At 37.1% G+C, this 72,089-nt stretch overlaps 2 protein-coding genes and 2 pseudogenes across 2 annotated transcripts; all 4 read right to left on the bottom strand.

Moving 5' to 3' along the window:
- Positions 1–4,942: 4,942 nt before the first annotated feature.
- LOC127678674 (putative vomeronasal receptor-like protein 4) lies at positions 4,943–7,915 on the bottom strand. Its single transcript, XM_052173809.1, has 2 exons — positions 7,074–7,915; positions 4,943–4,997 (listed from the first exon to the last, which is right to left on the bottom strand). Exons 1-2 carry the CDS (start codon positions 7,913–7,915, stop codon positions 4,943–4,945), a joined length of 897 nt encoding a protein of 298 aa, XP_052029769.1.
- A 30,173-nt stretch (positions 7,916–38,088) lies between these two features.
- LOC127678673 (vomeronasal type-1 receptor 90-like) lies at positions 38,089–38,982 on the bottom strand. Its single transcript, XM_052173808.1, has one exon. The coding sequence runs from the start codon at positions 38,980–38,982 to the stop codon at positions 38,089–38,091; it is 894 nt and encodes a 297-aa protein (XP_052029768.1).
- Positions 38,983–48,712: 9,730 nt separating this feature from the next.
- On the bottom strand, positions 48,713–48,833 carry LOC127679586 (uncharacterized; annotated as a pseudogene).
- Positions 48,834–59,987: 11,154 nt separating this feature from the next.
- Positions 59,988–60,929, bottom strand: LOC127678668 (putative vomeronasal receptor-like protein 4; annotated as a pseudogene).
- Positions 60,930–72,089: the final 11,160 nt, after the last annotated feature.

The raw sequence follows: 72,089 nt of genomic DNA, 5'->3' as shown, positions 1-72,089 counted from the left end.
CTCAGAAATTGGCAGAATTCTCATATAGGTTCTCTGACCTGTGGAGTGAGGGCTATTATGGTTGGAATCTGCCAAAGAAAATAGTGAATCAAAAACAATATCGTATTCCTGGAGGAATTGCAGAAATTACTGCCACAATCAAGGACTTGAAAGATGCAGGGGTGGTGGTTCCCACCACATCTCCCTTTAAATCTCCCATCTGGACAGTGCAGAAGACAGATGGATCATGGAGGATGACAGTTAACTATCGAAAATTAAATCAGGTAGTAACTCCAATTGCAGCTGCTGTACCAGATGTAGCTTCATTACTTGAGCAAATTAACACATCTCCTGGAACCTGGTATTCAGCTATTGACCTGGCAAATGCCTTCTTCTCAGTACCTGTGCATAAGGACCACCAGAAGCAATTTGCTTTCAGTTGGCAAGGCCAGCAGTATACCTTTACAGTTTTGCCTCAAGGATATATTAACTCTCCTGCCCCGTGTCATAACTTAGTTAGAAGGGACCTTGATTGTTTGTCTCTTCCACAAAATAGCACATTGGTGCACTATATTCATGATATTATGCTGATTGGTCCAAGTGAGCAGGAAGTAGCAACCACTTTGGATTCATTGGTAACACATATGCGTATCAGTGGATGGGAAATAAATCCGTCCAAGATTCAAGGTCCATCTACTTCAGTGAAATTCTTAGGAGTACAGTGGTGTGGGGCATGCAGAGATATTCCTTCTAAGGTGAAAGATAAGTTATCGCACCTGGCCTCTCCCACCACCAAAAAAGAAGCACAAGGTTTAGTGGATCTATTTGCCAAGTGACTCAGAAAGCTGCTAGCGTTGTATGGGGCCCGGAACAGGAGAAGGCTCTTCAACAGGTCCAGGCTGCTGTGCAGGCTGCACTACCACTTGGACCATATGATCCAGCAGACCCAATGGTACTTGAGGTGTCAGTGGCAGATAGAGATGCTGTTTGGAGTCTCTGGCAGGCCCCTGTAGGTGAATCACAGAAGAGACCTTTGGGATTTTGGAGCAAAGCTCTACCGTCATCTGCAAACAACTACTCTCCCTTTGAAAAACAGCTCTTGGCTTGCTATTGGGCCTTAGTGGAAACTGAACGTTTGACAATAGGATACCAAGTTACTATGCGACCTGAACTGCCCATCATGAGCTGGGTGTTATCAGACCTTCCAAGTCATAAAATAGGGCATGCACAACAGCAGTCTATTATCAAATGGAAGTGGTATATACGTGATCGGACCAGAGCAGGTCCTCAAGGCACAAGCAAGTTACATGAAGAAGTTGCTCAGATGCCTATGATTTCTACTCCTGTTACAATGCCATCTGCTGCCAAGCATGCACCTATAGCTTCATGGGGTGTTCCCTATGACCTGTTGACTGAAGAAGAGAAGACTAGGACCTGGTTTACTGATGGCTCTGCACGTTATGCAGGCACCACCCAGAAGTGGACAGCTGCAGCATTACAACCCCTTTCTGGGACAAGCCTGAAAGATACAGGTGAAGGAAAATCTTCACAGTGGGCAGAACTTCGGGCAGTAAACATGGTATTACAGTTTGTTTGGGAGAAGAAAGGGCCAGATGTATGATTGTTCACTGACTCATGGGCTGTAGCCAATGGATTGGCTGGATGGTCAGGGACATGGAAAAATCACGGTTGGAAAATTGGTGAGAAAGACATCTGGGGAAGAAGTATGTGGATAGATCTCTCCAAATGGGCAAAGGATGTGAAGATATTTGTGCCTCATGTAAATGCTCACCAAAAGGTGACTTCAGCTGAGGAGGAGTTCAATAATCAAGTGGATAAGATGACCCATTCTGTGGACAGTCAGCCTCTTTCCCCAGCCATCCCAGTTATTGCCCAGTGGGCACATGAACAAAGTAGCCATGGTGGCCAAGACGGAGGTTATGCTTGGGCTCAGCAACATGGACTTCCACTCACCAAGGCTGACCTGGCTACAGCTGCTGCAGAATGCCAAATCTGCCAACAGCAGAAACCAACACTGAGCCCCAGATATGGCACCATTCCTCAAGGTGACCAGCCAGCAACCTGGTGGCAGGTAGACTATATTGGACCACTTCCCCCGTGGAAAGGACAGCATTTTATTCTTACTGGAGTAGATACCTATTCTGGTTATGGATTTGCCTTTCCTGCCTCTGCCGAAACCACCATCCGTGGTGGACTCACAGAATGTCTTATCTATCGACATAGTATTCCACACAATATTGCTTCTGAGGAACTCATTTCACAGAGAGAAGTGTGACAGTGGGCCCACAATTTTTTTATTCCATTCTTTCTTTTCTTTTCTTTTTTTTTAATTTATTGATATATTTATTTACATTTTAAATGATTTCCCCTTTTTTGGACCCCCAGTCCCCGAAAGTCCAATTATGGAATTCACTGGTCTTACCATGTTCCCCATCATCCTGAAGCAGCTGGTCTGATAGAAAGATGGAATGGCCTTTTGAAGACACAGTTACGGCACCAATTAGGTGGCAACAGCATGGAGGGCTGGGGCAGAGTTAGTCAGAAGGCAGTATATGCTTTGAGTCAGCGTTCAATATATGGTATAGTTTCTCCCATAGTCAGGATCCATGGGTCCAGGAATCAAGGGGTGGAAAAGGGAATAGTTCCACTCACTATCACTCTTAGTGAACCTCTAGGAGAATTTTTGCTTCCTGTCCTCACAACGTTAGGTTCTGCTGGCCTAGAAGTTTTGGTTCCAGAGGGGGCAGAGCTCCTACCAGGAGTCCCAACAAACATTCCATTGAACTGGAAGCTCAGACTTCCCCCTGGCCATTTTGGGCTTCTAATGGCTTTTAAACCAACAGGCTAAGAAAGGAATAACAGTGTTAGGAGGGGTGATAGATCCAGATTACCATGGGGAAATTGGATTGCCTCTCCATAAAGAAGGTAAGTATGGAGGATTATGACTGGAGTGCAGGAGATTCCCTAGGGCGTCTCTTAGTACTACCATGTCCTGTGATTAAAGTCAATGGGAAACTACAACAGCCTAAACCAAGCAGGATGACAAAGGACACAGACCCATTAGGAATGAAGGTATGGCTCAATCCCCCCAAAAAAGAGCCAAGACCTGCTGACGTGCTTGCCGAAGGTGAAGGAAATACAGAATGGGTAGTAGAAGAAGGTAGTTATAAATACCAGCTAAGGCCACGTAACCTGTTGCAGAAACGAGGATTATAAGTAATATGAATGCTTCTATCTTATTTTGTTAAAGATACATTTGTCTTTTTTCCAATCCCTTTAACATCAATTGGTATTGAAACACTAAAAGAATGTTCCCAAGGGACATTTCCCCATTGTAAATTTACAAATGCGTTTGCGATTGTACGAGGAATAGTTATATCATTTTAGGTGTATTCACAATCTTGTTATTGTTTCATGTGGACATGAGATATTATTTGTGTCAAGTTGACAAGGGGTGGATTGTAGTGGCTATTCCTGGTTGTCAACTTGACTATATCTGGAATGAACTACAGTCTAGAATTGGAAGGCTCACCTATGATCCTAATTTGGAGGCTCAGTGATATAAGTTTCTGACCTGGATCTTGGTATGGAGATCTTGAAGCATAGTGGCTAAGACAAGGAGACCTCTGAGTTCAAGATCATTTGGGATTAAAGGCATGGATGCACACACCTTTAATCTGGGCCTCTGCTGGAGACCCACACGCCAATAACCTGGGCCACACCCTTTGTTGGAGACCTACAGCCTTTAATCTGGGCTACACCCTCTGCTGGAGATATATAAGGACATTGGAAGAAGGAAGATTCTTTCTCACTCTTACTTGCCTGCTTGCCTTGTGGGACAGAGAAACTGCTAGATCCTTGGACTTCTATCCACAGCTGCTGCTGACCATTGCTGGGGAGTTGGACTATAGACTGTAAGTTATCAACAAATTCCCTAACTATATACAGACTACCCATATGTTCTGTTACTCTAGAGAACCCAAACTAATATACATATGAAGAATGTCACTGTGCTACATGAAAAATTGAAGATTAAGAAGGATGTGTAATTTAGAAAAGGCATGACACTTGCACATATAAATAAAAATTAGTGACTCATTTTTAAAGAATGTTGTAGTAAATCTCTAATTCAATTAAGCCCACAAAAAGAAAACAACTCAATTAATATTAATACAAGTTTCATGCCTAGACTGGGCAGATCTACCAGTATTCTACTATCTTCCCCATCTATGATAACTTGAGGTTTCTCCAGGCACTTGCTTCTGCTCCACTTTCCTTCCACCTCCTCCCACTCCATCATTCTCTCTTCTCTCCCAAACTTACAGCTCACTTTCCCTTTTCCTGCCCAAACACTGGCTCTATCCTTTATTTTAAAAATTAAGGTGGGAGAAGGTTCACAAGAAGTCACCTGAGTAGTGACTTATTCCTTGTTCAAAGCCCCTCCCAGGATCAAAATACAAGCAACCTCATGGGTATACACAACAAAGGAAGAGAAATAATCAAATTTGGAGGGGGACACTCTCAGCCAGCCATTGAACTGAGCACAGGGTCTCCAATGGGGGAGCTAGAGAAAGGACCCAAGGAGCTGAAGGGGTTTGTAGCACCATAGGAGGAACAACAGTAGGAGCCAGCCAGTACTGCCAGAGCTCCCAGGACAAAAACATCAACCAGATAGTACACACTGTGTTAGCCATGGCTCCAGAATCATAGGCAACAGAGAATGGCCTTGTTGGATATCAAAGCGAGGAGAGGCCCTTGGTCCTAGAAAGGCTCAGTGCCACAGTATAGGGGAATACCAGGACAGAGAAGCAGGAGGGGTTGATTGAGGAATAGGGTGAGGGGAGATGGCTTATGGAACTTTGAGAGGGGCACAGGAAAGGGGTAATCATTTGAAATGTAAATAAAGAATGTATCTAATAAAAAACACAGGAAAAAGGGAAATCTAGTGGCATTTGGAGTGCAAGATTTTCAGTACACTAATCGTTCTCTTATCAGAAAGAGCAATTATCAAATTCATCTGGAACAACAAAAAACCCAGGATAGCTAAAACTATTCTCAGCAACAAAAGAAAATCTGGGGGAATCAGTATCCCTGACCTCAAGCAATACTACAGAGCAATAGTGTTAAAAACTGCATGGTATTGGTACAGTGACAGGCAGGAGGATCAATGGAACAGGATTGAAGATCCAGAAATGAACCCACACACCTATGGCCACTTGATCCTCGACAAAGAGGCTGAAAACATCCAATGGAAAAAAGATAGCCTTTTCAACAAATGGTGCTGGTTCAACTGGAGGTCAGCATGCAGAAGAATGCGAATTGATCCATCCTTGTCTCCTTGTACTAAGCTCAAATCCAAATGGATCAAGGACCTCCACATAAAGCCAGACACTCTGAAGCTAATAGAAAAGAAACTGGGGAAGACCCTTGAGGACATCGGTACAGGGAGAAAGTTTCTGAACAGAACACCAATAGCGTATGCTCTAAGAGCAAGAATTGACAAATGGGACCTCATAAAATTACAAAGTTTCTGTAAGGCAAAGGACACCATCAAGAGGACAAATCGGCAACCAACAAATTGGGAAAAGATCTTCACCAATCCTACATCAGATAGAGGGCTAATATCCAATATATATAAAGAACTCAAGAAGTTAGACTCCAGAAAACCAAACAACCCTATTAAAAAATGGGGTACAGAGTTAAACAAAGAATTCTCACCTGAAGAACTTCGGATGGCGGAGAAGCATCTTAAAAAATGCTCAACTTCATTAGTCATTAGGGAAATGCAAATCAAAACAACCCTAAGATTTCATCTTACACCAGTCAGAATGGCCAAGATTAAAAATTCAGGAGACAGCAGGTGTTGGAGAGGGTGTGGAGAAAGAGGAACACTCCTCCACTGCTGGTGGGGTTGCAAATTGGTACAACCACTCTGGAAATCAGTCTGGCGGTTCCTCTGAAAACTGGGCTCCTCACTTCCAGAAGATCCTGCTATACCACTCCTGGGCATATACCCAGAAGACTCCCCACCATGTAATAAGGATACATGTTCTACTATGTTCATAGCAGCCCTATTTATTTATTTATTTTTTCTTTTTTTTTTATTCGATATAATTTATTTACATTTCAAATGATTTCCCCTTTTCTAGCCCCCCCCCACTCCCCGAAAGTCCCGTAAGCCCCCTTCTCTTCCCCTGTCCTCCCTCCCACCCCTTCCCAGTTCCCCGTTCTGGTTTTGCCAAATACTGTTTCACTGAGTCTTTCCAGAACCAGGGACCACTCCTGCTTTCTTCTTGTATCTCATTTGATGTGTGGATTATGTTTTGGGTATTCCAGTTTTCTAGGTTAATAACCACTTATTAGTGAGTGCATACCATGATTCACCTTTTGAGTCTGGGTTACCTCACTTAGTATGATGTTCTCTAGCTCCATCCATTTGCCTAAGAATTTCATGAATTCATTGTTTCTAATGGCTGAATAGTACTCCATTGTGTAGATATACCACATTTTTTGTATCCACTCTTCTGTTGAGGGATACCTGGGTTCTTTCCAGCAGCCCTATTTATAATTGCCAGATGCTGGAAAGAACCCAGGTATCCCTCAACAGAAGAGTGGATGCAAAAAATGTGGTATATCTACACAATGGAGTACTATTCAGCCATTAGAAACAATGAATTCATGAAATTCTTAGGCAAATGGATGGAGCTAGAGAATATCATACTAAGTGAGGTAACCCAGACTCAAAAGGTGAATCATGGTATGCACTCACTAATAAGTGGATATTAACCTAGAAAACTGGAATACCCAAAACATAATCCACACATCAAATGAGGTACAAGAAGAAAGGAGGAGTGGCCCCTGGTTCTGGAAAGACTCAGTGAAACAGTATTCAGCAAAACCAGAACGGGGAAGTGGGAAGGGGTGGATGGGAAGACAGGGGAAGAGAAGGGGGCTTACGGGACTTTCGGGGAGTGGGGGGGGCTAGAAAAGGGGAAATCATTTGAAATGTAAATAAATTATATCAAATAAAAAAAAAGAAAAAATCTTAGATAGCTAAAAAAAAAAAAAAAGAAGTGATTTGTACTAAAGGAGTAGTTGTAGGATAGGCATACATCACTAATTTCTGAACAGTCAGGGCGACTGGGTCATACATCCATAACAAGATTGAGGTGAATGAGATGATGAAGTCCACCCAGTACATGACCACAAAGAAAACTACCATCAGCAAGATGGTCTGGGTGGCCTTTTTCTCAGGGGATGCTCTCAGGTGCCTGATGCCATGAAGATGCTTGCATTGCCTCTGATGTCTGCACAAGTTAATCACCATATATGTACTTGTGATTAGCATGACTCCTACAAGAAACACATCTCTGGAGACTGACACTGTTAAAATCAATCCCCTGATGATGTAGTTAATGGGGAAGAGTGAGCAGGATTTAGTGACCTTCATCTGATGGGTCTCACTCACATTGTTAAAACCAGCAACATAGAAGAACCACATACTACTGAATGACAAATTGAAAGTCCAAAGATAGAAAAAAGCATAGGTGATGTGTTTTTTTACTGTATGCTTAAATTTTGCTAACAATGATGTACTAGGGCTGATAGTGACAGCCTGGACCACACTCAGGAGGCAGGTGGTGCAGATAGAGAGGCCTCTCATCACCCTGCTTATATAAAAAGTTGCCTTACATTTGAAGTCATTCTCAACATTCAGAATCTCAAATAAGTCAGAAAGCCAAATATCCTCTGCAGTGAGGATCATCATTATGTGAATGAAGGTCAGTTGACAGATCAGGTCCATGGGCTTAGGTTTGTCACCTAGTATTATGCAAGTATAGAAAAAAAGGAGAAATATATTGGCTAGGACTCCAAGCCCAGCTTGGAAATAAAAGACATTCTTTAATGAGGACATAAGTGGAGAGTATATTCATCTTAAGAGCATAGTAAAAGTGTATTTTATGTATCTGTGGAAAAAACAGTATATATGCAAAAATTGGGATTCATTGGACAGTTTGTTAACATCATCTTCCTGTTTTGTCCATTAATTCTTCATTAATTTGTCTCTGCAAGTTATAATATTTCAGACTGACTGTATATCATAGTCTACTTTTCTACATAAAATCCATGTATCTCCTAGATACTGAAAAATTATAAGTAATAAATACTTAAACAGTCACATCTGTACAGAAGAACATTTTTTGCATCTTTGTAGAATGCCTTAGAAATTCAATCTCATTGATTTAAATTGTCTCGTTGAATAGTTTACTCCTAAAACAGTAGTGATGAGTACAGAATAATAATCATTTCTGTGTAACTGAACAAAATGCATGTTGGTCTAGCAAAAAACAAACAAACACAAGAGCAATTCAAAATACCAGGCAATTTGGCCTCATTTTCCATAATTTCACCATCTCTTTTGCTTCTATCCATATTTTGACTCATAATTCTGATGTAATCACAGTACTAAGTCATGATTATCTCACAATTTTAATTACCATAATGTCTATTTCAATTAATTGTTTTTTAATGTTTTTTCTTTATGAAATTTTATACTCTTAGGATTTAGAATTGAAGATATAGACACAAAGGTATACTTTCTACATACTATTAATAATTTAACTATTAGAGTTAAAAATGGTCCTAGATGAATTCTAGTTCACTTCCTATCACATTAAAACCCTTTGTGAACTCCAATAAAAGACTAAAGAACTACAATTTTCCCTTCCTTTTGTGGGGAAGAAAAAAAAATTCAATAACAACATGATTCCTTAAGGCTTTTCCTAGACATCCATGTTATTATACTTATCTTCTCTTTATTTGTCTCCCCTACCTTTTCCTAAGAAAACACCCATTTTTCCATTTTCCTCTTTGAAAAATTGTGTACTAATCTTCCTCCTCACCTTCTTCCCCACTTCTTCTGTAGGTACCTGCCTCTTCTCTACTAAGTAGCACTGTCTTTCCCATTTCCTTGATCAGATACTTGTATCCTGCTATTCTGCTGTCTATTGCTCCCACAGTCACCCCTATCCTAGAATGGGTCTGATTTTGCTTTCCTGGTTTCCATAGTTTCTAAAGGTTACATAATCACTTGATGATGTGGAGCTAGGAGCCTCCAAGGAGAGATAATACGTGATATTATGGCAAACACTATTTTCCATACATTATGACAAATATGTAATGCTGAAGATGACTACATTGATATTCTGTTTGAGAATTCCTGTTTAAGATCCCATGCAGTAAAAAACAAGTTCCCAAGTGTTAACATATATCTCCAGGACCCAGCAATTTTTACAATTTCACTCAACAGTCTTACTTTTGGTGCTTATGTAAGTTACTTGATCTGTTTACCAGGATCATTTTACTTTTGAAGCAATTTAATTCAGTACTTTACAAACAGCTTTGTGATAAAGAAATAGAAAATGACTTTGCTGACCCAGAATCTAGTAATAAAAAGAGCCTAATTATATTTTTAATTCACTTTTAAATTCTACATATAGAGACACATACATGCATGCATGTATAGAATAATGCAAAAGTTAGTGGGAGAGACCTTCTTATAATGTGCCCATGAAGATGACATAATAAATCACACATTTTATATTCATATGATTTTTGGTTAAAATGCTTAATCTAGTAAAGGAATGGATTTATCTCAATTGCCAGAGCAAATCATGCAATTCTCTTATCGACATGCATTTATAGTAAATGCACACTGATATTCTCTGTGCAGAAAAGCCTTGGAATTAAGGCTGCAGAGATGGAATAGTGATTAAGAGCACTTTTAACTCTTGCAAAGTAGGGCTAAATTCCCAGCAATGACCTGATGACTCATGACCAACTGTGACTCTAGTCTAGGGCAATCCATTGCCTGTGACATGGAATGTTGGTGATACACATCACATAAATGCAAGCAAGCAAAAGAGTCATATATGTAAAATAAAATAAATGAATCTTAAATAATGTATAAAACTTCAAATAATGCTTAACTTAAGCCCTGCTCTCCAAATTGAAAGAGAAGTGGTCCTATATGAATTTTAAAATTGCAATTGCACAAAAACATATTTTGTATTACTTTTACATATAAAATATATTAATACAGCACATTTAATATGAGTAATATATAAAGAAGATGATATAGGTTAAAAGAAAGTAAACTGAAGTGTTTTTTTTTTCTTTTTGCAAAGATAGACTTTAAAGACTGTCTTCAAAACCATTGCTTTGCAAATGTTTGTCACATACAGAAAATGACACATTAAGCGATAGAGTGGCAGGATTCTCTGGAGTTCACTGAGGCTGAGATTGGATCAGAAAAGACCAGAACTACCCTGACTACAGAGTGTTTAACATATGCATCCACAGAGAATTTTTACTTTTTTTTTATTTGAAAAACAATTGCAGTTCTGGGCCTTTCACATTAGTTTAAATTGTTATATTTAGTTGTAAGTACTAATACCCAAAGTGTGTCCATAAAAAAATCATAAGAGTGGAGAAGCCATTACTATTAAGTCAACCCAGATACAAAAACAAAGCAATGTTCAGACAGCTGTCTCAAGAGATGTTCAATACAAGACCAAGAGCTGCTTTGTACTTACTTCTACATTTTAAAAGTAAAAAATATTTTACCTCCTCATTCTCACTGTATTTGATTGTGGAAGAGTTTTCATTTATGAATTTATGGTGATCTTTGCCTTCTGTTTTGTTGAGATTTAGTAATCTAAGGGACACACAAACATAATAAATGACAAATATCAATTTTATTTTAAGCTTTAGCACAGTTAGTGGGCAATGACCTAAAAGTAGTTTCAGTGCTCAGAGCATAGATAACATGAGTTTGTGACTTTCAGCTGACAAGATACATGGTGTTGGCTGATGTACTGTCTACTGTCAGCAACACGAATAATTCTTCGGGAATCTCAGGAGATGAATACCTTAGCCACCCAAGCTAGTCCATGGAGTCTTATTGGAATAGATAATGACAGCAGAAATAAACACTGATCACTTATTAAGGTATTAATTCATAGCTACTACATGATACATTTAAATAACAAAAATGGGTGAGTTGTTCTTTGGAAATAGAGTTTAGTGCAAGCATAGCAGTAAGCTCACAGATACTGACTAGAATATTACAACCTCACACTTATGAGCCAGTTCTCCTAAGATGAAGCAGCAACAGCAGAAGAGGTGTCACTGCAGAGACTTTGTGGAAGTAGTCATACTCAGATATTCACTACAAGTTGCATGGCAAATTTTGGGAAGGATATGAAAATGTTCACTGTAAATTTATGTGTGTATGTGTTTGTGTGTTTGTGTGTGTGTATATGTGTGTGTGTATGCATGTTTGTGTATTTGTGTGAAATTATTGGACTACTGTGACTAAGAATTAAACAATGACATAGTGTGGGCGATGACAGATAGCATGAACACCATTACATCAATTACTGAAAACTGGAATTAAATAAAATATGTGCATGAAGAAACATAAGTAAAATGAACATTAATGAAAATGGAGAATGTGTCTTCTGTTTCTGAATTACTTGATCACATCTATGGGTCATACCTAGTGTACCACTTAATGTGAATTACCAAAAAGAAACTAAAAAATCTGTATTGATTGCAAACATAAACTCAAGAATTATCATTTGATTATTTTAGTATTGATACTAGGTGGCTGGTCACATAATGACATTCACTGTCAGTATTTTGTTCCATTTTTTTTAAATTCAATTTGATAATTCTATATTACCTGTTCTACAGTTCAATATTCTCTCTCTCTCTCTCTCTCTCTCTCTCTCTCTCTCTCTCTCTCTCTCTCTCTCTCTCTCTCTCTGTGTGTGTGTGTGTGTGTTGAGAAAAAATAAGGAGATAGCAACATGTACAATTGTGCCATAGAAATTGTGTTTTGTAATTATTGGAAGACACATTGGGTGATTTGGCTTTAAATAATTTTATACTGTTTGAAAATTGCAAATAATTTTGTCACTGTTAATGAGGTATTTGCTGAAAATATATGAGTAACAATGTTAAAAGGTTTCATGTAGAACACTTAATATATTAAAACTGAATTCATTTTCATTGAAAAACTCAATTTTCTACTGAAACACAGTTCACCTGTTTAAATAATAAATTTAAATTGATTTAATAAATTAGTGATGTGAGATTTTCAGATTCTTTTGAAATAAAAATAAAGATTTACTTTATTAAAAATCTTTCGCAATAGAATAAATAAATCTCTCATTTTTTTAAAAAAAAAACTTACTATATTATGTTAACAATGTCTTATAAATTCCTAGGCCTTCAGTTGAAACTTTGCTAAGAATTTCCAATTGTATACAAAGATAACAAACTAGAAATTTACTGAAAAGACACTAAATCAGTTAAAATTTCTTGAATATTCCTAGCTTAAGTTTCATTGTATTAAATGCATACAGTCAGTTAACTGGAGAAAGAAATTAAAATGAGAAAATACAAAGTACAATTTAAATGTCGCTTAATACTGTAAATGTACTCCTGCGCATCAATAAATGTGTGTTCTTTCTTTCCACCCTAAAAGTATTTTGGTGTTGTGTCATAGGAATTGAAAACTAACATAATTCACAATTAGAATTTAAAGAGTACACACTCAGGAGAAACCTCTGTCAGATGAGCTCTCTAAATTATTGCATCTGGAGTGACATTTTACAAGCACATTCATTGAAAGATGGTGGGTTTCATGACATGTTCACTCAATATATAATATTTATTGATGAACTTAACCCTTTAGCCTTTCCCCCCCCCCTCTCTCTCTCTCTCCCTCCCTCCCTCCCTCCCTCTCTTTGTTCCTCTCTCCATCCCCATATTCTCTCTATATCTTTTTCCTTTGGTCTGTCTCCTTCCTTTCTCTCTTTTTGCATCAGGGATATAATAATTAACTATAAGAATGGAAATGGGAATGGGTGTGAAATGAACAAAATCTGGTCTTGGCTTAAACATTTACTGTCTGTACTCTGAATAACTGGTTATTCAAGAATCAGGTTGGGGTAGCCATTCAAATATCCAAAAAAAAAAAAAAAATAGATTTTCAACTAAATGTTACCAAAGGAAATGGGGGAAAAACACTTCATACTCATCAAAGAAAATTATCTGTCAAGACGAAGTTCCAATTCTAAACATCTATGTCCAAATGCAAGGGCACCTATATTTGCAAAAAAAAAAAATTTACTAAAGCTCAAAACACACACTGAAACTTACAAAGTAATAGTGGGAGACATCAACACTCTACACTCACCAATAGACAGGTCAATGAAATAGAAACTAAATAGAAACACAGTGAAACTAACAGATTATGAACCAAGCGAGTTTAAAAGACATCTACAGCTTCCAGGTTTTGTCTACAGCTGGAGACCATACTCTGCCACAGGGCTCTATACCCAGGTGTCACAGGGCGATAGCTAGCCTCCAAGGACTGCAGACAGGTAGGACCATCTCTTCTGCTCAGAGGAACCAGCCCAGAACCCTCAGGACACAGAACCCAGGGATGGCCAGGGATTGTAGACTTCCGGTTTCTGTCTGCACCCACAGCTGATCCTGGGCCACAGATTTACATACACAAATATCTCCAGGAGAGAGATAGTCTCCCAGGAGTGCCTGCATACCTGTGAGCACAGGAAAGACCACCACTTCTCTTCAAATTCCTGGCCCAGGAGGCCATCAGGATGCAGAAACCAGGGAACTGCTGGGGACAAGATCATTCTGATTTCTGTCTGCACCCCAGAGCTGACCCTGTACCACATGTCTCCATACCTAAATTCCTCCACAAGAGGAGTGGTCTTCCAGGAGTAGACATACAGGTTTTCAGGAGGGACAAGTCATGGTCAGAGACAGCAAGACCAGCTCACAGCAGAGAAAACTACATGGTGAAAGGCAAGCACAAGAACATCAGCAACAGAAACCAAGGCTACTTGGCATCATCAGAATCCAGTTTTCCCACCACAGCAAGCCCTGGTTACCCCAAGACACCTGAAAAGCAAAACACTGATTCAAAATCACATCTCATGATGATGATAGAGGACTTTTAGTAGGACATAAATAACTCCATTAAAGAAAAACAAGAGAACATAGGTAAAGAGGTAGAAGGCCTTAAAGGGTAAACACAAAAATCCCATAAAGAATTACAGGAAAGCTCAACCAAGCATGTGAAGGAACTGAACAAATCCATACAGGATCTAAAAATAGAAATTGAAAGAATAAAGAAATCACAAAGAAAGACAACAGTGGAGCTAGAAAATCTGGGGAAAAAATCAGGACTTATAGATGCAAGCATAAACAACAGAATACAAGAGATAGAAGAGAGAAGCTCAGGTTCAGAAGATACCATAGAAAACATTGACCCTATAGTCAAAGGAAATGCAAAATGCAAAAAGCTCCTAACCCAAAACATCCAGGAAATCTGGGACACAATGGGAAGACCAAACCTAAGGAGAACAGGTATAGAAGAAAGTGAAGATTTCCAGCTTAAAGGCTCAGGAAATATCTTCAATAAAATTATAGAAGAAGAATTCCCTAACCTAATGAAAGAGAAGCCCATGAACATACAAGAAACCCAAAGAACTCCAAATAGATTGGACTGGGATAGAAATTCCTCTTGTCACATAATAATCAAAATACCAAATCTACTAAAAAGAAAGAATAACAAAAGCAGTAAGGGAAAAAGGTCAAGTAACATATAAAGGCACACCAATCTAATTTCACCAGATTTCTAATCAGAGACTATGAAATCTAGAAGATCCTGGGCAGATCTCATACAGAGTCTAAGAGAACACAAATGCCATCCCGAACTACTATACCCAGCAAAACTCTCAATTACCATAGATGGAAAAACCAAATTATTCCATGATAAAGTTATTCCATGATAAAAATTCCATGATAAAACATGATAAAATTTACACAATATCTTTCCACAAATCCAACCCTACAAAGGATAATAGATGAAAAACTCCACCAAAAGGTGAGAAACTATACGCTACCTACAGCAAGAAAGTAATCTTTCAACAACCCCCAAAAAGAAAACACAAGAATATAAAAATAACATCAAAAGTCACAGAAAGCAACAATCACTATTCCTAATATCACTTAACATCAATTAATATTTCTTAACATCAATGGACTCAATTCCCCAACAAAAAGACATAAACAAACTAGATACATAAACAGGACCCAGCATTTTGCTGCATATAGAAATACACCTCAGTGTCAAAGGCAAACACCACCTCAAAGTAAATGGCTGGAAAACAATTTTCCAAGCAAATGGTACCAGGAAACAAGCTGGAGTAGCCATTCTAATATCGAATAAAAATTGACTTTTAACCAAAATCATCAGAAAAGATAAGGAAGAACACTTCATACTCATCAAAGGAAAAATCTACCAAGAACACTCAATTCTGAATATCTATGCTCCAAATGCAAGGGAACCCACATTCATAAAAGAAACTTTGCTAAAGCTCAAAGTACACATTGCATCTCACACAATAATTGTGGTCGACTTCAACACCCCACTCTCAACAACGGACAGATCAGGGAAACATAAAGTAAACAGAGACACAGTAAAACTTACAGAAGTTATGGACCCGATGGATTTAACAGATATATGTATAGAACATTTCATCCTAAATCAAAAGAATAAACCTTCTTCTCAGCACCTTATGGCACCTTCTCCAAAACTGACCATATAATTGGTCACAAAACAGACCTCAATAGATACAAGATGATTGAAATAATCTTGTATGCCTCCTTTCAGATCACTATGAATTAAGGCTGTTCTTCAATAGCAACAAAAACAACAGAAAGCCCACATACACATGGCAGCTGAATAGGGTTAGGGTTAAAGAAATCCTGTCTTGAAAAACCAAAAGAAAAAGAAAAAGAAAAAGAAAAAGAAAAGGAAAAAGAAAAAGAAAAAGAAAGAAAAAGGAAAAGGAAAAGAAAAAGGAAAAGAAAAAGAAAAAGAAAAAGAAAAAGGAAAAGAAAAAGAAAAAGAAAAGAAGTGTGATATATGCTTGGACCAAAGAATGGCACTATCAGAAGGTTGGCCCTGGTGGAGTAGACATGGCACTGTGGGCATGGGTTTTACTACCCTTATCCTAGCTGTCTGGAAGTCAGTATCCTGCTAGAAGCCTTCAGATGAAGATGTAGAGCTCTCAGCATCTCCTTTACCGTGTTTGCCTGGATGCTATCATGTTCCCACCTTGGTGATAATGGACTGAATCTCTGAGCCTGTAAGCCAGCCTCAAATAAATGTTGTCCTTATAAGAAAAAAAAAAAGCTTTATTCAATGATAATTTGGTCAAGGAATAAATAAAGAAATGAAAGACATTTTAGAATTTAATGAAAATGAAGGTACAACATACCCAAACTTATAGAACACAGTGAAGGCAGTGCTAAGAGGAAAACTCATAGCACTGAATGCCTCTAAAAAGAAATGGGAGAGAGCATATAGTAGTAGTTTAACAGCACACCTGAAATCTCTAGAACAAAAAGAAGCAAATACACCCAAGAGGAGTAGAGGGGCAGGAAATATTCAAACTCAGGGTTGAAATCAACCAAGTAGAAACAAAAATAACTACACAAAGAATCAACAAAACTAGGAGCTGGTTCTTTGAGAAAAACAATAAGATAGATAACCCATTAGCCAGACTAACCAGAGAGCACAGAGTCAGTATTCAAATTAACATAATTAGAAATGAAAAGGGAGATATAACAACAGAAACTGAGGAAATTAAAAAATCATCAAATCCTACTACAAAAGCCTATACTCAAGACAATTGGAAAATCTGAATGAAATGAATCATTTTCTAGACAGATACCAATTACCAAAATTAAATCAGGATCAGATAAAGCATATAAACAGTCTCATAAACCCTAAAGAAATAGAAGTAATCATTAATATTCTCCCATCCAAAAAAAGCCTAGGACCAGATGGTTTTAGTGCAGAATTCTATTAGACCTTCAAGAAAGACCTAATACCAATACTCTTCAAAACATTCCACAAAATGGAAACAGAGAGTACACTACCCAACTCATTCTAAGAAGCTATAATTATGCTACATACATACATGCTAATTGTATAATAAAACTACACAAAGATCCAACATTGGAAAAGCACTTCAGACCAATTTCCCTTATAAACACTGATACATGATTACTTAGTAAAATTTTTGCCAACTGAATCCAAGAACACATCAAAACAGTCTTTCACCCCAATCAAGTAGGCTTCATCCCAGGAATGCAGGGATGTTTCAATAAATGGAAATCCATCAATGTAATCTACAATACAAACAAACTCAAAGAAAAAAAATACACAAAGTCATTTCACTAGATGTTGAAAAAGCATTTGACAAAATTCAGCATTGCTTAATGTTAAAAGTCTTGGAAAGATCAGGAAATCAAGGTCCATACCTAAATATAGCAAAAGCAATATATAGCAAACCAGGATCCAACATCAAACTAAATGGAGAGAAACTTGAATCATTCCCACTAAAATCAGGGACTACACAAGGCTGACCTCTCTCTCCCTCTATATTCACTGTAGTGCTTGAATTTCCAGCTAGGGCAATTAGGAAACAAAAGTAGGTCAAAGGTATACAAATTGGAAAGAAGTCAAAATATTCCTACTTGCAGATGATATAATAGTATAATTAAGTGACCCCCAAAACCTGTACCAGAGAACTCCTAAAGCTGATAAACAACTTCAGCAAAGGGATGAACAAATTAGTAGCCTTCCTATACTCAAAGGATAAAGAGTATGAGAATAAAATTTGGGAAATGACACTCTTCACAATAATCACAAACAATGTAAAGTATCTTGGTGTGACTCTAACCAAACAAGTGAAAGATCTGTATGACAAGAACTTTAAGTTCCTGAAGAAGGAAATTAAAGAAGACTTCCAAAGATGGAAAGATCTCCCATGCTCATGGATTGGCAGGATTAATATAGTAAAAATGGCCATCTTGCCAAAAGCAGTATACAGATTTAATGCAATACCCATCAAAATTCCAACTCAATTCTTCATAGAGTTAGAAAGAGCAACTCTAAAATTCATCTGAAAGAACATAAAGCCCAGGATAGTGAAAACTATTTTTAAGAATAAAAGAAATTTTGGAGGTATTAGCACCAAGGACTTCAAGCTGTACTACAGAGCAATAGTGATAAAAACTGCATGGTATTGGTCCAATGACAGGCAAGTAAATCAATGGAATAGAATTGAAGACTCAGAAATGAACCGCCATACCTGTGATCACTTGATCTTTGACAAAGGAGCTAATATCATCCAGTGTTAAAAAGATTGCCTTTTCAACAAATGGTGCTTGTTCAACTGGCAGTTAGCATGGAGAAGAATGCAAATAGATCCGTTCTTACTTCCTTGTACAAAGCTCATGTACAAGTGGCTGAAGGGCCTCCACATAAAATCACATATACTGAAACTAATAGAAAAAAAGTGGGGAAGAGCCTCTAGCACATGGACACAGGGGAAAATTTCCCGAACAAAACAAGAGCTTATGCCCTAACATGGGACCTCATAAAATTACAAAGTTTCTGTAAGGCAAAGGACACCATCAAGAGGACAAATCGGCAACCAACAAATTGGGAAAAGATCTTCACCAATCCTACATCAGATAGAGGGCTAATATCCAATATATATAAAGAACTCAAGAAGTTAGACTCCAGAAAACCAAACAACCCTATTAAAAATGGGGTACAGAGTTAAACAAAGAATTCTCACCTGAAGAACTTCGGATGGCGGAGAAGCATCTTAAAAAATGCTCAACTTCATTAGTCATTAGGGAAATGCAAATCAAAACAACCCTAAGATTTCATCTTACACCAGTCAGAATGGCTAAGATTAAAAATTTAGGAGACAGCAGGTGTTGGAGAGGGTGTGGAGAAAGAGGAACACTCCTCCACTGCTGGTGGGGTTGCAAATTGGTACAACCACTCTGGAAATCAGTCTGGCGGTTCCTCCGAAAAATGGGCACCTCACTTCCAGAAGATCCTGCTATACCACTCCTGGGCATATACCCAGAAGACTCCCCACCATGTAATAAGGATACATGTTCTACTATGTTTATAGCAGCCCTATTTATAATTGCCAGATGCTGGAAAGAACCCAGGTATCCCTCAACAGAAGAGTGGATGCAAAAAATGTGGTATATCTACACAATGGAGTACTATTCAGCCATTAGAAACAATGAATTCATGAAATTCTTAGGCAAATGGATGGAGCTAGAGAATATCATACTCAGTGGGGTAACCCAGACTCAAAAGGTGAATCATGGTATGCACTCACTAATAAGCGGATATTAACCTAGAAAACTGGAATACCCAAAACATAATCCATACATCAAATGAGGTACAAGAAGAAAGGAGGAGTGGCCCCTGGTTCTGGAAAGACTCAGTGAAACAGTATTCAGCAAAACCAGAACGGGGAAGTGGGAAGGGGTGGATGGGAGGACAGGGGAAGAGAAGGGGGCTTACGGGACTTTCGGGGAGTGGGGGGGGGCTAGAAAAGGGGAAATCATTTGAAATGTAAATAAATTATATCGAATAAAAAAAATTAAAAAAAAATAACATACCAGGTTAAAAAAAAAAAAAAAGAACTGACAAATGGGATCTCATAAAATTACAAAGCTTCTGTAAGACAAAGGACACTATCAATAGGATAACAAAACAACAAACATAGCAACCAACAAATTGGGAAAAGATATTTACCACCCCTATATCCAATAGAGGGCTAATTTCCCGTCTATCTCAAGAAGTTAGACTCTAGAGCACCAAATAATGCTATTAATAATGGGATACAGATCTAAACAAAGAATTCTCAACTGAGCAATATGAAATGGCTGAGAAGCACCTAAAAAATGTTCAACATTCGTAGTCATCAGGCAAATGCACATCAATACAACCCTGAGATTTTACCTCACACCAATCAGAATGGCTAAGATCATAATCTCAGGTGACAGCAGGCGCTGTTGAGGATGTAGAGAAAGAAGAACACTCTTCCACTTCTGGTGGGATTATAAGCTGATATAACCATTCTGGAAGTCAGTTTGATGGTTCCTCAGAAAATTGGACATAGTACTACCAGAGGACCCAATTATACCAATTCTGGGCATAAATCCGGAAGATTCTCCAACAAGGACACATTTGTCCAACAAGGACACATTCTCCACTATGTTCATAGCAGCCTTATTTATTTATTTATTTATTTATTTATTTATTTATTTATATATATATTTTACTTTGAAAAATTTTTTTCTTTATTGATATATTTTTATTTACATTTCAAATGATTTCCCCTTTTCTTGGTCCGCACTCCCTGCAAGTCCCATAAGCCCTCTTCCCTCCCCCTGTTCCTCCATCTACCCCTTCCCACTTCCCTGTTCTGGTATTCCCCTATACTGTTGCATTGAGTCTTTCCAGAACCAGGGGCCACTCCTCCATTCTTTTTGGACATCATTTAATATGTGGATTATGCCTTGGGTATTCAAAGTTTCTAGGCTGATATCCACTTATCAGTGAGTGCATACCATGATTGATCTTTTGAGACTGTGTTACTTCACTTAGTATGATGTTCTCCAGCTCCATCCATTTGTCTAAGAATTTCATGAATTCATTGTTTCTAATGTCTGAATAGTACTCCATTGTATAAATATACATTGTGTAAATATATTTTTTATCCATTCCTACATTGAAGGATATCTGGGTTCTTTCCAGCTTCTGGCTACTACAAATAGGGCTGCTATGAGCATAGTGGAGCGTGTGTCCTTATTGCATGCTGAAGAATCCTCTGGGTATATGCCCAGGAGTGGTATAGCAGGGTCCTCAGGAAGTGTCATGCCCAGTTTTCTGAAAAACCACGAGACTGGTTTCCAAAGTGGTTGCAGCATCTTGCAATCCCACCAGCAGTGGAGGAGTGTTCCTCTTTCTCCACATCCTCGCCAACACCTGCTGTCTCCTGAATTTTTGACCTTAGCCATTCTGACTGGTGTGAGGTGAAATCTCAGGGTTGTTTTGATTTGCATTTCCCTAATGATTAATGATGTTGAACATTTCTTAAGGTGTTTCTCAGCCCTCCGAAGTTCTTCATGTGAAAATTCTTTGTTTAGCTCCATACCCCACTTTTTAATGGGGTTATTTGGTTCTCTGGGTTCTACCTTATTGAGTTCTTTGTATATATTAGATATTAGCCCTATGTAGGATTTAGGGTTGGTGAATATCCTTTCCCAATCTGTTGGTTGATGTTTTGTCCTTTTGACAGCGTCCTTTGTCTTACAGAAACTTTGTAGTTTTATGAGGTCCCATTTGTCAATTCTTGATCTTAGAGCGTAAACTATTGGTGTTCTATTCAGGAACTTTTCCCCTGTGCCCATGTCCTCAAGGGTCTTCCCCAGTTTCTTTTCTATTAGTTTCAATGTGTCAGGTCAGGTTTTATGTGGAGGTCCTTTATCTATTTGGAGTTGAGCTTGGTACAAGGAGATAAGAATGGGTCGATGCACATTCTTCTGCATGCTGACCTCCAATTGAACCAGCACTATTTGTTGAAAAGACTATCTTTTTTTCCACTGGATGCTTTCAGCTCTTTTGTCAAAGATCAAGTGACCATAGGTGTGTTGGTCCATTTCTGGGTCTTCAATCCTATTCCATTGATCTGCTTGCCTGACATTGTACCAATACCATGCAGTTTTTATCACTATTGTCTGTAGTAAAGTTTGAGGTCTGGGATACTGAATCCCCCTGAAGTTCTTTTACTGTTGAGAATAGTTTTAGCTATCCTGGGGTTTTTTTTGTTATTCCAGATGAATTTGAGAATTGCTCTTTCTAGCTCTATGAAGAACTGGGTTGGGATTTTTATGGGGATAGCATTGAATCTGTAGATTGCCTTTGGCAAGATGGCCATTTTAACTATATTAATCCTGCCAATCCACGAGCATGGCAGATTTTTACATTTTCTGAGATCTTCTTAGATTTTCTTCTTCAGAGGTCTGAAGTTTTGGTCATATAGGCCTTTCACTTGTTTGGTTAGAGTCACCCCAAGATACTTTATGCTGTTTGTGGCTAAAAGTGGTCTTTAATAACAATAAAAAACAACAGAAAGCCCACATACACATGGAAACTGAACAATACTCTACTCAATGATACTCAATTTCTTTTTTTAGTCAAGAAAGAAATAAAGAAAGAAATCAAAGCAGCCTTATTTATAATAGGCTAGAAAGCTAGAAAGAACCCAGATGTCCTTCAACAGAGGAATAAATACAGAAAATGTGGTACATTTACACAATGAAATAATACTCAGTTATTAAAAACAATAACTTCATGAAATTCTGAGGCAAATGGATGGAACTAGAAAATATCATCCTGAGTGAAGTAACTCAATCACAAAGAACACACATGATATGCACTCACTGATAAGTGGTTATTAACCCAGAAGATTGGAATACCCAAGATATAATTCACAGGCCAAACAAAGCTCAAGAAGAAGGAAGACCAAAGTATGGATACTTTGTTCCTTCTTAGAAGGGGGAACAAAATACCCATGGGAGGAACTACAGATACAAAATGTGGAGCAGAGACTGCCAATGGTAAAACCTTTCTTGATTTTCCCCCCTCCCCAAAGACCCCCAACCTCTCCTCCCACCCCTAGCCACATATATGCCCCTCCACCCTACACACTCCCACCTTACCCCCCTTGGATTCCCTTTATTGGGGCCTCTATTGAGCCTTTACCTGACTAAGGACCACTCCTCCCACTGATGCCCAACAAGGCTTTCCTCTGCCACATTTTTGGCTGGAACCATGTGTACCCTGTGGTTGATGGTTCAGTCCCTGGGGGTATTCGGGTGTCTGGGTTGCTGAAGTGATTGTTCTTCCTATGGGGCTATAAACTCCTTCAGCTCCTTAAGAGCACCCTTCAGCTCTCCCATTGGGGACCCCACACCCAGTCCAATAGTTGGTTGCTAGTTTCTGCCTCTGTATTTGTAAGGCTCTGGCAGGGCCTCCAGAAACAAACATGGCATGCTCCTTTTGGTATATGCTTCTTGTCATAGTGTCAGGGTTTGGTGACTGTTTATAGGGTGAGTTGCCAGGTAGGGCAGACTCTGGGTAGCCTTTACTTCAGTCTCTGCTCCACTCATTGTCTCCCTTATTGCTCCTGTGAGTATTATGTTCTCCTTCTTAGAGGAACCAAAGCGCCCTCACTTAAGTCCTCCTTCTTCTTGAGCTTCCTGTACTGGGTGAATTGTAACTTGTTTATTTTGAGCTTTTAGGCTAAAATCCACTTATTAGTGAGTGCATACCATGTGCTTTTATTTCGTGATTGGATTACCTCTCTCAGGATGACACTTTCTTGTTCCATCCATTTGCCTAAGAATTTGATGAATTCATTGTTTTTAATAGCTGAATAGTACTCCATTGTGTATATATACCACAGTTTCTGTGTCCATTCCTCTGCTGAGGGACATCTGGGTTCTTTCCAGCTTCTGGCTATTATTAATAAGGCAGCTATGAACATTGTGGAGCATGTGTTCTATTACATGTAGGAGCACCTTCTGGGTATATGCCCAGGAGTATTATAGCTGGGTCAGCAGGTAGTACTATATCTAATTTTCTCAGGAATTGCCAAACTGATTTCCAGAGTGGTGTTATCAGCTTGCAATCCCACCAACAATGGAGAAATGTTCCTTTTTTTCCCCACATCCTCTCCAGCATCTGCTGTCCCCTGAATTTTTCATCCTAGCCATTCTGACTGGTGTAAGGTGGAATCTCAGTGTTGTTTTGATTTGCATTTCCCTGATAACTAAGGATGTTGAATATTCCTTTAGGTGCTTTAGAGCCATTCCAGTTTCCTTAGTTGAGAATTCCCTCTTTAGTTCTGTACCCCATTTTTAATAGGGTTATTTGATTCTCTGGAGACTAACTTCTTGAGTTATTTGTATACATTGGATATTAGGCCTCTATTTGATGAAGGATTAGTAAAGATCTTTTCCAAATTTGTTGATTGCCATTTTGTCCTATTTGATCATGTACTTTGCCTTATAAAAGCTTTGCAATTTTATGAAGTCCCATTTGTCAATTCTTGTTCTTAGAGCATAAGCCATTGGTGTTCTGTTCAGGTACTTTTTTTCTACGCTCATGTGTTCAAGATTTGTTCCCACTTTCTCCTCTACAAGCTTCAGCGTGTCTGGTTTCATGTGTAGATCCTTGATCTATTTTAACTTGAGCTTTGGACAAGGAGATAAGACTAGATTTGCATTTTTCTGCATGCAGACCTCCAGTTGATCCAGCACCATTTGTTAAAAACATTGTCTTTTTTCCACTGAATGTTTTTAGCTCCTTTGTCAAATATCAAGTGACCATACGTGTCATGTTTTTTTTTTCTGGGTCTTCACTTCTATTTCATTTATCTTCCTGCCTATCTGCATACCAATACCAAACAGGTTTTATCACTATTGCTCTGCAGTAGAGCTTGAGGTCAGGGATGGTGATTCCCCCCAGAAGATCTTTTGTTGGAGAGAATAGATTTTGCTATCCTGGATTTTTTGTTATTCCAGATGAATTCAAGAATTGCTCTTTCTATATCTATGAAGAAATGATTTGGGATTTTGATGGGGATTGCATTGAATCTGTAGATTGCTTTCGGCAAGATGGCCATTTTTACTATATTGATTCTGCCAATCCATGAACATGGGAGATCTTTCCATCTTCTGAGACTTTCTTCAATTTCTTTCTTCAGAGGCTTAAAGTTCTTGTCATGTAGATCTTTTACTTGCTTCATTAGGGTCATACCTAGGTATAAAATATTATCTGGGACTATTGTGAAGGGTGTCATTTCCACAATTTCTTTCTCATCTTGTTTATCCTTTGAGTAGAGGAAGGTTACTGATTTGCTTGCGTTAATTTTATATCAGCCACTTTGCTGAAGTTGTTTATCAGCTTTAGGAGTTCTCTGGTGGAATTCTTGGGGTCACTTAAGTATACTACCATATCATTTGCAAATAGTGATAGTTTGACTTCTTCCTTTCCAATTCGTATACCTTTGACATCTTTTTGCTGCCTGATTACTCTGGCTAGGACTTCAAGTACTATATTGAATAGATAGGGAGAGTGGGAAGCCTTGTCTGGTCCCCGATTTTAGTGGGATTGCCTCAAGTTTCTCTCCATTTAGTTTGATGTTGGCTACAGGTTTGCAGTATATTGTTTTCACTGTTTCAATATGGACTTGGATTCCCGATCTCTCCAAGACTTTTATCATGAAGGGATGCTGGATTTTGTCAAGAGCTTTTTCAGCATCTAATGAAATTACTATGTGTTTTTTTCCTTTAGTTTTTTTTTTTTGTTTTTTTTGTTTTTTTTTTTTTTTTATGTAGTGGATTACGTTGACAGACTTCTGTATATTGAACCATCCCTGCATCCCTGGCATGAAGCCTACCTGATGGTGCTGAATTATAGTTTTGATGCATTCTTGGATTCAGTTGTGCAGGATTTTGTTCAGTATTTCTGCATCAATGTTCATGAGGGAGATTGGTCTGAAGTTCTCCTTCCTTGTTTGGTCTTTGTTTAGTTTAGGTCATAGAATGAGCTGGGTAGTGTTTCTTGAGTTTCTTTTTCATGGAAAAGTTGAAGAGTATAGGTGTTAAATCTTCTTTGAAGATCTGGTAGAATTCCCTGCTAAACCCATCTGGTCCTGGGCTTTTGTTTTTTAAATTTTATTTATTTATTTATTTTGATGGGAGACTATTAATGACTGCTTCCATTTCCTCAGGGCTTATGGGACTATTTAGATGGCATCTATCTAGAAAGTTGTCCATTTCATCTAGCTTTTCAAATTTTGTTGAGTATAAACTCTTGTAGTAGGATCTGATGATTTTTTGAACTTCCCCAGTTTCTTTTGTTATGTTTCCCTTTTCATTTCTGATTTTATTAATTTGGATACTGTCTCTGTGTCGTCTGGTTAGTCTGGTTTATCTATCTTGTTGGTTTTTTTTTCAAAGAACCAGCTCCTTGTTTTGTTGATTCTTTGTATATATTTCTTTTTGCTTCTGTTTGGTTGATTTCAGCTCTAAGTTTGACTATTTCCTGCTATCTACTCTTCTTGGGTATATTAGCTTCTTTTTGTTCTAGAGCTTTTAAGTGTACTGTCAAGCTGTTAGTGTAAGCTCTATCCATTCACTTTTTGGAAGCACTCAGAGCTATGAGATTTCCTCTTAGCACTGCTTTTATTGTGTCCCATAAATTTTGGTATGATGTGTCTTCATTTTCATTAAATTCTAAAAAGTCTTTAATTTCTTTCTTTATTTCTTCCTTAACCAAGCTATCGTTGAGAACAGCATTGTTCAAAGTCCACATGTATGTATGTTTTCCATTGTTTTTGTTTGAGCTTAAGACCAGCCTTTGGCCCTGGTGATCTGATAAGATACATGGAATACTTTCAATATTTCTGTATCTGCTGAGGCCTGTTTTGTGACCAATTATATGGTCAATTTTGGAGAAGGTACCATGAGGTGCTGAGAAGAAGGTATATTCTTTTGCTTTAGTATGTAATGTTCTATAAATATCGGTTAGATCCATTTGGTTCATAGCTTCAGTTAGATTCACTGTGTGTATGTTTCCATGATTTGTCCATTATTGAGAGTGGGGTGTTGAAGTTGCCTACTTTTATTGTGTGTGGTGCAATATGTACTTTGAGCTTTAGTAAAGCTTTTTTTTTTTTTTTTTTTTTTTTTTTTTTTTTTTTAATGTAGGTACCCTTATGTTGGGAGGCTGCTAGCTCTCAGATGATAAGCTGCTAACAGAATTCAAATGCCCTGTTGACACTGGTTCTCAAATGCCCCACTTCTACCTGTTCAAATGCCTTGCTGCTGCCAATTCTGGAATGCCCGGCTCCTGTCAGTTCTCTAGAGAGAATCAGGAAGCATGGCCCTCTCCATGCCAGATGTGATGCAGGTCTACCACATCCGAAGGAAAGGGGCTGTGATGTGTGTGTGGGGGTGGGGGATGGGGAGAGGGACGGGTAGAAAGGGTGGAAGGGGAGTGGTGATCTGCAGGTTGCTGGGTAGTGAGTCCCAGAGCAGAGCAGCTCAGGGACTCTAGGTGTGGGTGGTGATTCTTACCTAATACCCTGCTCCTGCTTCTCTAGAGAGTAACAGGAAGTGGGGTCCTCTCTGTGTCAGATGTGGTGCAGGTCTGAATGCATCTCTTTTATTTGCTTATGATATAATATAACTCAAAAGTAAAATTCTAAGCAGGGACTTCTCTAATCATTTATTACAGATTCATGATCCATTCTAACATCTAATTACAGCTCTTACTATAATGAAGAGAAATAGAAACACCTATCTGGGTCTTTGAAAGACATCTGTGTAGAATGAAACCTGAAGAAGTAGTTACATAGAAGAAATGTTACTATCTCATCTCCCTCTATACAAATATTTATATCATCTGGAGAATACGGTTTTGACTTTAAGGTTGCTAGAAATGGAAACCATCAAATGGAAACATGAACTTCCCTAATTCCAGGAGAATGGTGGAATAGAAACAGCTAAGCTCTGGGTTTCTCATATGTGAGCTATTCTCTTCAGGCATTAGCTCTCTCTCTCTCTCTCTCTCTCTCTCTCTCTCTCTCTGTGTGTGTGTGTGTGTGTGTGTATTAATTGTCTCCTTGTGAACAAACAAAAGTAGCAGTAATAATACCTCATTTAATAGAAGTAGGAAAACATTTTACATTCCCCAAGGTATCTGTCCTGCTTCCAAAACATTTATGGTGTCCTCTGTACATACTTGACAGAGGCTTCATGGACTCACCTAAAATGTAACATCTCTTTTACTAAAATTATGAAAATGTTACCTCTACAAACATACTTGGGGAAAGCCATTTTTCTTACAGAGCAAAAGGACAGGAGGTAATATAACTCAAATATCAGCAGAAATCAAGCTGTTGGACTAGAAATGTTGTTTGCTTGGTAGAATGTGTAGAAGTATTGTGTAGGTAGAACATCATGAAATAAATCAAACCTTGAAATTATAGGCACAAGCTAAAGAGAAAAACTCCAAGTCAATGGCAAGCAGAACACCTTCAGCAAGGTCATAGAAGAATATTGTTTCAAAACCACACCCATACAGATATAAGAACACAACACAAAAATGACAAGAGCAGAAACAAAAATTTCTATGCATCTTATAGTTAAAACACTAGCAATACAAAACAGCTTTTCAGTTCTATAAAGTCCAAGTTCTCACTTTTGGCCCTAACTTTTGGGGAAATGGAGTCCAATTCAGAAAGTCTGATTGCCTACTACCTGAATTCTTCTATCACTTTCAAAGTTTCATGTTTCATGTTTAGGACTTTAATCCTTTTATATTTCGTTTTGGTGCAAGGTGATAGTTATGGATTCATTATTTTGTGTGTGATCATCAAGTTTTGAAGATGCTTTCTTTTTTCCAGCATGTTTTTGGTATCACGTTCAACTATCAAATGATTGAATACCTCTATTCATGGATAGCTTTTTGACTTTGTCCCATTGGTCTACATGTCTGTGGTTTTTATGCCAGTACCACATTGTTGTTATTACTATGGCTCAGAAATGGTAACAGATCAGCACTGTTCTTGCTCAGGGTTGATTTAGCTATGTCAGGTCTTTTGTTTGTCTTTTTAGGATAGTTTTATCTATTTTTGTAAAAAATGAGATTAGCATTGTGACTAGGATTGCATTGAATCCATAAAAAACTCTTAGAACCATGTTTATTTTCACAAGATCAATTCTACTGATTCACAAACATGGAATGCTGTTGTGGTTTTAATATGCTTGGCCCAGGAGGTGGTCTTATTAGGGGGTATTGCCTTGAAAGAGGTGTGGCCTTGTTGGAGGAAAGATGTCACTGTGGGGATGGGCTTTGAGACTCTCTTTCTAGCTGCCTGGAAGACAGTATTCTCTTGATTTCCTTTAGAACTTTTTTCTTCTTCACTAACACCATGTCTGCCTGGAAGCTGCCATTCTTCTTGTCATGATGATAATAGATTGAACCTCTGAACCTGTAAGCCAGTCTTAAATGTTGTACATCATAAGATTTATAGTGTTTCTTCACAGCAATGGAAACCCTAAGACAGATGCCTTTCCATATTTTAATGTTTTTCTGTGTCTTATTCTTCATAACTTTAAACTTTTAATGATAGAGGTTACTCACTTCCTCAGTTAGGTTTATTCCTACTTTTGTTTTGGAGGCTATTGTGTATGGACATGTTTCTAATGATCTTTCCTGTTGTTGGTGTAAACAAGAGCTACTGATTTGTGAAAATTGATTATGTATATTGACAAATGAATAAATTTGTGTATTATTTCTAGGAAGTTTTGAGAATTGGATTAGTTTTAATATATAGTATTACATCATCTGCAAATAAGAATAGTTAGGCTACTTTTCTTATTTACATCCCTTTAATTCTCTTTTGCTTCTTATTGCTCCAGCTAATTCTTCAAGCATAATATTGAAAAAGAGTGAGTACATTGGCCATTCTTCTCTTATTCCTGATTTCAGTTAAGATTTTCTTAATCTTTTTTTTTTTCCATTTAGAATCATGTTGTCTGGGTTTCTTGTATATAGCCATCTCAGTTATTTTTCTCTTGGGGTGAAGAGACACCATGGTAAAGGCAACTCTTACAAAGGAAAGCATTTAACTGAGGCATTGCTTATCAATTTAGAGGGTTAATCCATGCTCATCACAGCAGGAAGCAAATAGAAATAGTACTGGAGCAGCCTCTAAGAGCTTTATATCCTTATCCACAGGAAGCAGGCAGAAAGAGAGAGGAGGAGGAATGGAGTGGAGGACATAGGATGTGAGAGAAGAGCAGAGGACACTACTTGACATAAGATCTTCCAGCCTCCAATCCCACCCCCAGTGATACATTTCCTCCGACAAGGCCACACCTCCTAATCTTTCCCAAATAGTTCTATTCAGTGAGGGCCAAACATTTAAGGGCTTCTACATATTGACTCATGTTCTCCCATAATTCCCTATGGAATTTTTCTGTTACCTCTTTAAGGGGTTCTACCTCTTGACCCATGTTCTCCTGTATTTCTTTAAGGGTTTTCTGTGTTTCCTCTTTAAGGGCTTCAACTGTTGACCCATGTTCTCCTGTATTTCCTTAAGGGAGTTATTTATATCTTTCTGCATCTGATGAGATAATCATCTGTTTTTTTTTTTTTTGTCTTTAAGTCTTTTTCTGTGTTTTAATACATCTAGTGAGTTGTAGTTGTTGAACCATAATCCCTCCATTACAGGTATAAAGCCAAGTTGGCCATGTGATATCATTTTCAAGTATATCTGCATCTTGTTTGTAAGTATTTTATTGAGCAAATTTCAGTCTTTGTTTATCAAGGCAGGATTTCAATCTTTATGAATTTGTAAAGATTTATTTTGCATTTCCACATAATGTCTATATGAGAAAACCATGTGCTGCTGAGTACAATGAATATTTTTGGAGTTTGCATAGACTATTTTGGAAGTATCTGTTAAGTCCTTTTGATGTTTGATATCAGTTAATTCCAATGTTTTTGTGCATTTTATTGTCCAGATGACCTATTGAAGAAAGTTGGGTATTGAAATCACCTCTGATTAGATTGATGTTAATCTGTGTCCTTTAATCCAGTAGTAGGTCTTTTTCCCATGAAAATGGGTGCCACTGTGTTTGATGAGTAAATTATTAGAATAGTAGTATATTCTTGGTTAACTGCTCTCTTAATAAAAATTAAATATCTGCCTCTATCTCTTCTGATTAGTTTTCATATGAAATATGTTCTTTCAGATATTAGGATAGTGACATCTGCTTGCTCCCTGGTCCCACTTGATTAGAGTACTTTTGTTCATCCTTTTAGTCTAAGGTGGTGCCTGTCTTTAAGGACAAGATATGGTACGTTTTATAAAATATAGATTAATGGATTTTGTTTCTTGATCCATGTACTTGGCCTGTGACTTTTGAATGGAAAATTGAGGCCCTGCTGTTTAAAGTTAGTATTTACATGTGTGTGTTAATTGTGGTGCATTATGTCTTTTGATGGTGTTGTTTATATTATTAGTACTCCTTTGTGTTTTAATAATTGTGGTTTTGTATTTCTTTCCACAACCATTTGGCTATGCTCATTCTACAGACTGAAGAATCACTTCCTATATTTTGTTCAGGTTTGATTTGTTGATTACAATTATTTTAGGTTCTTTATATTATGGTAAGTTTTTCTTTCCTCTTCAAAGATATGGCAGATAATTTTTCTGGTTATATTACTCTACTCTGGTCTTCATAGTCTTTTACATCTTGGAATGCATTATTCCAGGTTCTTCTGGCTTTGTATATTACCATTGTGAAATCAGCTGATATTCTATGGGTTTTCCTTTATATGTTACTTGCAGTTTTCTCTTGAAGCTTTCAATATATTTTCTTAAACATGTACAATTAATATTTGGATTATGTGGGAAATTGCTGGATAGAAAATTAACACAGAAAAATGTGGAGCTTCCTTATATACAAATGAATAATGGACTGAGAAAGATATCAGGGAAACAAGGACGTTCAAAATTATAAAATATCATGGGCTAACTTTAATTAAACAAAGACTCATGATAAGACTCATGATAAACAATTTAAGACATTGAAGAAAGAAATTGAAAAAGTTATCAGAAGGTGGAAAGACATCTCATGCTCATAATTCAGTAGGATTACTATAGTAAAAATGGCTGTCTTACTAAAAGCAATCTACAGATTCAATGTAATCCCTCTCAAAATTCCAACAGTTTCCACAGAATTGATAATTTTCAACTCCTATTGAAAAGAAACAACAAACAAACAAACAAACAAACAAAAATCCTCAACATAGCTAAAGCACTCCTAAAAAAAAATCCTGCTAGATATATGACTATCTCTCATCTAACATTGTACCACAGAGCTATAATAATAAAAACAGCATGGCATTTCACAAAAACAAACCTATTGATCAGTGGAATTGAATTGAAGACCCAGACATAAATCTATATACCTGTATGTTAGAGGCACAGTGGGTTTGGACTTATAGACAAGCAATTGAGGTACCAGAAATGTTAAACACATAGATATGCTCTTCAAAGTGAAAGGTGATAACCTGTTTTCTTGCTAGAAAGCTTGGAGTAGACATGGTTAATAGCCTGGTGACTGCTGTGATATATATCTGACAGAGACCACATCAGATCCTCCCCAAGACTTCTGTCTTGAGCTTGTTTGTTTCGGTCAGTTTGGAGACCCTATCTTTATGGATGCTCTCACTTGTAATTTACAAAGGGTTTTCATGTAGTCCTGTCCTTAGATTTGTTGTGCACATGGGATTGAGTTAATTATTACCAGGAAAATTTTCACTAAATTGTGTTGTGCTTAAATATACCTAAACTAAACTACGTGGGTCAGACATTCAAAGTTTGAATCAACTTGGACTACTGAGTTTTTCTGAATGAAATTACCTACCTTTTTGCCTCACCTGGGGATGAAACAAAACAAACAAACAAACAAACAAACAAACAAATCATCTGCAGTGAGGTAACTCAGACCCAGAAAGGCAATTTGTCTTTATGTGGATTTTAGTTGTTAAGTGATTGATTAAAAAAAAAAATCCCTACAATTGCCACAAATTTAAGTAAAGTGTAAGGGATGGGGGCAGGGTAGGGATGGATCTCCTAAGGAAGAGGAAAAAGTTCTGGATACACAGAGGTAGGTAGAATGGGTGGATTAAAGAGGGAGGGGGGTAAGAAATGGTCAAGGTGAATTTGGTCCTGCAGATCCAGTCTGGAGGCTTCTGGCAATAGCCTCCCGGTTGGTCTCTGCCTTTGGATCGGGAACTGCCATCTCCAAGTAGTGCAGGAAGCCAGCTATACACCCAGCAGCCAGTGAGGAGGAGACAGCAACACAGCCTGCATCCAGAGCTGATCGGGCCCACGGTGGTACATACCCAAATACAACTATAAAAGAGAGGGTCTCGGCTGCCATCTTTGCTTCTGTGACTGTGCAACAGATTGGTAGGCAGGTTTCACCAGAGTAGAGTATCACTTTGAACACACTGAACCAGGACTCCACCTCCAACCAGGAACTCTACAGCACCACAGCAATTTGTGCCAGGAGAAAGCAGTTCACCCAAGGTTATTGAGATAGGCCTACAGGCACACACACAGGAGGGGCAAGGTCTATCCAGTGACAGCAGGCCCAACTAACACCAGAGATAACCAGATGGCAAAAGGCAAATGTGGGAACGTTGCTAGCAGAAATCAAGGCAATATGGCACCATCCAAACCCAATTCTCCCACAACAGCAAGTTCTGGATACCCCAACACACCGGGAAAGCAAGATTTGGATTTAAAATCACAGGTCATGATGCTGATGGAGGACTTCATGGAGGGCTTCAAGAAGGACATAAATAACTCCCTTAAAGAAATACAAGATAACACAAGTAAACAGCGAGAAGCCCTTGAAGAACTAAGGGAAAGCACAACAAAACAGGTGAAGGAATTAAACAAAGCCATCCAGGATCTAAAGAAGTAGGTAGAAATAATAATGAAATCACAAAGGGAGACAACTCACAACATAGAAAATTTAGTAAAGAAGTCAGGAGTCATGGATCCAAGTATCAACAACAGAATACAGGGGATGGAAAAGAGAATCTCAGATGCAGAAGATAGCATAGAAACATTGATACAATAGTCAAAGAAAATGAAAAATGCAAAAATCTCCTGGCACAAAATATCCAGGAAATGCAGGACAAAATGAGAAGACCAAACCTAAGGATTATAGGCATAGAAGAGAGTGAAGATCTCCAATTGAAAGGGCCAGTAAATGTCTTCAACAAAATTATAGAAGAGAACTTCCCTAACCTAAAGAAAGAGATGCCCATGAACATACAAGAAGCCTGAAGAACTCCAAATAGATTTGACCAGAAAAGAAATTCATCCCTCATATAATAATTAAAACAACAAATGAACTAAACAAAGAAAGAATATTAAAAGCAGTAAGGGAAAAAGATCAAGTAACATATAAAGGTATAGCTATCAGAATTACACCAGATTGCTCGCCAGAGACTATGAAAGCCAGAAGAGCCTGGGCAGACGTCAAACATACCCTATGGGAAAACAAATGCCAACCCAAATTGCTATTTCCAGCAAATCTCTCAATTACCATAAATGGAGAAACCAAGGTTTTTCATGACAAAAAAAATTTACACAGGATCTTACCACAAATCCAGCCCTTCAAAGGATAAGAATGGAAAACACTAACAAAGGGAGGGAAGCTACACACAAGAAAAAGCAAGAAAGTAAACTCCTTTCAACAAACCCAAAAGAAGATATACAGACAAACATAAAAATTATATAAAAAAAACAGCAGGAAGCAATAATCACTATTCCTTGATATCTCTTAACATCAATGGAATCAATTCCCCAATAAAAAGACATAGACTAACAGACTGGATTCGTAAACAAGACCCAATATTTTGCTGCATACAGGAAACACATCTCAGTGTCAAAGACAAACACTACCTAAGAGTAAAAGGCTGGAAAACAGTCCTCCAAGCAAATGTCCCAGATAACAAGATGGAGTAGCCATTCTAATATCAGATAAAATAGACTTTCAACCAAAAGTCATCAAAAAAGATATAGAAAGCCACTTTATACTCATCAAAGGAAAAATCTACCAGGAGGAAATCTCAGTTTTGAACATCTATGCCCCAAGTACAAGGGCACCCACATTTGTAAAGGAAACCTTACTAAAGCTTAAAGCATACATCACACCCACACAATAATTGTGGGGAACTTAAACACCCCACTCTCTTCAATGGACAGATCAGGGAAACACAAGCTAAATGTAGCCACAGTGAAACTAACAGAAGTTTTAGACCAAATGGACTTAATAGATATCTATAGAACATTTCATCCTAATCAAAAGGATATACCTTCTTCTCAGCACCTCATGGTACCTTCTCCAAAATTGACCACAAAACAGACCTCAACAGATATAAGATGATCGAATTAATTCCATGCCTCCTATCAGATCACTATGGAATAAGGGTCGTCTTCAATAGCAACAAAAATAACAAAAAGCCCACATACACATGGAAGCTGAACAATTCTCTACTCAATGATAAGAAATAAGGAAAGAAATAAGGTCAAGGAAGAAATAAGGAAAGAAATCAAAGACTATTTAGAATTTAATGAAAATGAAGGCACAACATACCCAAATTTATGGGACACAATGAAAGCAGTGTTAAGAGGAAAAGTCATAGCTCTGAGTGCCTACAAAAAGAAGTTGGAGAGAGCACACACTAGCAGTTTAACAGAACACCTGAAAGCTTTAGAACAAAAAGAAGCTAATACACGCAAGAGGAGTAGAAGGCAGGAAATCATGAAACTCAGGGCTGAAATCAACCAAGTTGAAAGTTATTGAAAGAATCAACAAAAGTAGGAGCTGGTTCTTTGAGAAAATCAACAAGGTAGGTAAAGCTTTAGCCAGACTAACCAGAGGGCACAGAGACAGTACCCAAATTAACAAAATCAGAAATGAAAAGGGTGATATAACAGCAGAAACTGAGGATATCCAAAAAATTATCATATCCTACTACAAAAGCTTATGCTCAACAAAACTGGAAAATCTGGAGGAAATGGACAATGTCCTAGACAGATACCAATTACCAAAATTTATTTAGGATCAAATAGACCATCTAAACAGATGTATAATCCCTAAAGAAATAGAAGTGGTGATTGCCAAGAACACATCAAAACAATCATTCTCCATGACCAAGTAAACTTCATCCCAGGGATGCAGGGATGGTTCAATATATGGAAATCGAAACAAACTCAAAGAAAAAAAAACCACATGGTCATTTCATTAGATGCTGAAAAAGCATTTGACAAAATTCAGCATCCTTTCATGTTAAAGGTCTTAGAAAGAACAGGAATTCAAGGACCATACCTAAACATAATAAAAGCAATATACAGCAAACCAGTAGCCAACATCAAACTAAATGGAGAGAAACTTGATTCAATCCCACTAAAATCTGGGATTAGACAAGGCTGCCCTCTCTCTCCATATTTATTCAATATAGAACTTGAAGTTCTAGCTAGAGCAATTAGACAACAAAAGCAGGTCAAAGGCATACAAATTAGAAAGGAAGAAGTCAAACTGTCATATCATATTTGCAGATGATATGATAATATTCTTAAGTGACCCCAAAAAACTCCACCAGAGAACTCCTACAGCTGATAAACAACTTCAGCAAGGTAGCTGGTTATAAAATTAACTCAAGCAAATCAGTAGCCTTCCTATACTCAAAGGATAAGCAGACTGAGAAAGAAATTTGGGAAACGACACCCTTCACAATAGCCACAGACAATATAAAGTATCTTGATTTGACTGCAACCAAACAGGTGAAAGATCTGTATGACAGGAACTTTAAGTCTTTGAAGAAAGAAATCTAAGAAGACCCCAGAAGATGGAAAAATCTTCCTTGCTCTTGGATTGGCAGGATTAACATAGTTAAAATGTACATCTTGCCAAAAGCAATCTACAGATTCAATGCAATCCCCATCAAAATCCCAACTCAGTTCTTCATAGAGTTATAAGGAGCAATTCTCAAATTTATCTGGAATAACAAAAAACCCAGGATAGAGAAAACTATTCTCAACAGTAAAAGAACTTCTGGGGGAATCAGTATCTCAGACCTCAAGCAATACCACAGAGCAATAGTGTTAAAAACTGCATGGTATTGTTACAGTGACAGGCAAGTGGACCAAGGGAATAGGATTGAAGAACCAGAAATGAACCCACACACTTATGGTCACTTGATCTTCAACAAAGGAGCTGAAAATATCCAGTGGAAAAAAGATAGCCTTTTCAACAAATGGTGCTGGTTCAGTTGGAGGTCAGCATGCTGGAGAATGTGAATTGACCCATTCTTATCTCCTGTACTAAGCTCAACTCCAAGTGAATCAAGGACCTCCACATAAAACCAGACACATTGAAACTAATAGAAAAGAAACTGGGGAAGACCCTTGAGGACATGGGCACAGGGGAAAATTTCCTGAACAGAACACCAATAGCTTATGTTCTAAGATCAAGAATTGACAAATGGGACCTCATAAAATTACAAAGTTTCTGTAAGGCAAAAAAAGTTTCTGTAAGACATTGCCATAAGACAAAACAGCAAGCAACAAATTGGGAAAAGATCTTCACCAACCCTAAATCCGACAGAGGGCTAATATCCAATATATACAAAGAACTCAAGAAGCTAGACCCTAGAGAACCTATAAGTACTTTCTGTATGCATAATTGTGACATTTAGATTGGTGATTTTCTGAGATTTCTTTGTGTGTGAACATATGCAGATCCATGTCTGTGTTTTTTTGTGGATTTTTTCCTTGTTGTCCACCTTTCTCTTTTATTTTTTTCCTATTCTGATTTGTTTGATTTTGCTTTCTTATTCTTGTTTATTTAATTATTATTACTTAGATACCTGTTTGTTCTCTATGAGAGACAAAAAGGCTCTAGATCCAGATAAGAGGGGAGGTGGGAAGGAACTGGGAGGGACTGGGGAGAGAATATATTCTGATTATATCGTATCACCAAGGAGCATCTTCAAGTTACTTTAGCATCAAGAAAACATTTATGGTATAAAGCAAAAATGAGAAAGTAAAAGATTTCATGTGGAAATATCAATTTATGGTGTTTGATAAACTTAAAGAACTCTATACTTCTTGGCAGCAGAAATGTCATAGAATATATATGTGTGATATTTCAAATTTTATTTAAATTGTATGAAGAATCTTGATTTGTTACTTGAACCATTAAATTTTAAGAAGAATATTTTTTAGCAAAAAAATGTTAGGGGTTGCATCAGCATTCAAACCTCTTTAACTCCAGTTCCAGAGGATCCCATGTTCTTTTCTCTGTGGGCACCAGGAATACACACATGCATACATGGTGGTACAACTTTTATACTTATAAATAAAAGAAATAAATGTATTTTATTAAAGAAGTGAAAACTTACCTTCTTTAAAAATATCTGTTTTATTTTGACCTCAAATTTTTCAGCAAATTGATTATTCTCTTATCAGAACTGATTTGTACCAAAGGAGTAATTGTTGGATAGGCATTTACCACAAACTTCTGAACAGTCACTATGACTGAGTTGTACCTCCACAACAGGATTAAAGTGAATGAGATGATGAAGTCCACCCAGTACATGACCACAAAGAAAACCACCAGCAGCAAGATTGTCTGGGTGGCCCTTTTTTCAGGGGATGCTCTCAAGTGGCTGACACTATGAAGATGCTTGCATTGCCTCTGATGTCTGAACAAGATAAACACTATGTGTGTGCTTGCAGTCAGCATGACTCCTACAAGAAATACATCTCTGGACATCGTCACTGTTAACATCAATCCCCTGATGATGTGGTTTACAGGGACGAGTAAGCAGGATTTTGAGACTTTTATCTGGTTGATCTCACTCACATTGGTAAAACCAGCAACATAAAAGAACCATCTACTACTGAATAACAAATTGAAGGACCAAAGACAGAAAAAGACATAAATGATGTATGTTTTAAGTTTATGTTTAAATTTTGCCAATGAAGAGGTACTGGGACTGATCATGATAGCCTGGAACACACTCAGAAGGCAGGTGATGCAGATAGAGAGGCCTCTCATAACTCTGTTTATGTAAAAAGTTGTCTTACATTTGAAGTCAGCCCCAAATTTTAATGACTCTAATATGTCTTCAATCAAAGTGTCCCCTCCAGTGAGGATCATCATCATGTGGATGAAGGTCAGTTGGCAGGAGATCAGGTCCATGGGCTTAGGTCTGTGACCTAGGATTATAAAAGTATATAAAAAAAGTAGAAGCATATTGGCTAGGACTCCAAGTCCACCTTGGAAATAAAGGACAGTGTTTGATGAGGACATAAGTGAAAAGACTATTCATCAAAAAGTCTGAGAGGGGGAAAAAGCAGAGAGGAAACATTTCACATATCTAGAAAAAATTAAAATAGAGTATACATCAAATTTATGATTCAGATCCATAGTGTATGTATTTCTATCTCTGTATTTATCTGTATTGTGTTTCATCTACTCATTATTGATAGCCTGTGTCTATAATTTTAATGTCCCAGATTGTATATCATACCCTAAATATCTATGTTTTACACTGATCTCCTATATATATCCCATATTATAGAAAATGCATGCATTCACAGTGACATCTATCCAGAAGATGCACTTTGTGTGTTTGTATTTCCCCTGAGTCTCATGTCTTAGAAATTCATTCCTATTGACTTAAATTGTCTCACTTTGTAATTATCACCTAAAACAGTAGTAGTAATGGGCACAGAATTTTGATCACATTTGTACAACTCAAGAAAAATAATGTCATTCTGGGAAAAAGAATCACAATGGAAAAAAAAAAAAACAGACCTCAGTACATGATTTTACTGTGCTCTCTTTTGCAACTATTCATGTTTTAACTCATAATTATAATAGAATCACAGTTTTAATTAATGATATCCCTATTTTTATCAGCAAAATGTCTTTTGCATTCCATCTGTTTTTATCTTTCATTTTCCAAGAAATCTTACATTCCCAGAATCTGGAATTCATACATACATAGATACAGTTGGAGATCATTAGTGCACTCTTCACACTCTATTCATTGTATAACAGTTAATTATGATAGTAAATAGTCTTCCAGTTCAGTTCCCATCCAATTTAAACCCTTTGTAAACTCCACTCCAGGTTTAAAGAACTAGTTCATAGGCATCACAACAAACACTATTTTTCTTTGCTTTTTGTGGGGGAAGGAAGTAAGTCATCAACAGTATAATCCCTATGGCTTTTCCAGCCATCCATGTTGTTAATTTACCTACCCCCTACACATTCTGTATTTATCTCATTCACCCTTACTTAAAAACGCACCCATTTTTAAAAATTTCCTTATGAGATCAATTGTATTCTGCTACTCTCCTTTATTCTCCTCCCAGCTTTGTTTGGATTTACTTTCCTAAGAAGTTTATCTTTTCCATTTTCCTTTTTTTATGTTATGAATAAATATTTTTTTAATATCATCAGAAGGTGGTAGGTTTTTTTTGTGTGTTTTGTTTTGTTTTGTTTATTTTTGGATATAAGATTTAATTATCTATATATAGCTCCCTGGCCTGAGACTTGCTATACAGATCATGTTGTTCTAGAACACAAAGATTCTTTTGCATTTGCCTTCTCAATGCTGAGCTTAAAAGCAAAAATATAAGACCTGTGAGATAGTTCACCAGGTAAGAATACTGACTCCTCTTCCAGAGAACCTGTGTTGCATTCCTAGTATCCACGTGGCTGCTTACAACTCCCATTCCTGAAAATCCCATTCTCTATTCTGTAGAGATTGTGATGCAGAGACAAACATACAGGTGAACTACCCATGCACTAAAGTCATTAAAACTTAAACATAAATGGCAGAATCCACCACACTGGGTACTTGGTAGTGCTTTACATTTGGCACTTTACTAAATTTGCACCCGAGGCACTTCTTCAAAGATGCTTACACCTTGGACTTGCAGCATCATTGGTTCCTTTTTCGTCTGTTCCACTTATGTCCATAATACTATCTTGTACTATTGAGTATATGTTGTGTCTGAAAAGGTTACTTTTAAAGGATAGCATCGTTTGACCAAATCCTTAGATATTTCTGCACTCATATATTGAAGTAAAAACCATCGAAAAGTCAGTTGTCAATTGTAAAAGTTCATTTTTCTATCCTGCTCTTGCTCTGAATAATGACATGAAGATTGTTAGGTTATGAGATCACTTGTATCATACCATTTCCCTTTTTTCCTCTTTCTTTTCCCTCAATTTTCCTAAGTACTCCCCACCTGCTGCTTTCCCATTTCCCTTATGAGATCACTTGTATTCTGCTATTCTCTCTATTGCCTTCATCCCCATCCCTATCCTGGCAAAGGTCTTGTTTTATTTTCCTAGTTTCTGTAGTTTCTACAGACTATATAATTACATTTGAAGATGTAGAGCTCTCCAATATAAAAGAATATGTGACTCTAAGGCCAACACATAAATTTTCAACATTATGACAATCATGAACTCACTGAAGATGGCCATAGAGTGATTTTGTTTTGAAATTTCTGTTTTAAAGAGATTTCTTCCCATGCAGAGAAAATCAAGGTCCCCAGTGTTATTATTCATCATCAATAACTTTGATATTTATATTAGTTATTTGTCTTGGTTACCAAGCTCAATTTAATATTGAATTAATTTAATTTAGTACTTTAAAGTCAGCTTTAAGATAGAGAAATACAGAATGACTATACTGACTTTTGTTAAAAAGGGTGCCAAACTATATATTCAAGTTCACTTTTATATTTCACATATATAGGTGCATGCATGTATGTGTGGAAACCAGGCAGAAATTTAGTGGGTGAGACCATCCTATAACATTTCTATGTATATGATACCATGACTCACATATTTTATGCTCACATAATTTTTGCTTCTAAAATCTTAACTAGTAAAGGAATGGATTAATCCCAAGTGCCAGAGTCAAACATTTGCTTCTCTCAGTAACATATATTTCTAGTAACTATATAGTGCTGTTGTGTCTTTTAAGAGTTCCAGTATGAAAACTAGTGAGATGGTTCAGTGGTTAAGAACATTTTTTACTCTTGCAAATGACAGGAGTTAGATTGCCAGCAATGACATAGTGGTTCATAACCATGTATAAATCTGGTTCCAGGGGATACATTACCCTATCTAACCCATGTCTTCAAGTGACACACCGACATACATGCAGGCAAAACTCTCTTTTTATAAATAAAACAAGTATTAAATAAATAAATAAATAAATGCTCTAAGATAATACTTAATTCAAGCCTTAGTCTGTGAATTGAACGCATTATAGCTATAGCACAATTCTAATTTTAAAATTGCAAATATTTGTAGAATTATTTATTATTACTTATATATCTTCAACTTATGAATATAGTATTATGAGTCATATAAAAAGATGATAATATAAGGTAAAAGATTGTAATCTAAAATGTTTTTTTCTTATCTGAAGGTTATGCAATGCCCTACTCTATATCATATTCATGGCTATGTAAATGTTTATCACATACAGAAAATGACACAAATTATGATTCATCAAGTAGAATCTTTCTCTGGGGGCTCACTGAAGCTGAGACTGGATCAGAAAAGACGAGATCTACCATGGCTACAAACTGAACTGTTAATGTATACATGCTCTGAGAAGTCATTTGTTTTATTTGAAAAAAAAAAGTGCAATGTTGGAGTCAATCTAAATATTTTGTACATTCTAATAAAGCACTCTAAAACTATGACACACATGCCCTCAAGCTCTGACGTTTTATGGCTTGTTTGTGTTTTGCTTCTGATTTTAAGACAAGAACTCACTATATAGCTGATGCAGAATTGAACTTGCTATATAGTCCAAGATGTTATCAAATTTATGTTCTGTATGTTTCTTCCTCCCAAATGATAGTTATTGGTTTACATATTAAACTGAACCATTTATTTTGATTTAAAGGTTAAGTATTTAACTTAGCTAATTTAATGTAGTTAAGTACTTAAGATTGGTATTTGATAACTCTGGAAGTTCCACAACAAAACAATAAAAAGGCTTATAATAATGTATATAAAAAGTCATAAAATAGAAGAAAATATCAGAGATAAAGCCTACAAAGTTGTATAGTTCCAGGGAGAATTGGATCCTTTATGACACACTGACTATGCATTGTATACATACCTCACAGTCTATAGCAGTGTGCAGGTTAGGGCTGTTCAGGTTGAAGTGAAAACACAGGCACACATTCAGAGCAGACACTGTAAATGTCAGTCATTGTTGTGCTTCTGGATTTCACAATACTTTTAGTTGTAAAATTTATTTGTATGTACTAAACCTCAAAGTATATCCATAAGCATTCATAGTAGTAGAGAAGCCATAACTATGAAACTTACTCAGAGCAAAACAGTAAGCAGTCTGGAGGCAGATGTCTGAAGAGAGCTGCAGCAAAGTTAACCAAGAGCTGCTTCATCCACATCTGCATTCTGAGAAAAATAGGTTTAATTTTTCATTGCTGTAATATTTGACTTTACAAGTCTTGTTTTATGATTGTTTCTGTATTCTGCTTTGTGAAGATTTAATAATACAATGGATATATATGAATATGCAAATATTTTAGATCAGAGGTATCTTTTTTTTCAACTGTCCTTTGGAAACTGATCTAACTGGAAGCATACAGACACTGACTAGAATATTACAATCTCACACTTATGAGCCAGTTCCCTGAGATGAAGCAGTGACAGCAAGTGTCACTGTGAGACTGTGAAGTAGTTACACCCAGAGCTTCATCATGAGTTGCATGGCATGAGTTTGGAAAAGATATGAAAATGTTAACTGAAAATGTGTGTGTGTGTGTGTGTGTGTGTGTGTGTGTGTGTGTGTGTGTGTGTGTGAAATTATTGGACTACTGGGTCTGAGAATAGATCAGTAGCATAGTGTATGTTAGGACTGTGATCATGAATAACTATATCACCTGAGTGAAAAACTGAGGGTTTTATCATTTTATGTTTGTGAAAATGAAATGGAGTTTAAGGAAAATGGAGAAAGTGTCCTCTGTTTTTTGGTTGACTTAATGAGATCTGTACTCTCTGCTGAGTGTACCAGTGAGTTACACAAAATGAAAATTCTGTAATAGTTGCAAACATAAACTAATGTTTATATCATGTGGTTTTTGTGGTTTGGCTAATCTGTGGCCAGTGACAATGACATTAACTGGCATCATTTTGCTGCATTTCTAAACAATAATTTCATAATTCTATACTATCCATTTCCACTTGAATTCATTTTTTCTATATTATATCAGTGTGTGTGTGTGTGTGTGTGTCAGAGGGAGAAGCGGGTGAAAGAGAGAGATAAGGAGATGAAGAAAGAGAGCAAGAGAGGGAGAGAGAGAAAGTAAGAGAGAGGGGGGAGGGAGGGAGTTTCACCCTGTAGTTCAGGCTGACTTTAATCAAACACATAATGCTCCTGCTTTAGCCTTGAAAGTGCTAGGATGATTGGCATGTGTCCCTGCATTTGATTCTCTTTAGTACATTAGTAAATGCTATTCTTGCAAAATAAAGATTGATTTGTGATAGTCAGCAGCTAAACTTAAATTTACTTGGCATTTTTTGGGGGGTATATTATTCATAAACATTAAATAAGTTATATTTGTTGGATATTTCTAGCTTAAGTTTCATGTAAACAATGGATATAGTCTGCTAACTTGAGAAAAGTATTAAAATGAGAAAATGCTAAATATTATTTAAATGTATCTTAACATTTTAAATGTAGTCCTGCAATGCAATAAGTGTGTGCTCTCTGTTTTTCATTCTCTATTTCAAGTGTTTTATGACAGTGATGGAAAATTAACAACATTGCTATTACAATTATTAGAGTACACCCTCATGATTATCTATAGTCAGATATACTGGTTAAAATAGTTTACTTGGGGTTACTTTTTACATAAGTGTCAGTGTATACCCATTGTAATAAATGATGGGTTTCATGACATTTTTATTTGATATATAATACCCACTGATAATCTTCATCCTGTGAGCCTTTCATGACTCTATTCAACCTTCTGCAGGCCCCTGTCCTCTTCCCAATGTCCCCCTTCTACTGATATGTATATATATATATATATATATATATATATATATATATATATATATATATATATATACATATATATATATATGTTCCTGAGATATTATATTTTCACATTAAGAGAAATCCATGTGCTTTTATAAATCCTTTCACTGATATTTCCAAGTCTGCAGCATTTGTTGTGTTTGCTTATGGCTTAAAAGTAAAATTCTAAGCAGAGAATACTCTAAGAACTTATTATAGAAAACCCTGCTTCATTCTAACACCTATTCATAGTTCTCACTATAATGAAGAATAAAAGAAACACTCACCCAGCTGGGCCTTTGATGTTAATCATCCTTCTAGAGTGAGGCCCTGAGAAGTAGTTATAAGGAAAAAATGTCATCAGTTCATCTCCCTCTAGATGGATAATTATCATGTCATCTGTAAAAGTCAGTTTTGATCTTGAAGTTGTACAAAGCAGCACCATCAAATGGAAAAGTGAACTTCCCTAATTTCAGGAGAATAGTAGAGTAGGAACAGCTGAGCTCTGGGTTTCCCATGTGAGCTATTCTCTCCAGGCCATGCATGGCTTAAATGACCCCAGTCCTTGTGAATAAAACAAAAGTAACAATATTAACATCCCACTTAAAAGAAGTAATAAAACATTTTAGCTTCCCCAAAATATTTTTCCTTCTTTCAAAACATTCATGGAGGTCTTCACACTTACTTGACAGTGGCTTTGGGATCTCACCTAGAAATTAACAGCTCTTTTGATACAATTAAGAAAATGGTAACTCTTCCAAACACACCCAGAAAAAGTAATCTTTCTTACAGAGCACACATAAGTTGAGGTAATGCATTATCAGCAGAAATTTGATTTAATGCCTGGGATAGAGGTCAGTTGGTAGAGTACATGCCAAGAAAGTATTATGTATGTGGGATGCTGTAAAACACACACACTGACTCACACATACAAACACACACACACACACACACACACACACACACACACGCATACACACACAAAACAAACAAAAAAAACAAAAACAAAAAGACAAAAAAAAAGACAAAGGAAAAAAAAATACAAAATACCAAGCCTTCAAATGATAGGTACAAGTAAGGGAGAAGAATCCCAATTCAAATGGCAAGGATGAGATCCTCAAAAAGTTAAAGAAGAAAACTGCCCCTAATTAAGAAAGACAAACCCAGAGAAATACAGTAAATAAACAGAATACACACACACACACACACACACACGCACACACACACACACACACACACACACACAGAGAGAGAGAGAGAGAGAAAGAGAGGAAAATAAAATTTCCATGGTATCTCATAGTTAAATTAAATATACAGAACAAAAAAGTGTATTAAAAACTGCAAGAGAATAACAGCAAATCACAAATGGAGGGAAAATCCACCAAAAGAACAACTGATTTTTCAAGAGAAAACTTTAAAGCCAGAAGAGCCTGGAGCAATATTTCCCAAGTCCTAAAAAACATCCCATCTAAAATGATATACCCAGAAAAATGTCTGCCATGACTGAGGGAGAAAGAAAAATTTTCTACATTAACAGTCTAAAAAATAATTAAATTCAAGAAACCATACTTCAGCAAAATACATGAAGCATTATTTTGGCCTGAAAAAAAGAATAATGAAAACTGTGAGACTGTGGAAAAAATATGAAACTATAATTATTAAAACAAGGACCATGGAGAACAGAACTCCAAAAATCAACATGGTGACCAGAACCAACACAAATATTTCAATAATAGCTTAAGCATAAATGGCCTCAGTAATCCACTCAAAGATCACAGAGTGACTGAAAGGATCAAGCAAGCCTATCTGCTTGCTGCCTACAAGAAACACACCATAGTTTTAAACACTACATAAGGGTAAAAGAATGGACAAAAGTTCTCCAATCAAATGGAGCCAGAAAGAAATTAGGAATCACTATCCAAACATCTGGCAATATAGGCTTTGCCCTAAAACTAATTAGATGAGATGAAGAGGGACACTTCATTCTAATCAAGGGAACAGTGGACCTAGAAGAAACTACTACCCTAAACATACATACACCAAACTCAGGGATACCTAATTTCTTTGATTTTTGTTTCTAAGGCTTTAAAAAGCTGTTAAATATTTATTTGTGAATTTCCCATCATGTACCACAATTCCTCTCCCTTTGTACTGGCCCTCTACCATTGCAAACTCCCACCCAACAAAGAAAAATAATCTCATTATGGAATCTGTGGTGTGTCACAGTTGTCCCACAGTATTCATTTTTGTCTACACTTCTTTCTTAAAAATTTCATTGCAATGACTTGTTGCTCTCTGGTGGTATGAGACCTCTGGCCTCTGTTACTCTATGAGTACTGGAACCTCATTGAGACTCCTCTCAGACATCCTGTTGTTGCTCTGTGTCATGGAGATCCTGTAGTTTTGGCTTTGTAGAACCTGCACTTTGTGCACAGTGGTAGTTCATTGATTGGGTAGATGTAGAGGCAGGCCAATTCAAAGGCCTGCCTCTGAGCCTGAGAGGTATATGAGCTTGTCAGACTGCCTACTCACACTTTGATTCCCTTGTAACCAGATCATCCTCAACCCCTGCAACAAGGTCCAGCTATATCCTGCTGTCCAGGTGAGGTACAGGGCTTGCTTCCCAAGTGGTGCAGCATGGGAGGGGTAGGAATAGCTCTGGTAGAGTCAACATTTTGACCCACCTCTTGTGGTAAGGGCAAAAGGGAGAGGAGGAGATCGTTTCTTTGTAGAAACCTTTACACAATAGACAAGAAACAGGGCCAGGTCTCCCACATTCACGCCCTCAGGGACAACTCTGTTGTAACTCCCACATCCCAGGTTAGCTCTACTGTGCTGCATAGGCGAGGAGCAGGGCCAGATATTCTGAGTGTTACAGCTGGTGAAGGACAAGTCCAGCTCTCCTGCTTTTATGACTCCAGAGCCAGGTCTCTTGCCTGCCATATGAGGTAAGGGGACAGGGGAAAGATAGGTATCTCTCCCTCGTCAAAGCTCCCAGAGGGATATGAGTGATAAGGTCAGTTCTCCCACATTGAATTCTTAGGGCCAGCTCAGCTGCAACTCTTGAAATGTGCAGGGAACTCTCTGGAGTACTGTAGCTAACTAGGGGTGGGGTCAGTTTACTTGCTGTCATGCTTCTAGGGACAGCATTCCCAGGATGCTCAGGTGAGGGGTGGGCCCAGTTCTTCACAGTCCTCAGACATCAACATGTCCCTAGTAGCAATCCAGACCAAGAATGTCCTGTACTTGGTGGTAAAAGACCACTACTGCAGGGACACAGACCTAGATACCACCCCTACCCTCCAGTGTCAGCATAGGTCAAGACCCAATCATGGTCCCAGGTGGCATCACCTGCTACTTATATCAGGCTGTTTTTTTTTTTAAGCTAACAATGAATTCTGCCTTTCTTAATTTTTCTTACATCCTTCTGTTTCTCTTTCTTTTCTATTTGTTCATCATTTACTTACTCTCTTTAGTGGTATCCGGGGTCCAAGTATCTGAGTCATTTCAGGAGTAAACTTAGGAATCCTATGTCCTGTTAGCCCTCTAATGAATTATGGTGTTGGGTAGGGGTCATTTTGAGCATGCTTCCCCTCCTCCCCCAGGTCTGGGCAGTGCCAGACTGGTGTTCATCTCAGGCTAGCTCCCTTTCTGGGCACCATGGCACCTGTCTAATGATTGCCCCAGAATCATTCATGTCCTGACTCAGTGATGTGGCAATTTGTGTTGGCATCGCACTTTCCCAGGGGCTGTGGGCCCAGACTGGGATCTTCTAGCTAATCTCTGGTTAGTCTAGGCCTGCCTGGTGTCAGAGTAGTTGTTGTCTCAGGGTACCTCCCTGTTCAGAACACACACACACACACACACACACACACACACACACACACACACACTCACACAGAGCAGATACCAGAATGGTGATGGTTTCAGGCTCTGTACTTTTCAGGGAATGGTTGGCTACTAATCATTCAAATGTGAGAACACTGAGCATAAACATGGCCTCTTCTCTGACACATCCTGACACCCATGTGACATAGAAGCTACAACTGCAATGCCTCTATTGGGCAAGTGGAGACCCAAATTCATTAAACAAAGGAACAAACATACATACATACACACATACATACATACATACATACATACAAGCACACAGAAAACAAATGAACACTACTCCAGATTAAAAGACATAGTTTAACATCAATCCATTATTTTTAAATGACTTTAATACTCAACTTTCTCCAATAGATATATCATCTGGAGAAAAATAAACAGAAACATCAAATAAATAGATGACACTTATACATCAAATTTACTTCACAGATGCTTATAAAATATTCTGACCAAACAGCAAAGAACACAAATTTTACTCTCAGCAATAGTCATTTTTTAATATTAGACTGCATCCCGAAACAAAAAGCAAATCATTAAAAATAAAAGTTTGAAATCACTCATTGTAGCCAATTTTACCATATGGCAATTAAATGTAAAATTGAGAGCAAACAAATCTCTAGTAAGTATACTAACTCTGGAGATTATACAACATATTATCGAATGATGATGATGGCCAAATGAAATCAATAGAGAAATAAAAACCTCCTGTAATTAAGCGAAAATGAAAATACTAAGACAAAACCTCTGGGATACATTGCAAGCAATCCTGTGAGGAAAATTTATAGTGTTAAGTGCCTACATTAAAAATATAAGCAAACAGCACAGATAAATGACATGATTACACAACTCAAAATATTGGAATAAACCAAATACAACCTAGTTGATAGGAAGAAATAACAATAAAATTAGAAACCAACAAAACAAAAGCAAAGAAAACAATACAAAAATCAGCAAGTATTATTGAAGACATTTGGCTTAACTAACCAGATATAGATAGATAGATGACAGACAGACAGACAGACAGACAGATAGCTAGATAGATAGATAGAAAGAAAGATGGAATCCAACTTAACAAAGTCACAGTGAATGTATAGGAAAATATTATAAGAGACACAAAAGGAATTCAGAATATTGTAAGAGGATATTTTAAAAACATGTACTCCATTAAACAGGAAAATGGTTTAGCTGCCAGCAGCTATTGTGAACTGGGTTCCTGGAAGAGAAGCTGGGAGATAGATGGCGGGGGGAGGGGGAGCGAAAAGAACGAGAACCAGGACGACAGCTGCCGATAGAGGTCAAAGTTTAATGGAGGTCTAACAATTTAATAGTTTGGGCGAATCCCTCCTCCCAGACTCCTGGGTGAGTTCCCAGGAATTGGTCTGACTTTTCATTGGCTCCACTGCTCAGGCAGCTGGGCAGGTCACCTGCTACTTTAGGAATTCATAGGTCAGGCAGCACAGCAGACTTCAGTGTTCCATCCTAAACTATCTCCAGGTGCTGGCTATCCTTGGCTCCCACTTGAAAAACAGGAAGCTGTATTGTTCTATTAAGAACAAAGGGCCTTACAGAAACTTTGTAATTTTATGAAGTCCCATTTGTCAATTCTTGATCTTAGAGCATAAGCTATTCGTATTCTGTTAAGGAAATTTTCCCCTGTGCCCATGTCCTCAAGGGTCTTCCCCAGTTTCTTTTCAAGTAGTTTCAGTGTGTCTGGTTTTATGTGGCGGTCCTTGATCCACTTGGAGTTGAGCTTAGTACAAGGAGATAAGAATGGATCTATTCGCATTCTTCTGCATGCTGCCCTCCCATTGAACCAGCACCATTTGTTGAAAAGGCTATCTATTTTCCACTGGATGCTTTCTGCTCCTTTGTCAAAGATCAAGTGACCATAGGTGTGTTGGTTGATTTCTGGGTCTTCAATTCTATTCCATTGATCTACTTGCCTGTCACTGTACCAATACCATGCAGTTTTTAACACTATTGCTCTGTAGTATTGCTTGAGGTCTGGGATATTGATTCCCCCAGAAGTTACACTGGCTTTGTAGAACTAATTTGAGATTGCTCCTTAATTTTCTTTGTGTTTTTAAAAATAGTGTGAGAAGGATGGGATCTAGACTTCCTTTGAATGTCTAGTAGACATTCAGCTACGAATTTATTGAGTGCTAGTAACTTTAAAACCAAAACAAAGTAAGTCTTAACAAAAAAGGAAAAATATAGCCTGATATCCCCTAGGAAAATGGAATAAATAAATAAATTAATTAATTAAATGGTTGCAAACAGAACACATGCGTACATAAAAATAAAATAAAAGAAAGTTCTACCTCATGGTCATTCTGTCTTTTCCCTGAAATGTAGGGATGGCTCAACATATACAACTTATTAAATGTAATAAACCACAGAAAAGGTCTTAAAGACAAAAGCCACATGATCAACTCAATGAATTCAGAAAAAGCCTTTGAAAAATATAATACAAATTTATGATAAAAGTCCTAGTTAATATAGGGGAAGAGAGAACCTGCTTCAACCCTAATAAAAGGTATTTGCAAAAAACCAACAGCAAACAACATCTAAAATACAATTGTACTGAAATCTGAAATAAAAGAATATCCCCAGACCTTTTCAACATGGTGCTCCAAAGACCAGCTGTTTCAATAATGCAGGAAAGGGAAGTTAAATGGGGAAAGTAGTCAAAATATCCTTATTGGAAAATGACATTAATTATATATTAGAGGTCCCCAAATTCTCAGAACATTTCTAGAAGTGATAAATTAAGCAGTGTGGCAGCATATAGAATCAACTTGCACACATCAATTGGCTTTCAATGTATCAACAATAACACACACACACAGGAAATCATGGACACACTCTTATTCACAATAGCTTCATAGAAAAGGAAATATTTGGGAACAAACTTAACCAAGGAACAAATGATCTCAAAAATGAAAACTTTAAACTACAAACACTTACACATACACACAGATTACAAAATCAATGTTTGTTCTATAAAAAATCAAAAAGATTGACAAACTCTTAGCAAAATTCTGAAAAAAGTTGGAGAAAGAATATCAAAATAACAAAATTTGAATTGAAAATGAATAGAACTATATACTAGAGAAATTTAGAGAATGATAAATAAAATTCTATACTCCAACAAATTGGAAAATCTAAAAGAAATGGCAATTTTCTTGAAAAATACCACCTGATAAAGTTGAATTAAGACCAAATAAGCAACTTAAATAGAACTATAACCTGAAGTACATTAGAAGCACTAATTAGAAGTCTTCCAACCAGGTTGTAGGACAGAATTATACCAGACTTTTAAAAGATGAGTTAACCACAATATTCCTCACATTATGTACAACTTAGAAACAGAAGGAACACTGTCCCATTCTTTTCATGAGTTCCAGTTACCAGATCTGGAAGCCACAAAAAGACCCAACAAAAAAGAATGCAGACCAATTTCCCTTATGAAAATTTCTGAAAAATACTTGGAAACTGAGTCTAAGAACTGCCGCGGATGGTGCCAGCTGGGAAGATTTAGATCCGAGGGGGAACTTTTGGATTTCAGGAAAAGGCACAGGTTCGGCCGAGATGACCAGATGACCGAGAGACACAACCACACACAGAGACGTGTGTGAATGTATACATTTGAATCTGAATGTATTTTTCTGTTTTGAGGCCTGAGCCTTTAAGCATGAGGGATTGACATTTACATATCAAAAGATGTATCCAGTAAAGCGGGGTCAAGGAACAATTAGCATAACCTTTCTACACAAGGAAATATAAAATCAACCAGGTAAAACATTTTCCCGTGTAACAAATTTAGAAACTCAAACACAGACAACATCAATGTTCTTGATATAAACTTTTAAAGAGACTTTACAGGACATTTTGTCAAACTCCCTGAGTCTAAATTAGTCTGTGTGAGTAATAAGAATGAACTGCATCCTGAATCACACCTGGATAAGTTAAGAAAGTGGTTTTGGCCAAAGAATCCCTAAATTCTAGGAACTGCAAGGCAAAAGCAGTTCCTCACAAGCTTCCATTGAGGCACCTCTGAGCTTTGCACCAAATCAAATGTAAATTCTTTCTAATTTGCCCAACACCCACCTGTTTGGCAAGGACATTGTATAAGGTTCTTCAGATGTAAATATCTTCTAGTCTGGGCCTATTGTTTCAAATCCACCTGTTCTGCAAGGGTGACTATGTGGGTCAAAAAACAAAAGAAAGTTGTACTTTTTATGTGTCACTAGTTAAACTAACTTCTTCTTAATAACATTATATCTTTTAAATTATGTCCAATGACTTATAAGCTAATATAAAGTCAAAACACATGAAATATATTTATACCACTGTGCTAGTTAATGCTTTTCATACCATAGTGTCAGGGCCATACTTCATTAATATACTGTTGGGAGGTAAATGTAATTATGTAAATGACTGGAGCAAAGTGTTGCAGAATTTTATGGCTAGTGACTTACTTCAAGTTGGATTATTTTACATCTTTTTTTTTACATTTTTTTATTCGATATATTTTTTATTTACATTTCAAATGATTTCCCCTTTTCTAGCCCCCCACTCCCGAAAGTTCCATAAGTCCTCTTCTCTCCCCTGTCCTCCCACCGACCCCTTCCCACTTCCCCATTCTGGTTTTGCCCTATACTGCTTTACTGAGTCTTTCGAGAACAAGGAGCCACTCCTCCATTCTTCTTGTGCCTCATTTGATGTGTGGATTATGTTTTGGGAATTCCAGTCTTCTAGGTTAATATCCACTTATTAGTGAGTGCATACCATGATTCACCTTTTGAGTCTGGGTTACCTCACTTAGTATGATGTTCTCCAGCTCCATTCATTTGCCTAAGAATTTCATGAATTCGTTGTTTCTACTGGCTGAAGAGTACTCCATTGTGTAGATATACCACATTATTTGCATCCACTCTTCTGTTGAGGGATACCTGGGTTCTTTCCAGCATATGGCAATTATAAATAGGGCTGCTATGAACATAGTAGAGCATGTATCCTTATTACATGGTGGGGAATCTGGGTATATGCCCAGGAGTGGTATAGCAGGATCTTCTGGAAGTGAGGTGCCCAGTTCTCAGAGGAAACGCCAGACTGATTTCCAGAGTGGTTGTACCAATTTGCAACCCCACCAGCAGTGGAGGAGTGTTCCTCTTTCTCCACACCCTTTCCAACACCTGCTGTCTCCTGAATTTTTAATCTTAGCCATTCTGACTGGTGTAAGGTGAAATCTCAGGGTTGTTTTGATTTGCATTTCCCTAATGACTAATGAAGTTGAGCATTTTTTAAGATGCTTCTCTGCCATCTGAAGTTCTTCAGGTGAGAATTCTTTGTTTAACTCTGTACCCCATTTTTTAATAGGGTTGTTTGGTTTTCTGGAGTCTAACTTCTTGAGTTCTTTATATATATTGGATATTAGCCCTCTATCTGATGTAGGATTGGTGAAGATCTTTTCCCAATTTGTTGGTTGCCGATTTGTCCTCTTGATGGTGTCCTTTGCCTTACAGAAACTTTGTAATTTTATGAGGTCCCATTTGTCAATTCTTGATCTTAGAGCGTACGCTATTGGTGTTCTGTTCAGAAACTTTCTCCCTGTACCGATGTCCTCAAGGGTCTTCCCCAGTTTCTATTCTATTAGCTTCAGAGTGTCTGGCTTTATGTGGAGGTCCTTGATCCATTTGGATTTGAGCTTAGTACAAGGAGACAAGGATGGATCAATTCGCATTCTTCTGCATGCTGACCTCCAGTTGAACCAGCACCATTTGTTGAAAAGGCTATCTTTTTTCCATTGGATGTTTCAGCCTCTTTGTCGAGGATCAAGTGGCCATAGGTGTGTGGGTTCATTTCTGGATCTTCAGTCCTGTTCCATTGATCCTCCTGCCTGTCACTGTACCAATACCATGCAGTTTTTAACACTATTGCTCTGTAGTATTGCTTGAGGTCAGGGATACTGATTCCCCCAGACTTTCTTTTGTTGCTGAGAATAGTTTTAGCTCTCCTGGGCTTTTTGTTATTCCAGATGAATTTGATAATTGCTCTTTCTAACTCTGTGAAGAATTGAGTTGGGATTTTGATGGGTATTGCATTGAATCTGTATATTGCTTTTGGCAAAATGGCCATTTTAACTATATTGATTCTACCGATCTATGAGCATGGGAGGTTTTCCCATTTTTTGAGGTCTTCTTCCATTTCCTTCTTCAGAGTCTTGAAGTTCTTGTCATACAGATCTTTCACATGTTAGGTAAGAGTTACCCCAAGATACTTTATACTGTTTGTGGCTATTGTGAAGGGGGTCATTTCTCTAATTTCTTTCTCAGCCTGCTTATCCTTTGAGTATAGGAAGGCCACTGATTTGCTTGAGTTGATTTTATAACCTGCCACTTTGCTGAAGTTGTTTATCAGCTGTGGAGTTTTTTGGGTCACTTAGGTAGACTATCATGTCATCTGCAAATAATGATAGTTTGACTTCTTCCTTTCCAATTTGTATCCCTTTGACCTCCTTATTTTGTCGAATTGCCCGAGCTAGTACCTCAAGTACAATATTGAAAAGATAAGGAGAAAGGGGGCAGCCCTGTCTAGTCCCTGATTTTAGTGGGATTGCTTCAAGTTTCTCTCCATTTAGTTTGATGCTGGCTACCGGTTTGCTGTATATTGCTTTTACTATGTTTAGGTATGGGCCTTGAATTCCTGTTCTTTCCAAGACTTTAAGCATGAAAGAATGCTGAATTTTGTCAAATGCTTTTTCAACATCCAATGAAATGACCATGTGGTTTTTTTCTTTGAGTTTGTTTATGTAGTGGATTGCATTGATGGATTTCTGTATATTGAACCAACCCTGCATTCCCGGGATAAAGCCTACTTGATCATGGTAGATGATCGTTTTGATGTGTTCTTGGATTCGGTTGGCAAGAATTTTATTGAGTATTTTTGCATCGATGTTCATAAGGGAAATTGGTCTGAAGTTCTCTTTATTTGTTGGATCTTTGTGTGGTTTTGGTGTCAACGTAATTGTGGCTTCATAGAAGGAATTTGGGTAGTGTTCCTTCTGTTTCTATTTTGTGGAATAGTTTGAAGAGTATGGTGTTAACTCTTCTTTGAAGGTCTGATAGAATTCTGCACTGAAACCATCTGGTCCTGTGCTTTTTTTGGTTGGAAGACTTTCTATGACTCCTTCTATTTCTTTAGGCATTATGGGACTGTTTAGATGATCTATTTGGTCCTGATTTAATTTTGGTATTTGGTATCTGTCAAGGAAATTGTCCATTTCCTCCAGATTCTCCAGTTGTGTTGAGTACAGGCTCTTGTAGTAGGATCTGATGATTTTTTGGATTTCCTCAGTTTCCATTGTTATATCTCCCTTTTCATTTCTAAGTTTGTTAATTTGGATACTTTCTCTGTGCCCTTTGGTGAGTCTGGCTAAGGGTGTATCTATCTTGTTGATTTTCTCAAAGAACCAGCTCCTGGTTTTGTGGATTCTTTGTATGGTTCTCTTTGTTTCTACTTGACTGATTTCAGCCCCGAGTTTCATGATTTCCTGCCTTCTACTCTTCCTGGGTGAAATAGCTTCTTTTTGTTCCAGGGCTTTCAGGTGTGTCATTAAGCTGGTAATATATGCTCTCTCCATTTTCTTTTTGGAGGCACTCAGGGCTATGAGTTTTCCTCTTAGCACTGCTTTCATTGTGTCCCATAGATTTGGGTATGTTGTGTCTTCATTTTCATTGTGTTCTAAAAAGTCTTTAATTTCTTTCTTTATTTCTTTCTTGACCAAGGTATCATTGAGTAGAATATTTTTCAGTTTCCACGTGTATGTGGGTTTTCTGTTGTTTTTGTTGCTATTGAAGACCACTTTTACTCCACAGTGATCTGATAGGAGGCATGGGATTAGTTTGATCTTCTTATATTTGTTGACTTATATGGTCGATTTTGGAGAAGGTACCATGAGGTGCTGAGAAAAAGGTATATTCTTTTGTTTTAGGATAGAATGTTCTATATATATCTGTTAAATCTAATTGGTCCAAAGCTTCAATTAGTTTCATTGTGTCCCTGTTTAGTTTCTGTTTTCCTGATCAGTCCATTGAGGAAAGTGCAGTGCTGAAGTCACCAACAATTATTGTGTTAGGTGCAATGTGTGCTTTGAGCTTTAATAAAGTTTCTTTTATGAAAGAGGGTGCCCTTGCATTTGGAGCATAGATGACCAACAAGAAGTGTCCCTCAGAGTCTCTTTTGATGACTTTGGGTTGAAAGTCGATTTTATCTGATATTAAAATGGCTACTCCAGCTTGTTTCCTGAGACCATTTGCTTGTAAAATTGCCTTTTACTCTAAGGTAGTGTTTGTCTTTGACCCTGAGATGTGTTTCCTGTAAGCAGCAAAACATAGGGTCCTGTTTACGTATCCAGTCAGTTATTCTATGTCTTTTTATTGGGGCATTGAGTCCATTGATATTAAGAGATATTAAGGAATAGTGATTGTTACTTCCTGTCATTTTTGACGTTATTTTTAAAATTTGATTGGTTAACTTCTTTTGGGTTTGATGAAAGGTTACTATCTTGCTTTTTCCAAGGTGAAGTTTCCCTCCTTGTATTGGTGTTTTCCTCCTATTGTCCTTTGTAGGGCTGGGTTTGTGGATATATATTGGGTAAACTTGGTTTTGTCATGGAATATCTTAGTTTCTCCATCTATGGTGATTGAGAGCTTTGCTGGATATAGTAGTTTTGGCTAGCATTTGTGTTCTCTTAGAGTCTGCATGAGATCTGCCCAGGATCTTCTAGCCTTCATAGTCTCATGTGAAAAGTCTGCTGTGATTCTGATAGGTCTTCCTTTATATGTTACTTGGCCTTTTTCTCTTACTGCCTTTAATATTCTTTCTTTGTTTAGTACATTTGGTGTTTTGATTATTATGTGACGGGAAGTATTTCTGTTCTGGTCCAGTCTGTTTGGAGTTCTGTAGGCTTCTTGTATATTCATGGGCATCTCTCTCTTTAGGTTAGGGAAGTTTTCTTCCATAATTTTATTGAAGATATTTGCTGGCCCTTTAAGTTGTAAATCTTCACTCTCATCTATGCCTATAATCCTTAGGTTTGGTCTTCTCATTGTGTCCTGGATTTCCTGGATATTTTGGGTTACAAGCTTTATGCATTTTGCATTTTCTTTAACTGTTGAGTCCATGGTTTCTATGGTATCTTCAGTATCTGAGATTCTTTCTTCTATCTCTTGTATTCTGTTGTTGATATTTGCATCTCTGTCCCCTGATTTCTTCCCAAGGCTTTCTCTCTCCAAAGTTGTCTCCCTTTGAGTTTTCTTAGTTGTTTCTACTTCTGATTTTAGATACTGGATAGTTTTGCTTAGCTCCTTCACTTGCTTGTTTGTGCTTTCCTGTAATTCTTTAAGAGATTATTGTGTTTCCTCTTTCATGACCTCAGCCTGTTGACCAAAGCTCTCATGTATTTCTTTAAGTGTTTTTTTGCGTTTCCTCATTATTGACTTTTGTATTCTCCTGGATTTCTTTCAATGATTTTTGCGTTTCCCTTGCAAGGGCTTCTAACTTTTGATCCATTTTCTCCTGAATTTCTTTAAGTATGTCCTTCATGTGTTCCTGTACCAGCATCATGACCAGTGATTTTAAATCCAAATCTTGTTTTACTGGTGTGATGGGGTATCCAGGACATGCTGGTAAAGGAGAATTGGGTTCAGATGTTGCCATATTGCCTTGATTTCTGTTAGTGACGTTCCTGCGTTTGTCTTTTGCCATCTAGTTCTCACTGGTGTTAGTTGATCTTGTCAATGCTGGACTCACCAGTGCAAGCTCCCCCTTCCCAGGTGGCCTCTGGTGCAGAGCTTACCTCCTGAACTGCCTGGAGACAGGGTGCTGTTGCCCAGGCTATTCAGATCTGGAAGCAGACACCTGAAGGCTCCCGCTGGGGCCTGCTGGATTCACCGGAGCACACTGACTTCTCCCGGCTGGCCGCCCGGAAGCCCCTCTTGCCTCTTGTAGGACCTGGAGATGTGGTGTTGCTGCCCAGGCTGATCTGGATCCGGAAGCAGAGAGATCTGAGGGCTCTCTCCAGAGGCCTCTGGACTGGAACCTAAGCTCCATGCCACAGGAGCAAGCTGTGCTGTGAGCTCCCAGACTGCCTCTGGGTGCACATCAGGTCTCCCGCACTTCCTGAAGACCAAGTGCTGTGGCCCAGGCTGTTCAGATCCCAAAGCAGGCACCTGAAGTCTCTTGCTGGGGCCCGCTGGATTCACCGGAGCACACCGACTTCTCCTTGCTGGCTGCCCGGAAGCCCCTCTTGCCTCTTGCAGCTCTATTTTTATTTTTAAAGCCTGGATTGTTTTGTTCAGTTCCTTCACCCCTTTGGTTGTGTTTTCCTATAATTCTTTAAGGGATTTATGTGTTTCTTCTTTAAGGGTTTCTACCTGTTTGCCTGTGTTCTCTTGCATTTTTAAGGTTTTATTTATGTCTTTCTTAAAGCCTTCTATCATCATTATGAGATGTGATTTTACATCTGAATCTTGCTTTTCAGGTGTGTTCGGGTATCCAGGGATTCTTGTGTTGGGAGTTGTAAGAAATTGTTTCTGATGATTCCAAGTTACCTTGGGTTTTGTTGCTTATGTTATTGTAATTGCCTCTTGACATCTGGCCGTCTCTAGTCGTAGCTCCTTTTGCTGTCTCTGACTGAAGATTGTCCCTCCTGTCAGTCTGAGCTCCTGTGGTCTTAAGTATGTCAGCATTCCTCTGATCTTTGATGTGTTAGCACTCCTGGGAGACTTGCTTTCTCTGGGTGGTAGTATAGTTCGAGGGAGGACTGTGGTCCAGATAGCTGTGGCACAGAGTCAGCCCTGGGCACAGATGGAAACCAGAAGGATTCTGTTCCATGTTGCTCTCTGGTTCCTGGTTGCTGTGGGTTCTTGGCATGTCCCACTTGTGCATGGTATTTGGGCAGCAATGGTGGTCTTACCTGTGATCTTTGGTATATTAGCACTACTGGGAGACCTGCTCTCTCTGGGCAGGCTTATTATATGATTTAAAATAGAGCTGAAATGTTAAAAGAATGTATGAAACCACTCTTTTTTGGAAATCACATGAAAAAAATCTTGTTTTTCTACTTGAACTATCAAATAGCTTAAAAGGAATGTTTTTTTTTTAAAGAAATAATTGAAGCTAGACCAAAGTAACTCCTTACAAGCCTTACTAAGTCTAGTTCGACAGAATCCAGTCACCTTCTATGACCTCTGTGAGCACCAGTAATGCACACATGCTGGCCCAACACTTAGAAAATAAAATGACATAAATAAAATAAATCTCTTTTTTAAAAGAAGATAAAAATTGCCCCTTTAAAAAAAACCTGCTGGCATTTGAGTATTCTGTTATCAGAACTGATCTGTACCAAAGGAGAAATTGTGGGATAGACATTCATCACAAACTTCTGAACAGTCAGGGTAAATGGGTCGAAACTCCCTAATAGAATTGAGGTGGATGAGATGATGAAGTCCACCCAATACATGACCACAAAGAAAACCACCATCAGCAAGATGGTCTGGGTGGCCTTTTTCTCAGGGGATGCTCTCAGGTGCCTGATACTATGAAGATGTTTGCATTGCCTCTGATGTCTGAACAAGATTATAACCATGTATGTGCTTGTGGTCAGCATGACTCCTACAAGAAACACATCTCTTAAAGTTGTCATTGCTAAAAGCAATCCCCTAATGATGTTGTTCATGGGAAACTGTGAGCAGTATTTATTGACTTTGATCTGGTTGGTGTCACTCACATTGATATAAGCACCAGCTGAGAAGATCTGGTTACTGCTTGAAGACAAATTGAACAACCAAAAGTAGATGAAAACATAAATGATGTACTTTTTTAGGGTACATTTAAATTTAGCCAACAGTGAGTTACTGGGACTGATAGTGACAGCCTGGAATATGCTCAAGAGGCAGGTAATGCAGATAGAGAGGCCTCTCATAACTCTGTTTATGTAAAAAGTTGCTTTACATTTAAAGTCATTATCAATGTTCAATGATTCAAATAATTCTGCAATCCAAATATCTCCTGCAGTGAGGAACATCATTATGTGCACGAAGTTTAGTTGACAGGAGATTGAGTCCATGGGCTTAGATCTGTGACCTAGGATTATGAAAATATAGTAAATCAGTAGAAACATATTCGCTAGAACTCCAAGTGCAGTTTGGAAATAAAGGACATTCTTGATTGAAGACATAATTTGAAAGTGTATTCATCTTAAAAACATAGTGGAAGTCTCTTTCATATATCTGAAAAAATAATAGATTATATATCAAACTTATGATTCCATTCAAATTACCAGTATGTAATCATTTCTCTAATAATTCTTGAATAAGATGTTTCTTTTTTGATGTTTTATATTAGCTATACCCTACATTTCTATATATTGTCCAAGTATCTCTTATATAGAGAGAAATTTATGGACAATAAATGCATATAGACTCATATCTACACAGAATACACACTTTGTGTTTCTGTATTGTACCTGAGAATCATACCTTAGAATTCCAATCCTATTGCTTTAAACTGGCTCATTTTACACTTAACTCCTAAACAGTAGTAATGAACATAGAAGATCAATCACATTTGCACAAATGAAGAAAAACTATGGTGACCTGATCATAGAAGACTTCCCAAAAAAAATTAGATAAAAATGCATCATAGTGTATAATTTTACTATGCTCAATTTTGCAATTATCCATATTTTGATGCATAATTCTCATGGAATACAAGTCATAATTCATGATAATATGACAGTTTATATCAGCAAACAGTCTATCTCTTTTCATATTTTTTATGTTTAATTTCTCATGAAATCTTACATTCTCAGAATCTAGAATGAAAGATATGGGCACAATATAATACCAGTAGTGTACATTCCAGACTTTATTAATTGTATAAAAAGTATGGTACAAAATGGGCCTAGATGGCTTCTAGTTTAGTTCCCATCAAATTTAACCATTTGTGAACTCCATTTCAGGATTAAGGAACTAATTCAGGCGTATCAATAAAACAATAATTTGTTTTTACATTATTGGGGAGGATTGGTGGATAAATCATTAACAGGATGCTTTCTTATGACTTTTTCAGCCCTCCATGTTGTTATGTTCCCTAACTATCTTTTTGTTCTGTATTTATCTCCCTCCCCCTTACCTAAGAATCCACCTATTTCCATTTTCCTCTTTGATCACTTGTGTCCTGCTGCTACTTCCTTTACCTTCCTCCCCTCTTCTTCTGTATTTACATGCCTCTTAGCCCTAAGGATGTCAGTCTCTTCCATTTTCCTGATCAAATACTTGTAGCCTCCTATTTTTCTTTCCATTGTTCCCACACTCACCCCTATCCTGACAAAGGTATCCTTTTTTTTTTTTTTGATTTCTGTATACTACAGATATATATTCACATCTGAAGATGTGGAGCTGGGAACCTCCAACAACAGAGAATATGGAATGCTAAGACAAACACTATTTTCAATACATTATGACAAACGTGAACTTGTTGAAAATGACCATATAGTGATGTTGTTTAGGAATTTCTGTTTAAAAGAATTCCTTTCCATGTAGTGGAAAACAAGTTCCCTGTGTTATCATTCATCAGCACCCAGACACTCTTTACAGTTTTACTCGACAGTCTTACCTTTGGTGCTCATATAAGTTACTTGCCTGGTTAAAAGGAGCAATTTTTATTGGATTGATTTTATTTAGTACTATAAAATCAGCTTCATGGTAAAGAAGAAGAAAAAGTCTACATTATTCAAAGCTTGTGATAAAAGTAGTGACCAATTTATTCCACATACATAGACACATGTATGCTTGTATGTATAAAAATAATGCAACAGATAGTGGAAGAGACCATCCTAAAATAGCACCATGAACCTAAAATGATAAATAGCACATTTTATTATTACATGTTCTCTTTTGCTCCTTAAAAGCTTAGTCTAGTAAATTGATGGATTCATCCCAATTTTGAGAGCTACACATCGACTTCTCTCATCAACATAAATTTAGAGTAGCTGTACAATGAAGTTCTGTTTTTTGTAAAGCTACATGATTAGTAGTGAAGAGCACTTTTATCTCTTGCTATGTGTCTGGGCTAGATTCCCAGCGATGACATGGTGACCCATGACCATCTATAACTCCAGTTCTGGAGTATGCATTGCCCTGTATCATATGGCATGACAGTGGAACACAGACATACATGCAAGCAAACATTCATATATGTAAACTCAAATAAATATATCTTAAATAAGTAAAAGTTCCTGGATAATACAATTGAAAGAACTATAGTCATTTTCAAATTTTCAAATTACAAATGCACAAACCATATATGTATTAAATATTTTAGCTGTACATCTATAATTTATTAAAATACATGTAATATAAGTAATATAAAATCATTATATATGGTAAAATATAGCAATTTAAGTGTTTTTCCCCAAAGGTAGTTTTTCAAACTTTTTATTTAATATTTATTGCTCTGTAAATTTTTATCACATATAGAAAAAGACACATGTTCTAAATGATCAAGTGGCATTTTTCTCTGGGGTTCACCGAAGCTTAGAGTGGACCAGCAATGTCCATAGCTACCCTGAATACAGAGCTGTTAACACAGGCATGCATTGAGTAAAATTTTCTGTTTATTTGAAAATAATGCAGTGCTGTGCTCTTTCCAATTAGTTCAAATTGTAATAAATAGATGTAAGTATTAAAATCCAAAGTGATAAACATAAACATCCATAAACATAGTGGAGAGGCCATCATTATGAAATGGACTCAGAATAAAAAAAACTCAACAGTGCGCATACATGACTAAAGAGACCTTAACACATGTTACCATGAGAAGTTTTCTCTATATTCATGAAAAGAAATTACTTTACCTTATCATTATCCCAGAATTTAATTTTAGAACAATCTTCTTTTTAAATTTATGATGATCTTTCTTTTCTGAGATATGGAGATTTAGTAATCTAAGGGACATACAAATATATTAGATGATGATTATCAATTTCACTTTAGGTTTTAAAATATGTAGTGAGTAATGACCTAAAGTCTGTATGACAGCTCAGAGAGAACATGAAGAATATATGTGACTTTCAGGTGACAATATACACAATGTTGGTTTATGTGCTGTCCACTGCCAGGAGTAAGAGTAAGTCTTCAGGAATCTTAGATGAAGACCTTAGCCAACCAAGCTAGTTCCATGAAATCTTTATAAAATGGAGGACAGTAGGAATTAATACTGATCACTTACTAAGAAGGTTTTAATTCATAGATATTATTTGATCCTCTTAAATAAATTAAATGTGTGAATTCTGTAAAAATTGAGTTTAGTGCGGGTGCCACTGACCAGAATATTCTAGTCTCACACTATGAGCCAGTACTCTGAGATAGAGCAGCAGCAGCAAAAATGTTGCAGGAAATACTAGGGAAAAAATCATCCCCAGCATTTCATAAGTTACAAAGTATGAGTTTGGGAAAGATATGAAAATATTCAGGTAATGCAATCACAAAAGAAATACTTGGTATTGACTCACAGATAAGTGGATATTAGCCCCAAAGCTTGCCATACCCAAGTTATGATTCACAGAACAAATGAAGCTCAAGAAGGACAACCAAAGTGTGGGTGTTTCAAACTTTCTTAGAATGGGGAACAAAATATTCATGGGAGAGAAAATGTGGAGCAGAGACTGAAGGAAAGGCCATCCAGAGACTGCCTCACCTGGGAGTCCATCCCATATAAAGTCACCAAATGCAGACACTATTGTGAATGCCAAAATGTGCATCTTGACAGGAGTCTGATATACCTGTCTCCTGAGAGGGTCTGCCAGAGCCTGACAAATACAGAGGCAGATGCTCTCAGCCAACCATAGGACTGATCACAGGGGTCCCCAGTGGAGAATTTAGAGAAAAGCCTGAAGGATTTGCAACCCCTTAGGAAGAACTATATAAGCCAACCAGATCCCCCCAGATTTCCCAGGGAATAAATCACCAACCAAGGAGTACACATGGAGGGACCAATAGCTCTAGCCACATATGTAGCAGAGGATGGTGTTGTTGGACATCAGTGGGAGAAGAGGCCCTTGATCTGTGAAGGATCAATGTCCCAGAATAGGGGAATGTGAGAGTGGGAAATTGGACGTTGGTTGGTAGTTGCTGAAACACTCTCATAGAAACAGATGGGGGGATGGGATAGGAGTTTCTGGGGGGAGGGGCTGGGAAAGGGGATAATATTTAAAATGTAAATAAAGAAAATATTGAATAAAAAAAGAAAATTGTGTGTGTATGAGTGTGTGTGTGTGTGTGTGTGTGTGGTTATTTTTTGTGACATTATTCGACTACTGAGATTAAGAATAGAGCAATGATATAGTGTGAACCAAGGCCACCAACATGAATTCCTTTCCATGAACCGAGTAAAAACTCTGAGACTTAAAATGTGTTCATGAAATAACATCTGTTTTACTGAAATGGAGACTGTTTTTTGTTTCTAATTGACTTCATCAAATGCATGGGTTTTGCTTACAGCAATGGTATAGATTTTAATGTCTTACTGAAAAGAAACTAAAAGTTCTGTAATGGTTGCAAGACTAGCTCAAATTTTTATCATTTGTTTTTTGTGGTATTGATACTTTGTAGCCAGTGACTTAATGACATTAACTGGTATAATTTTGTTCTATTTTTAAAAATCAACAATTTCATAATTCTACATTATCTCATTTCCAGTTTATTTTGTGTGTGTGTGTGTGTGTGTGTGTGTAAGGAGAGAGATCTCAACCTGTAGTTTAGACTGACTTCAATCAAACCCACATTCCTCCTGCTTTAGCCTTGAAAGATCTAGGATCCTTGGTGTATAACACGACACCTGCCTTCATTTTCCATTGCCATCTCCTGTATACATTAGTAACTGATATTGCAGTGAAATAAAAATAGATTTGTGATTTTCATCACCTAAACTTAAATTTACTTGGCTTTTTTGTGAATGAATATTTTAATGAATAATAGTATTTGTAAGTGTTGGAGGAAAACTAGAGGATTTTAACTTTAAATAATTTTATACTATTTGAGAATTGAAAATATTTTTCTCAATTCTAATGAATTGCTTACTCCAGATTATTTCAGTAGCACTGTTAAAAGGTTTACTTTAGAAAACTTGAAATATTAAAGCTGAATTTATTTTACTTGAAACACAAATCTATTACATTTACCTTTTATTGGAAGGATAAGTTTACATGGATCTAATAAAATAAATAAGAGCAATAAGATTTTTAGATATGTTAGAAATACACAGAAAAGATCTATTTTATTAGAAATTGCAAAAGATGCTATAGTGAGCATCAGAGAAATTTAAAATTCCCATGACATTTTTTGTCTAATCTATCCTACTGCCAAAAAGGAGGTGGCTGCTGATGAGTGAGTTCTTACATCTTCAGAACAAGAAAGACATGATAATAGTGTGCTTGGAGATTTGTAGAGTAACATCTTTAAATATAGTGAAACAAATATAACTAATTTTATTTGAGTAGTAAACTTATGTTGAAACATAAAAAAGTTGGTGAAATATGGGTGACCTTCTAGAAGAAAATATTAACATTCCCCAGGTTTATTTTGCTTCTGGAAAAGAAGAAATGATTCCAAAGAGATCATGAACAATGTGTGTAAAGTCACTTGAAATAGGAACTGGGATACTGAGTTGCTAGTCTCTCAAACATAAATGTGCAGCACATTCCCTTGGTGGCCCAAGGGAAATGTGCCCAAGGGAAATGATCAAATGCTAATGGAAAGACACCTGCTGAGTGATAGATACAGAAGCAGTGCGACTCAGTTTATATTTGTGGTCCAGAGCAGAGAACCATGTAAGCTTGGCCACATTTGCCACTAATGGTGAGAAAATTACATTACTAAGCTAAGTGATTGAATATAAGCTAAATGATTGCAAATAATGTTTGAAGCTGAAGCTTTCTGTGCTGAAAAGTAGTACTGGGATGTTTATATATTCATATGGAGCATAATAATGTACAATTAAGAGCGATTTTTATAAAACTGTAAACTACTTGCCAAAACACCTGGTATTATTTTTGGGTTTCATTTATGCTAAAACTACATTTTCAGTGATCTTCTCTGTAGTTCAATACTAAATGTGGACTGAATCTGAATCACTCAATGAGCCTAGTGATCAAAAATTGTTCTTCATACATAGACAGAGATACCTGTTCCTAACACTTCTTGTGAAAATGCCATGAAGAATATTGCACTTTTGTATTAAACATGTCCTTGTGATATGTACAAAACTTATACATATAAGATATGGATTGCACAGAATCTATATGATTATATAATCAATTCTAATGCTTACCCGTAAGCATTAGATGTAAGACTTGAGAAATTTCTTAGTAAGCTTGAGTCATATCCCATATAACAGAATAAAGTGTAAACAAGGGTGTTTGTATGTAAACAAAGTAAAAAAGTGTTGGTATGAAAACAATCCAAAAAAAGAGAAATCATTGTAGTAGAATAAACAAATCTCTCTAATGTTAAAAAAATCATTATTATATAATGTTAACTGTAACTCATTTATTCCTATGCTATGAGTTAAAACATTCTTAAGAATTCGTAAAGATATGCAAGCTTAATGAAGAAGAAAATTACTGATAAAAACTAAATTACTTAATATTAGTTGAATATTCCTAGCTTATTTTTCATATTACTAAATGCATACAGTAAGTTAACATGAGAAAAGAAGTAAAATGAGAAAATACAAAATACCACTTTCCATAACTTAATACTGTGAAGGTAATCTTGCACACCAAGTCTGTTTTTTTTTTTTTTTTTTTTTTTTTTTTTTTTTTTGTTGTTGTTGTTGTTGTTTTGTTTTGTTTTGTCTATCACCCGCTAAGGTACTTTAGTGTTTTGTTACAGGATGGAAAACTATCACATTTGGCATTACCTATGTAGAACCATACTGTTAGTATTATTAGAGTACGCACCCAGCAGAATTGTATATCAGATGTGCTCCATCTGCTCCAATGCTGCATCTGCAGCAACTCTTTAAATGTATATGAATTATGCTGATTTTAAAATGTGATGGGCTGCATTATATTTTCACTGGATATATAATACCCATTCACCTTCACCCTATTATCCTTTTCTTTCTATAAGGATAATAGGGTGAAGGTGAATGGGCCTATATATTTCTTTCTATATATATATAGCTGCTATTCTATAGCAGCTAAGCCCTGCTCCTCTTCTGAATAGTTCTGTTCTAGTATCACTTATATAACCTGAAATCATAGGTGGAGACAGACACCCATGTTCTTATATTAATCATTACACTGATGCTTTATGTCTACAAGCATCAGTTGAATGCTGGTTATTCAGAGTGTCTCAAAAGTAAAATTCAAAGAAGAGACTTCTGTAAACATTTATTACAGAAAATTCTGCTTCCTTCTACCACCTACTTACAGTGCTCACTACAATGAAGAGAAAAGGAAATACTCACCCAGCTGGGCCTTTGACAAACATCCTTGTAGACTGAGGCCTTAAGAAGTAGTTATAAGGAAGAGATGTCATCAGCTCATCTCCCTAGAGACCCATAGTTAAAATGTCATCTAGAGAAGTCAGTTCTAAACTTGAACTTGTTAGGAAGTGGAACTATCAAATGGAGAAGTGAACTTTCCTAATTCCAGGAAGAGGGTAAAGTTGTAACAGCTGAGCTTTGGGTTTCCCATGTGTGAGCTATTCTATCTATTCTATATCTGTCTTTGTCAGTTAACCAATCCCAGCCATTGTGAATTAAACAAAAGTATCAACAATAGTATCTCTCTTAAAATAAGTAGAAAACAATTTTAGATTCCCCATGGTATACTTCCTGCTTCCAAAACATTCACGATCCCCTCCATGCTTACTTAACAGTATGTTCAGTGTCTTACCAAAACAAAACATTTTGGTCAGACTAAGAAAATGTTACCTCTTCCAAATACACTTAGAAAAAGTAATCATTCTTACTGAGCACTCGAGAGTGAGACAAAGTATTATCAGGAGAAACTGGGCTGTTGGTGTTGAGATGTAGCTCAGTTATTAGACATCATGCCTAGAAACTATTTTGTGTGTAGGCACCACAAAATATATGAAACCTTCAAGTTATTGGCACAAATGAGGAAAGTCTTAGAAAGTTCAATGATATAAGACACATACATAAACATGATAAGTGCAATATACAGCAAACCAATTACCAGCATCATATTAAATGGAAAGAACCTTAAAGCAATCCACTAGCATTATGGACAAGACAAGGTTGCCCACCCTCCCTGTATCTATTCAATATAGTACTTGCAATAAGAAAAGTAAAAGTGATCAAGGAGAGTGAAATTGGAAAGGAAGAAGCCAAAGTATCCCTATTGGCAGATGGTATGATAGTATACATGAGTGTCTACAAACATTCTACAAGAAAACTCCTATAGCTGATAAACATCTTCAGCAAAGTGGCTGGATTCAAAATCAACTCAAAGTATCAGTAGCCCTCCTTATACAAACAATAATTGGGCTGTGAAAGAAATTAGGAAAACAGCACCCTTCAAAATAACCACAAATAATATAAAATACCTTGGTGTAACTCTAATCATGCATGGAAAATATTATATGAGAAGAACTTCAAGTCTCTGAAGGAAGAAATGGAGGAAGATATCAGAGGATGGACAGATATGCAATGCTCATGGAATGGCAGGATTAACTTTGTGAAAATGGCCATTTTACCAACAACAATCTAGAGATTTACTGCAATACCCATCAAAATTCTAACGCATTTTGTAACAGATCTTCAAAGAATAATTCTTAATTTCATATGAGAAAACCAAAAACCAAAAATACCTTCAACTACCACTAAAAGTACAGTTAATGTACAATAAAACAACAGTAGAAAAACCTCTGGAGCTAACACCATCCATGATTTCAAGCTATGATTCAGAGGAATAGTAAAACAATTTCATTAGACTGGTCTGACATCAGACAGGTTCATCAATGGACTAGAATTAAAGTCCCAGAAATAAACATGCATCCCTATGAACACTTGATTTTTGACAAAGAAGCCCAAACAGTATAATGTTTAAAAAGAAAACAACTTTAACAATTGGTATTATTGGATGTCTGCAAGAAGAATGCTAATAGATCTATATTTATCACCCTGAACAAAATTTAAGTCTAAGTGTATAAATGACCTCAGTGTAAAATCTGACTTACTAATTTTAATAGAAGAGAAATTGAATAACAGCCTTGAACACATTGACAGAGGAGAAAATTTGCTGAACAAAATACCAATAACTCAAACACATAGAGCAACAAATAATAAATAGAACCTTATGGTACTCAAAAGTTTTTGCAAGGCCAAGTACACCATCAATAAGACAAAACTGCAGCCTATAGAATGGAAAAAGACCTTCATGAATAATTCATCTGACAAAGGGCAAATATCTAAAATATATAAAGAACTCAAGAATTTCAGCACCAATAAGCCAAATAACCCAATTAAAACCTGGAATATAGAATCCTACAGATAATTCTCAACAGAGGAATCTCTAATGGCTGAGAAACACTTAAAGAAATGTTCAACATCAACAGTGATCAATGAAATGCAAATCAAATAACTCTGAGAGTCCATTTTACACCCTTCACAATGGAGAAGATCAAAATTGCAAGATGCAGCAAATGCTGGTGAGGCTATGGATCACGAGAAAACACTCGTCCATTGCTGATGGTATTGCAATCTGGCACAACTACTTTGCAGATATATTTGGTAGTTTCTTAGAAATAATTGAGAATCCTTCTACTGTAAGAACCAGCTACACAAACCATAAACCCAAAAGATGTCCAATTCTATACAAGGGCACTTGCTCAGCTATGTTCATAACAACTTTATTCGCAATAGGCAGTAACTAGAATCATCCTAGATATCTTTCTTTCTTTCTTATTCTTCTTCTTTTTTTTTTTTAGAAAATTGTTTCAGATATTTTATTTATTTTTATTTTTTACTTTTTATATTCTTTGTTTATTTTCGAAATACTTTCCCCTTTCCCAGTCCCCCCCCCCATCCCTATATGTCCCATAAGCCCTCTTCTCTCCATCCATTCCCTAATCACATCCCTCCCATTTCTCTGTTCTGGTACTCCCCTACAATGCTGGATCAAGCCTTTCCAGGACCAGGGCCCTCTCTTTCCTTCTTCATAGAAATCATTTGATATGCTAATTGTGTCATGAGTATTCAGAGCTTCAGGGTTAATTAATATCCACTTATCAGTGATTGCATTCCATGTGTATTCTTTTGTGATTGGGTTACCTCACTTAGGATGATATTTTCCAGTTCCAACTATTTGCCTAAAAATTTCATGAATTCATTGTTTTTAATTGCTGAGTAGTATTCCATTGTGTAAATATACCACATTTCTGTATCTATTCCTCCATTGAGGGACATTTGGGTTCTTTCCAGTTTCTGGCTATTATAAATAAGGCTTCTATGAATATAGTGGAGCATGTGTCATCATTGCATGCTGGGTAATCTTCAGAGTATATCCCCAGGAGTGGTATAGAAGGATCCTCTGGAAGTGTGTTGCCCAGTTTTCTGAGGAACTGCCAGACTGATTTCTAGAGTGGTTGTACCATCTTACAATCCCACCAGCAGGGGAGGAATATTGCTCTTTCTCTGCATCCTTGCCAACACCTGCAGTCTCCTGACTTTTTAAACTTAGCCATTCTGACTGGTGTGAGGTGATATCTCAGGGTTGTTTTGATTTGCATTTCCCTAATGACTAATGATGTTGAACATTTCTTATGATGCTTCTCATCTGAATTTCTTCTGCTGAAAATTCTTTGTTTATCTCTGTACCCTATTTCTTAATAGGGTTATTTGGTTCTCTGGGGTCTAACTTTTTGACTTCTTTGTTTATATTGGATATTAGCCCTCTGTTGGATGTAGGGTTGGTGGAGATCTTTTCCCAATTTGTTGGTTGCTGTTTTGTTCTTTTGATGGTGTCCTTTGCCTTACAGAAACTTTGTAATTTTATGAGATCCCATTTGTCTTGTTCTTAGAGCATAAGCTATTGGTGTTCTGTTCAGGAAATTTTCCCCTGTGCGCATGTCCTCACGGGTCTTCCCCAGTTTCTTTTCTATTAGTTTCAGTGTGTCTGGTTTTATGTGAAGGTCCTTGATCCACTTGGAGTTGAGTTTAATATGAGGAGAAAAGAATGGATCAATTTGCATTCTTCTGCATGCTGACCTCCAGTTGAACCAGCACCATTTGTTGAAAAGGCTATCTTTTTTCCAGTGGATGGTTTTAGCTCCTTTGTTGAAGATCAAGTGACCATAGGTGTGTGAATTCATTTCTGGGTCTTCAATTCTATTCCATT

Source organism: Apodemus sylvaticus, chromosome 2 (genome assembly GCF_947179515.1).
Source record: "Apodemus sylvaticus chromosome 2, mApoSyl1.1, whole genome shotgun sequence".
NCBI lineage: Eukaryota > Metazoa > Chordata > Mammalia > Rodentia > Muridae > Apodemus > Apodemus sylvaticus.
Note: the sequence above shows the minus strand (reverse complement) of the source record. Positions and strands in the feature narration are given on the sequence as shown.

Coding starts and splice junctions, on each gene's coding strand:
- LOC127678674 (XM_052173809.1), bottom strand. CDS start 7,915: ATGTCCTCATTAAAGAATGTCTTTTATTTCCAAGCTGGGCTTGGAGTC. Junction 4,998..7,073: donor ACTCCTTTAGTACAAATCAC/TTCTTTTTTTTT, acceptor GATAATTGCTCT/TTCTGATAAGAGAACGATTA.
- LOC127678673 (XM_052173808.1), bottom strand. CDS start 38,982: ATGTCCTCATCAAACACTGTCCTTTATTTCCAAGGTGGACTTGGAGTC.